The sequence below is a fragment of the Rhinopithecus roxellana genome, chromosome 12 (genome assembly GCF_007565055.1).
Source record: "Rhinopithecus roxellana isolate Shanxi Qingling chromosome 12, ASM756505v1, whole genome shotgun sequence".
In the NCBI taxonomy this organism is placed as follows: Eukaryota; Metazoa; Chordata; class Mammalia; order Primates; family Cercopithecidae; genus Rhinopithecus; species Rhinopithecus roxellana.
In genome coordinates this window covers 84025042-84094311 of record NC_044560.1, presented here as the reverse complement: position 1 = coordinate 84094311, position 69270 = coordinate 84025042, and the positions used below count along the sequence as shown (strand labels likewise).

Sequence of the window (69270 nt, the reverse complement as noted above, 5' to 3'; positions counted from 1 at the left end):
CTCAGCCCTCCCCACCAGCAGCCCAATACAGTCTAATGGCCATGCACCACAGCCTTTCTGTTTGCAGGGGCTTCCTCTGCAGGAGGAAAACAACCTATGCATACAATGTTAGATAAGCATATTTTTGGCTTTAATGAATCTGCTTTTGGAATCCTCTTTCCCCCTACCTAATGCCCTCCTTTTCCTTACTGTTGAAATCTTACTCATCCTTCATGTCCCACTCAAGGCGGGCTGTGTCAGTCCTCCAGGTCCAGGAGATTCACTGATCCTGGGCTTTCCAAGAAGGACTCTGGGTCTCCCACCGCCACCAGGCATGAACATCTCGCAGTGGGGATCCTGTCCTATGGTTCTGCATGCTGGGTGCAGAGAGAATGCCAAAAAATGTTTTCTGGCTGAAACTGGCTAATGTCAAGCTGTAATTGTGAAACGACCCCATCTCCAAGATGGGAGGGAACTTACAGACCAGAGATAACCCCTTCCTGATGATGCTGAGCCCCCAGAGCGACCCTCACTGACCACCCCCCACACCTAGATTTTGTGCAGGGAGAGCCAGGGAAAAGAGGCAGAGACTAGGAAAGTTATATGTTTGCTTTTTAAACAAATTATAATATAACTTGTGCTCATTTTAAAAATTTAAAATAAACAGAGTAGAAAGTAGAAATTCTCCTCATTCTCCTTCCCCAGTCCCAGAAGTCAGCAGTTATTAACAGTCAGTGAGAGTCCTGCAGGCATCTTTGCTTACATATAAACAAATGTCATTTTCTTTTACAAAAAATATCATCATCCTTCACATACTGTTCATCTTTCTATGTGTTCTGTGGTGTAAGTAGAAACCCACCCCTTTCTCCTGCCACCTCCCTGGACCCCAGGCTCCTCAGGCTCCTACAAATGAAATTGTTGGTCAAAAGATTTTCTCATTTAAAATGTGTTGCTTTCCTGGGTCGCTTTATTTTCTTGTAACATGCTCATTATAGAAAATTTGGAAAATACAGTCAAGACACAAAGTAAAAAAATCATCCATCAGCCACTGTCCAGACATAACTGCTGCTAGCATTTTGATGATAAGGTTTACTTTTTTTTTATATTGAGACAGGATCTCACACTGTCACCCAGACTGGAGTGCAGTGGCACAACCACAGTGCCTTAGCCTCCCAAGTAGCTAGGACTATTATTGGGCATGCTAATTTTAAAATAAATTTTGCACAGACAGGGTCTCGCTATGTTGCCTGGGCTCATCTTGAACTCCTGGTCTCAAGCGACCTCCCCACTTGGATTCTCAAAGTGTTGGGATTAGAGGCATGAACCACTGCACTTAGCCCAGCCTTTTTTCTATGTGAGCATATTCTACATAAATCAAAACACTTTACCTATTGTTCCATAACCTGTCTTTTTCCACTTAATAAAAGATTGTTATTCCATGTTAGTCTACAGCATCAGTTTAGTATGCTGTGTGAACTCAGGGCCCCTTAGAAGCCCACTTTTCCTGACCCCCATTCTGAGTAGGGAACCTGCCGTAGCAGATGACCAGAACGCTCTTGCTCCACAGTGTAACCTCTGCCTGCTGGCTCCCTTTCAGGAATAAAATGCCCTGAGAAGTCCTTGAGCACCTGCCTCCTCCACCTCCCCTGAGCTGAAATCCCAGCAACCCACTGATGGTTATGCAGTCCCCCTGCAACTTCTCCAGCACCGCCCATCGGTGCAGTAAGTAGAAGCCCGCCCCTTTCCCCCGCCACCTCCCCGGACCCTGGGCTCCTCAGCTCTGCGGCCAACCCAAGACCCCGAGTGGGGAGGATGGAGGTGGGGGCCTGGGTGATCCTGACTGTGAGGCAAGGGAAGGCCTGGACTCAAGCTGGGCAAGGGACAGTACCACTTGCCCTTGTTCCGTGGCCAGCTTTCCCTCAGAATGATGGGACTGAGGAAGGGACAGGGGCAGGTAGATACCAGAGGTGGGCCAAGGAGAGTGCTGAGCCACTTGAAAGTTTTCTGGTTCCCAAAGCAAATACCCAGCTTCCCAGCCCAAGCCCATACTCTGCCCAAGGAATTTACTAGCCAAATAGTGTGGTTAAGTGTGGTGTTGGGCAAGATCCCCACTCTGGGGAGCTCAGTCTTCTTACCAATTATAAAAGCGGAAATATAGCCAGGTGGTTTTTAAGGCACCTTCCCAGCTCTGAAACTCTAAAACCCAATTGGAATCCATGTTTTCAAATGCTCTGTTTTCTCTCAAAGTCCCTGTACACCTTATGATTAGATGAATCCAATTATAGACCAGGTCTGGTTTGAAATATCATTAACATAATAATTATTATGGGCTGTCATCTCATTTAATCCTCACAACAAGCCTAAGAGGAGATACCATTTTTATCCCCTTTTTACTGATGAGAACACAAGGTTCAGAGAGTTAAGATGACTTTCCGCTTATGTGGCAGAGCTCAGATTTGAACCCAGGGCTGTGTGACTCCCAAACCCGTGCTCCTAGTTCCCATACTACCCTGTGATGGGTGTAGGGATCATTCTTCCCTTGCTACAGTTGAGGAAACTGAGGCCAGAGAGAGGAGATGTTTTTCTCAGGGTCACACAGCAAGTTCACGGCACAGCTGTGTGAAGCCTGGCTCTGTGCCTCCCGGCCAACCGTCACTCCCCCACTCCCACCAAACCAAGCACTGGCTGATTTCTTTCTTTCTTTTTTTTTTTGAGACTGAGTCTTGCTCTGTCGCCCAGGCTGGAGTGCAATGACATGATCTCAGCTCACTGCAACCTCTGCCTCCTGGGTTCAAGCAATTATCCTGCCTCAGCCTCCTAAGCAGCTGGTACTACAAGCGTGCACCACCATGCCCAGCTAATTTTTGTATTTGTAGTAAAGACAGGGTTTCACCATATTGGCCAGGCTGGTCTTGAACTCCAGACCTTGTGATCCACCTGCCTCGGCCTCCCAAAGTGCTGGGATTACAGGTGTGAGCCACCGTGCCCGGCCTGGCTGATTTTCATAGACAGATGTTGGGGAACCAGAAACAGCCCCTGGGGCCAGGCGCAGTGGCTCTGGCCCGTAATCCCAGCACTTTGGGAGGCCGAAGCAGGCGGATCACTTGAGGCCAGGAGTTCAAGACCAGCCTGCCCAACATAGTGAAACCCTGTCTCTACTAAAAATACAAAAAATTAGCTGGGTGTGGTGGCGTGCACCTCTAGTCCCAGCTACTCAGTAGGCTGAGGCATGAGAATTGCTTAAGCCTGGGAGGCAGAGATTGCAGTGAGCCAAGATTGTGCCACTGCACTCCAGCCTGGGTGACAGAGCGAGGCACTGTCTCAAAAAAGAAAGGAAGGGAGGGAGGGAGGGAGGGATTGGCCCCTGGGCTGGAGTCAAATGCCCAGAACTGAACAGAGATGGGGGCAGCCAGGAAGAGAAGGCCGTGTTTGTTCAGCCTAGCTCAGGTCCACCTTCCCCAGCTCAGTCCAGACAAGTATTGGTTTTGGGCAAGTCCCAAAGAAAGAAACACATTACCTCCAGGGTGGGGAGGAAGGGCTGGGCCTGGGGAGCCTCACTGTGCTCTTCACTCCCTCAGTCCCTTACCCAACAATTCCTACAGCTTGCTAGGCACTAAGATAGGCAACAACAGCCGCATCCCAGGTCTATCTCAAAGAACTGATGGTGACCAGGCAAACATAGCACATAGGCTGAGGACTCAGGAGAATAAGAGGGGCTCTCAGGAACTCAGAGGTTCCACCTGGAGGAGGTTCTGCTGAAGCTGAGACGTGCACACTGAGTAAGCGCTGGGCAAAGTGGTCCAGGAAGGAGGAACAGCATGGCTCGTGGTAAGTGTTCACAGCATGCTTGTGGGGAAGCACATGGATAGCATGAAGGCCTGGCAACATGCAGACCTGGTTTAAATCCTGCCTCTGCCCCTTATAAACATTTTAGCCTCAGATAAGCCAGCCTCTGCATCACAGTTTCACCAGCTGGTAAGCGGTAGCAGTAGAGGTAGCTTGCCAGGTTGAGTAAGATAAGGCATGTAAAGCATCTGGTGGTATTAGGATCACATCTCTCCCTTTGGGTCCACAAGCAGGTCCCCAGCACTTTCTAAGTGCCAAACACTAGGGGAAGAACAATTGGCCACTTGCTCAAGGTCACTCAATCTTTGCCTCCCAGCCTGCGTTTGCTCTGCACCATGCCTCCTCCATGTCGTGGGAGCCCAATGTTGTGTGGGCCAAGGCTGCTGAGGGCTAGGAGCACAGCCTGCCCCAGGGGAGAAGTCTACTGCCCCTGCCCTGACACCCCATCTCTTTGTCCAGTTGTGAGTGGCTTACAAGCTGCGGTGCCCTGATGCCCCATCCCTTTGGCCAGGTATGGGTGGCTTGCAAGCTGCAGTGATCACCTCCCGGCCCTGCTCTCCTCATCCACTCTGCTGGTCATCAGCTCTATCATATGGAAAACATGCCGCCAGTGGTCCCAGGTCACCTGCCCCAGCCCACCATCCCCATGAGGGGCCCAGGTAAGCCATTCAAGGTCCACAATGACATGGAAGATCCATTGCTCTTTTACTCGTGGTTTTCTTTTGCAAAACACCCAGGAAAGGCCCTATCAGGTCTGTATTGCCCAAAGGTGTCTCATTTAAGTGTGACATTAAAAGGAGAAACTCTCCTTCCTCTCTTGAGGCAACAGGGACAATATGCTTAGCTGGATAAAGCCTTGCAGAGGCCACGAGCACTGTCTTTGGACATCTGTTGGACATCTGTTGGATGTTACTCAGCAAGCCCTTGGGTCAAGGAAGGTCCATTCTGCTGCCCTGTAACTGTGACTGTAGGTGACTGTGGGCCAAGGCTGCCCTCGACCCAACACTGTCTCTCTAATGACCCACTAGGCCTGATGGGGCCTCCACAGGGAACCTTACCAAGGAGCACAAAGCCTCCTCCAAGGAGTGTACTCCTGGTTTCACCCCAGCTGAGGTGTGGCTTATCACATTATCCAGGGCTTGCAGCCCTTAGGATTTTCCACTTCTCCTGTCATAAAACATTCACCCATGCTTTTCTAAAGTACTGGAGTTACAGGAGGTGCCTCTCATGCCGCTAATTTTAAAAGCCCAGAATTCTCACCACTACCCAAGATCTCAGGACATCTAGTCTGACTATGTGTCAACCACAAGGTCCGTGGTTTCTTCCACTCATCCAATGACACTCAAGTGTGTGCCATGTGCCAGGTGGTACATTTACAACAAATGAGACCCAGAACTAGTAAGCTAGTGGTTAGAAAAGAACAATGACAACAGAATATGAGAAGTGCATGCATAGGATACAGGGGTCTGTGGGAGCATAGAGAAGGAGCAACTAACCAGTCAGGAGAGGAAGGTTAGCGGAAACCTCCAAGAAGTGGCATCTGAACTGAGACCAGAAGGATGACTAGGCACTTTCTGGAAGGAAGCAGTGAAAGGATAGTCCAGGCAGAGGGAACAGGAAGTACAGTTTAGGGGTTGAAAAACTATGGCCCACCTCTTGGTTTTGGGAATGAAGTTTCACTGAAACACAGCCATGTCCAATCACTTATGTATTGTCTCTGGCAGCTTTTGCTCTGCAGGGCAAAATGAAGTGGTTGCAAAAGAAACCCTGTGAATTACAAAACAAAAGACATATTGACCATCTGGCCCTTGAAAGAAAAGGTTTGCTGACCCCTAGAGATTTGAGAGCTCATGCTGCCTTTTAGGGAACATAGTGGCTGGAGGGTAAGGGTGGGAAAAAAGCAGTAGGCAGTTCACAGTGCATTCTTCCTGTAGCCATAGCAGCTGGATCTGGAGTAGATACACCTGATTTAAACTGAGCTGGTCAGAGTCTGTCTTCTCAGAAATTGGAATGTGGGATGTCAAATTCAAAAATGGAGTCCGGTCACATTAACGCCTGTGAAGCTCTGCTGCGGAGGCCCCTCAAGCCCGCTCCTTGCCCAGACTGCTCAATCAACCATGCCTTTGATTCAGAAGACCCTTGCAATCAATTCCCCTAACTTTTAATTTTCATTTCCCCACAAAGTTTCTGTTACTTTCAACGAAAAAAAATGAAAACCAAAAAAAAACCTTTCATTAACTAAAATTAAAGTCACTGAGAGATAAAGCTGGTAGAGAACACAGGTTTAGTCAGTGAGGTCCAACATAAAGATAATGTGATTATCTTTAAATTAATATATAATTTTAATTTTGAATTTTCTAATAGCCATATTTTAGCTATTAAATTTTCTAATAGCTAAAATAAGTAAAATATATTATTTAAATTAATTTCACTAATTTAAAAAGAAACATGAAATTAATTTAAATATATTTTAATTATTTTATTTATTTTAAACATACAAAATGTTATCCAGTGATAATACGAAAATCAATATTCAATATTTAAAAATTATTGAAATCATTTACAATCTTTTCTTTTGAACTACATATTTGAAAGCTAGGGTGTATTTTACACTTACAGCACATTCAATTTGGACCAGCCACATTTCAAGTGTCTCATAGCCACAGGAGGCCGGTGCCTAACATAACAGACAGCACAGATTTAGACCCTCAGAGCCCTGCAGGAGTGGCTAAAAAGTCCTAGCCTCAATCTTACCGTTTCTCTGCAACCAAGTTAGGAACACTATGAAGGCAGGGACTTGTGTGTTTACTTGTGTGTCCCCAGTGCCTAGCACAGAGAAAGCACTTAGTAAACATTTGTGGAGAGAATGGTTAGATGAAGAGGAGAATGGCATACCATACACTTTGACAAGTAAATCAAACTAAGGAAAGAGTATTCCCTCCAGCTCTTCCTTGATTCCATTTTTCTGCATTATTTCTTCCCCAGACCGCAGTGGCTGTTTTCTTTGACCAACCTTGAGTCTGCTTTGTTGATCTATCTTGTTGTTGCCAGAAATCTCAAGGAGCCACTTTTAAAACTCATCCCCAGTGACCTGCATGCTGGCAACTCTAGCAAATACCATCCCTCACATTACCAAATACTGGCATTGCTCCCTCCTCTGCCTTCTTCCTCCTTCCCACATCCAACTCCCTTGCCAAATGTCTCCTATTCTTTTTCCAGACATATCTCAAATTCATCTTCTGCTCTTCACCTGCACAGCCACTGCACAATTCAGGTTCTCATTATTAGAGAGATGGGCTACAACCACTATCCCCTCCTAATTTCCCTACTTCTCTGTTTGCTTCTAATCCCTCTGTATTAGTTATCTATTGCTAGATAACAAATTACCTTAAAATTAGGTAAAACTTAAAACCACAAATATTAGTTATCTCCCTTTCTGTGGGTCAGGAATCTGGGTATGGCTTAACTGGGTCCTCTGGCTAAGGGCCTCTCACATGGCTGCAATCAGGTGTTGGCTTGGGCTGCAGTCGTTCTAAGGCTTGCTTGGGGGAGGATCTACTTTCAAGCTCACTCGCAGCTGTTAGAAGGCCTCAAGTCCTTGCTGGCCATTGATTAGTCATCCGTTCTTTGACACATAGACGTATTCACAGGGAAGTTCACAGGATAGCTGCTGTCTTCCCTAAGAGCAAGTGAGCAAGAGAACAAGAGAAGGTGCCCAAAACAGAAGCCACAGGGAGTTTTTTGTAATCAAATCTCAGAAATGACAACCCATCACTTCTAACATATTCTATTCATTAGAATGGAATTAATAAATTCCATCCATACTCAAGCGGAGGAAATTACACCAGGGTGTGAATACTGGGATGTGAAATCATTAAGGACAATTCAGAGACTGCCTATCACATCCTCTTCCTTGCCTCCTAGTATACCATCTAAAGTGCAAAGCTGCAGCCCGGTACAGCAGTTCATACCTGTAATCTCAGCACTTTGGAAGGCCAAGGTGGGTGGATCACCTGAGGTCAGGAGTTTGAGACCAGCCTGACCAACATGGTGAAACCCCGTCTCTACTAAAAATACAAAATTAGCTGGGTGTGGTGGCTCACACCTATAATCCCAAGTACTCAAGAGGCTGAGGCAGGAGAATCGCTTGAACCCGGGAGGCAGAGGCTGCAGTGAGCCGAGATTGCCCCACTGCACTCCAGCCTGAGCAACAAGAGCGTAACTCCATCTCAAAATAAATAAATAACTAATGTGCAAAGCTGACTTCCTCTCTTCCCTACTCAGAAATTCTGATGCCTCGCTGATACTTCCAGAACATTAATTACCCTTTATTGTGCAAAAGATCGCCAGAATGGGTAAATAGTAGAAAGGAGAGCTTTATGGGTGTATTCGTTTGCAAACCAGGAGGTGTGGACCAAATGTGTTCTCTCTTTGAGGGGGGAAGGAGCAGGTTGGGTTTTATGCCTCACAGGGTCCATATTACATATTCAGCAGATTTTGGGGGAGAGCTATACATATTTATGAGGGGGGCTGAGTGCATGCACAATGGGTAAACATATATGGAACAATCATCCCATGCTCACTTTGGGGCAGAATTTTAGCATTAAAATGAGGTAGAATTTGGCTTTTTATATCAAAAGATGAACCAAGAGCAGAGTTTGTGTACAACCTCTATCAGCTGGTGAAACTGGCTTAAGGTCTGCAGTTCCTTATCAGAAAAGAATGCTTGTGGCTGGGTGCGGTGGCTCACGCCTATAATCCCAGCACTTTGGGAGGCCGAGGCGGGTGGATCACGAGGTCAGGAGATCGACACCATCCTGGCTAACACAGTGAAACCCCATCTCTACTAAAAATACAAAAAAAAAAAAAAAAAAAAAAAAAAACTAGCCGGGCGTGGTGGCGGGCACCTGTAGTGCCAGCTACTTGGGAGGCTGAAGCAGGGAGAATGGCGTGAACCCAGGAGGCGGAGCTTACAGTGAGCTGAGATTGCGCCACTGCACTCCAGCCTGGGTGACAGAGTGAGACTCCGTCTCAAAAAAAAATGTTTGTAAGGCCGGTCCTCTGTCCAATCAGAGTTGCAGCGGTCTTGGGTTGTAAATCAGAGTTAGGAGGGATATGATGAACCCCCAACCCATAGGTAACTTTAACTTTTGTTTCCTTAATCTTAGAGTCTGTCTTAGTTGATAAGGGGGCTTCTCAGATCACTTCTTCATAATATGCCCCCAATCTCCATTCCATTCTTACCTTCCATCCTATACTCCAGTTCCCAGAAAGGGCTCTGAATCATCAAACTGCTGTTTGCTTGTACATGCCAGTCCCCTCGTCTGGAATGCTCCCCTCAACTTCCCCAGATTTTCTACCTGGCCAACTCCTACTCATTCACCAAGACCTGCTCCTTCTGCCATGCCTGTCCTAATCCTGGCCAGCAGTTTTATCTGTCCTTAATCAGACCTCCCTTGGTGCCCTGTGCTTTCCACTAACACAGCACTTACCACATCAAATCACAATTATCTCCACTTGGATATCTGACAAGATCTCAAATTTAACATGTTCAGAAGTTCATTTCTACTGGGTTTTCTATAAGTAGGATTTAGCAGGAGGTAGATCTTGAAGCCATTCATTCTGACTTCTCCCAGAAGCCTTGCCCCTGGTCTGAGAGACAAGTTATAGAACCTCACCAATTTCATTAAAATTACAAAAATGCCCAGAGAGCAGCCACTTGGTAATAGGGTGCTACCAAATAAATATATGTGATGCTTTAAAGGCAATTAGGATCATCACAGGCTTCCTGTAGACACAGGAAGAGGCTTGGGCAGGTATAGTGATTAAGAAGTCCCCTCAGATTAGGCAGAGACTTTTCCCAACCTGCCTCCACCAGTTGCTATCTGTTCTAGACAAGTTACTTCATATGTAAGCCTCAATTTCCTAATTTGTAAATGAAAATAACTTACCTGGTTACTGTGGTTACCATGTGTCAGGTGCTGTTCCAAGTGCTTTAAATATGTTAATTTTTTTGTTCTTTTGGAGATGGGGTCTCTGTTGCCCAAACTGGAGTGCAGTGCCCCAGTCACGGCTCACTGAAGCCTCGACCTCCCAGACTCAAGCAATGCTTCTCCCTCCTCAGCCTCCAGAGTAGCTGGGACCGCAGCTTGCCACCACGCCTGGCTAACTTCACTCTTTTTTGGAGAGGCAGGGAGTCTCACTATTTTACCCAGGCTGGTCTGGAACTCCTGGGCTCAAACAATCCTTCCACCCTCGGCCTCCCAAAGTGCTGGGATTACAGGTGTGAGCTACCATGCCCAGCCTAAATATGTTATTTATCTTTAGAACAATGGTATAAGGTAGGTACTATTATCCCATTTTACAGAGTCAGAAACTGCAGCAGAGAGTAACTTGGGCCAGGATACACAGCTAATAACTGGCAGAACCAGGATTCCAACACAGGCAGTGGAGGGTCAGGGTCATTGTCATAAGACACACTGCACAGGCCTGTGTCCATTAATTGAATAATGCGAGTGGAGGCGAGGGCAGGGCCTGGCAAGCAGTAGGCACGCTTGATTATTTTAAAATGTAAAACTCCTTGACCTAGTGATCAAGAATTATTTCAAAGTCCCTTATATTCTGTGTAAACCCAGCAGGTGTTTTCCCTCACATATGAAATGGATGGTTGAGGAGGACATCAGAGACAAGTCTTAAGTTTCTACAGCCTTTCGGTTCTTTTACCCAGATCCTCCTTTTCAAGTAGAAGAGGAAGTAGCTGATGCGCAAAGCAGTTCACTTCCGGTGTTACGCCGGGCCTTTTTCTTTCTTTCTTTTTTTTTTTTTTTTTTTTAGTAGAGACGGGGTTTCACCGTGTTAGCCAGGATGGTCTCGATCTCCTGACCTCGTGACCCACCCGTCTCGGCCTCCCAAAGTGCTGGGATTACAGGCTTGAGCCACCGCGCCCGGCCTTGCCGGGCCTTTTTCTAGCTGAGCAGAGACAAGGTCGCCCTTTTCCCACGCCGCCTCCGTCCCGGGTTGACCCCTTTCCCGTGAGAGCCCCGCCCTCGGCGAAGGTTCGGTTTAACATTGGTGGAGGTTGGAAGACGGAGCTGCGCCTCTCCGTTTTTCAACCAATGGACTTCCCTGTTCCTTCTCCCTGTTTAGTAAAGTCGTTCCCTCCTCCCAGCCGCCAGAGGGCGAGACATCGCATGGCTCGAAGCCTAGGAGGCTCTTGAATACGGAAGTGACTTTTCGCTACCGGAAGTTCGTGGCCTCAAGGGATGGGGGTGGTGAGGTGGGGTTCCGGTGGCTGGAAACTGAGCAGTAATGGTTCCGCTAGGCAATCGTTTCCACCTCTGAGGGTTTCATTTGCTCAGATGAGAAAACGGAGGCTTTTGGAGGAAGGAGCTTCTCGTATTTACACAGCGAGAAACTCCTCAGACATGCGCACTTCCCATACGATTCACCAGGACAAAGGGACGATCCTTGAGGGTATTTGCTCGGCCTGAGGAATCCCTGAGGCAAGTCTCACAGAACTGCGCCCATTCCACAGATGGAGAAAGCGAAACCCAGAGAGGGACATGCAGCATACAGGGACTCGCCACAGTAGGGTTACCAGATTTAGCAAATAAAATGCAGGATGCCCAGTTGAAGTTGAATTTCAGGTAAACAACGAGTAATGCTTTAGTATAGGACTATCCCAAATATTGCAATGAGACACGTATGCTAAAAAATTACTCAGTTTTTCTGAATTCATATTTATCTGGATGTCCTGTATTTTGTGTGACGATCCTACCCCAAGGTCAGCTGAGTGGAAAAGCAGAAAGCGCTACTGGGGGGTCCTACATGCCTCCCTGCCTGGGGCTCACTAGTGTATGGAGCTGGGTTGTTCCCAAGTATAATCCTGAGGTTATTTTAAAGGCCCACAGCTCGTTCCAGTCAATAGTCCTCCCACTGCAGGGTCTAGACCTATTTAGGAACTGACAAGGAGCCACATCCTCCACTCTCATTCAGGGATACCACACCACCACCACCCAAACTGGTTTATTCAAAAGACACTAAGTGTCTAGTCTGTGCTAAGCAGTCTTAGGTTCCAGATCACTCTAGAAAATAGGAGAAATACTCCCTGTCTTTGTGGAATTAACAGGATTAGATATGCAGGAGGGCAAGTATGTAAAGAGGAAAACTACAGTACGTTGTGATCAGTAGTTCTTTAATAGGGATAAATACAGGATGCATGAAAGCCTAGAGATGGAACCCCTAATCAAGGCACAGAAAGTAAGAGAAAGGAGAGAGACACCCAAGCTGAGGCCTGAAAGATTCATTCCTTCATTCAGTAATTATTTATTGAACATCTATGTGAACAGCAGTATTCTAGGCACTGTGGACCCAGCAGTGAACAAAATAAACAAACCTTTGCCCTCAGAACTTAATTCTAAGTAAAATGTAAAATATGTTAGAAGGTGATCTATGGAGGAAAAAGTAAGGCTGTGAAGGGGATTATAGAATGCTGGGGCGGGAATGGAAATGTTACAGTTTTTTTGTTTGTTTGATTTAAGATGGGGTATCACTATGTTGCCCAGGCTGACCTCAAACTCCTGGGCTCAAGTGATCCTCCTGCCTCAGCCTCCCAAAGTGCTGGGATTACAGGCATGCGCCATCACTCCCAGCCTGAAGTGGGTAGTCAGGAAGGCCTCAATGAGAACATTACATTTGAGCAAAGACCTGAAGGGATGAGGAAGAGAGATCTATGCAGAGATTTGGGGTTATAAGTGTGTCTGGCATGTTACAAAAAGGAAAGAGGGTGTGATGAACAAGACTCCAATATGATAGTTTTCTAAGGGATTTTTCAATGATAAGTTTGACCATATGCTTCTTGCCTTAAATATTGTCTTTAGAACCTAATTCCTGTAAAATATGACTACATAAGTTGGTGGGGGCTACTTTGAACAGGATGTTTAGAAAAGGCCCTCTTGAGATGGAAACATTCAAGCTGAGGCCTTTAAGATGAGAATGAGCCAACGCTGGAGTAGCTAAGGGAACAGCGAAGGCAGAGAGTTGGAGGCGGGAAAGAAGTCAGTAAATGTGAGAAACTGAAATGTGAGAAAAGAGTGGCATGAGATGAAGTGGGGGAGATGGCCAGCAGTCTCAGGCAAATTAGCTTTTATTGGCATTGCAGTAGGAATCAACTGAAGGGCTTTCAGCAGAGGACTGACAATCAGATCATTTTACTGATTGAATTTACCCAGGCTTATCTGTTTATCCGAAGGGTGCCAGGAAGAGGGTTTAAAATGGAGCAAAGGGATGAGTGGAACCCCCGTCCTCCTGCCTCCCCTTTGTTCCCCTTACAGCTTGAATGAGCCGGCTTGGGCAGGTGGGTTTCCTAGGTGAGGGATGACTCCCACCCAGAGAGTCACTATCTCCCTCTGAGCCAGTGTGAATAGAGTTGACAACTTGTGTCTCTGACCTCCTCAAAGTTTCCTGGCTGGACCCCATTACTGGGTATATACCCAAAGGATTATAAATCATGCTGCTATAAAGACACATGCACACGTATGTTTATTGCGGCACTATTCACAATAGCAAAGACTTGGAACCAACCCAAATGTCCATCAGTGATAGACTGGATTAAGAAAATGTGGCACATACACACCATGGAATACTATGCAGCCATAAAAAAGGATGAGTTCATGTCCTTTGTAGGGACATGGATGAAGCTGGAAACCATCATTCTCAGCAAAATATCACAAGGACAGAAAACCAAACACCGCATGTTCTCACTCATAGGTGGAAATTGAACAATGAGAACACTTGGACACAGGGTGGGGAACATCACACACCGGGGCCTGTCGTGGGGTGGGGGGAGGGGGAAGGGATAGCATTAGGAGATATACCTAATGTAAATGACGAATTAATGGGTGCAGCACACCAACATGGCACATGTATACATAGGTACAAACCTGCATGTTGTGCACGTGTACCCTAGACCTTAAAGTATAATAAAAATAAATAAATAAAAAAGTTTCCTGGCTGTGTCTGCCTTTCAGACTGTGGGCAGAGGTGAAGGAAGCACATGCCACTACCAGCCCTGAAGGTCTGCTTCCTCCACCCCTTTTGAATATACTTTTTTTTTTCCTTTTGTTTTTTATTTTGAATACACTTTCAATTAATCTTCCCAAAGATCCTGACATGCTTCTTCTGCTCCAGAAGCATAGAGGGCTCCCTACTGCCTACAGAATTAAGTTCGGACTTCTGGCTCTGTAATTCAAGGTCCTCTGTGACCACACTGCACTGTGAGCTCCCTGAGAACTCAGAAGGACTCACCTCTGCATCACCAACATCTACCATGGGCTATAGCCACAGTAAGTGCTCACTAAATGCTCAGGAATTACCTTTCGACCTCACTTATGGAGCACCTCATGACGTGCAAAGTTCTGGACTAAGTACTTTATACCCATTTTTTTCTTGTTTTGTTTGTTTGTTTGTTTGTTTGTTTTTCTTAGATGGAGTCTTGCCCTGTTGCCTAGGCCAGAGTGCAGTGGCATGATCTTGGCTCACTGCAACCTCCATCTCCCAGGTTCAAGCAATTCTCCTGTCTCGGCCTCCCAAGTAGCTGGGATTACAGGTGCATGCCACCATGCCCAGCTAATTTTTTGTATCTTTTTTTTTTTTTTTTTTTTTTTTTTTGAGATGGAGTCTCGCACTGTCATCCAGACTGGAGTGCAGTAGTGTGATCTCAGCTCACTGCAACCTCTGCCTCCCAGTTCAAGTGATCCTCCTGCCTCAGCCTCCCAAGTAGCTGGGATTACAGGCGCCCACCACCACACCCAGCTAATTTTTTGTATTTTTAGTGGAGACAGGGTTTCGCTATTTTGGCCAGGCTGGTCTCAAACTCCTGACCTCGTGATCCGCCCACATTGGCCTCCCAAAGTTCTAGGATTACAGGCGTAAGCCACCACACCCGGCCTTTTACCCATTTTCTTATTTAATCTTCACAATAACCCTCTGAGAGAAATATAGTTATCAGCCACATTGTACAAATGAGTAAACAGATTCAGACAGGTTAAGAGCATGTTTATTCAGACAGATTCAGACATGTTTATTCATTGCCCATCCGGCATATGCTTTTTGAACACCTACTCCATTCTAGGTGATAAGGACACAGCAGTGAAAAAATAAATCAGGTTTATTCCAAGAGCCTAGAGCTCACATTCTAGAAGGGCTGACAGTTGCCCTTGTGTTATGGAACACATTATGGAGTTGTAGAGTGTGTTGAGTGGTGGTAGGTGCTATGAAGAAAAAGAAAACCAGTTAAGAGAAAAGAGAGAGACTGGGACATGCTGTTTTCTAAAGGGTGATCCAGAAGTCTTCGCCTAAAGAAAACATTGGCGCAGAACCTGAATGAAGTGAGTGAGGCCCACAGATAACCCAGGAAGATCATTCTAGAGAGGGGACAGTAAATGCATGCCTAGCAGTGGAGTGTTTGAGGAACAGGGAGGAAGCCAGTGTGGCCAGGACTCAGTGTGTGAGAGGGAAGTGTGGGAGTTGGAGAGCCAGTTGGCCAAGGACTTTAAATTTCATTCTTGGTCACACGGAATCCCAGGAGGTACGGCATCTGGCTGCTAAGTGGAGGATGGACTGTGGAGGGGCAAGGGGAAGAAGGGGCCAGGCTTGAGTATGAGAAGGTGGAAGCTCAGGTCTGTTAACTCCTTGAGGGAGAGAATGAGAGAGTGAGCATGAGCACAGGAGGGGCTTCAGGGAGGCACAGGTGGGTTGTAGGGAGGCATTGGGAAGAGGATGTTCTTCAGGTGAGGCCCCGGGGAAGGATGGATCTGTGAGAGGCCAACAGGAACATCTGGCTTCCAAGGCAGCCAGGAGGCATGAGGAGCCACTGCCAGTGGGTTGCTTAGCAGGGAGCTTAGAGGAGGCAGTGCCCATGCAGCCAGGGGGCCGGGAGACCCCTGCTTAGATTCACCTGCACAAGCCTGAAGCCCCTTACCATTCTTCACGTTTCAGGCTTTTTTCTTCTCTTTAGAAAAAGATTGAAATAAGAAATAAAAACAAATAACTGGGGAAAAAATGACTATTAACTATTATCCTCAAGCCACATCAAATTCTGTGCATATCTTTCTTGGAAAAGTAAATTTCACACCCTCGCTGCAAATGGAACATGAAACACTAGAAAGGCTCCAGTGAGAAATCTGTTCAAACTCCGCAATGGCCACTGTGATTTCAAAAGCCACAGAACGCCCCCTCAGTGGACCTGCTCAGAAGAGGGAATCAGCTACACCTGGGTCTCACTGCAGCCAGCCATGAGATCTCCCCAGGATTCCTGTGCTTTTCACAGCAGATACCTGGTTCCAGCAGAAAAACCTATGTCCCTCCCCTGAAAAGAAGTGTGAGTGCTTGGAATCTGAGATGGAAGAAGTCTCAGAAAGAGTCTGATAGACGATTACAGGTATGGTAACACCTGTAAATCATGGCTTTGGTGGATCATGGGGTAGTATAGTAACCCTTTCTGATTGCCCGAAGTCTCTTGATATCCCAAGCTTTCAGCCTATTTATTGTCAAGATACCAAGAACTAGATCCCTGGAAAGGGAGACACCCCTGCTTTGAGAAAGCACCTTGTTTACTCCAAACCATGCCACATTGCCTCATGAGATGACCTCAAAGCCACGTGCAGTTCCCAGGACTGGCTGAGATACTGAAGCAGTATGGCCAGGCTTACCCAGAGAGGTCAAGTGAAGATAGAAAATCCATCACAATACAATGTCCGGAATAAGCAAATCCATAGAGATGGAAGGTAGATTTGTGTCATCAGGGACTTGGGAATGGGGAAAATGGAGAGTGACTGCTAATGGGTATGGGATTTCTTTCTAGGGTGATAAATACGTTCTAGAATTAATAGTGGTGATGGTTACACAACTCTGAATATACTAAAAACCACTGACCTCTCCACTTTATTTATTTCTTTCTTTATTTGAGATGGAGTCTTGCTCAGTCGCCCAGGCTAGAGTGCAGTGGTGTGATCTCGGCTCACTGCAACCTCAGCTCACTGCAACCTTCCCCTCCCTGTTCAAGCGATTCTCCTGCCACAGCCTCCTGAGTAGCTGGGATTACAGGCACATACCACCACAGCCGGCTAATTGTTGTATTTTTAGTAGAGATGGGGTTTTGCCATGTTGGCCAGGCTGGTCTCAAACTCCTGACCTCAGGTGATCACCCACCTCAGCCTCCCAAAGTGCTGGGATTACGAGTGTGAGCCACCATGCCAAGGCTTCTGCACTTTAAAAGGGTGCATTTGATTGCATGTTAATTATATCTCAAATCTTTTAATTGCAGCAGAAAAATATTTAGATTCCCCTGCAGCCACTGTGGGGGGACTCTAAAATCTGAACTCCTTTGCTCAACAGCTCACACACCCCAGGTGCATAATTTGGGAACCCGGCAGTGTGAAGAAGCCTTTGTCCTGATAAGCACTGCCAGTCTCAGGGGATGCCAGGGCTGTCAGCACTGGACACAGCAATACTCCGTGGTCAGCCCTGTTCTAACAGGCACTGCCCAAAGAAGCAAAACCGACCACCAGGTGTTTGCTTTACTCTGACTGCCTTGCCAACCTGCAGGGAGAGCAAAGGTGCAGGGTGCACTCAAAACCTCCCGCACACCCATCCTTGGCTCTGTATCTTCGGTATGAATTTCCACAGCTGTGTTAAATATTCCATTGCCCCTACTCTGGGTCAGGCCTTAGGCTGGATGTTGGGCTAACACAAAGGCCATTCACCAGTTATGAGCTACATAACTGCCCATCTCAGTCCCTGACAGCAGCCCCTTGCTTATGGCACCAGGACTGGAGGTCCATGAGGTTGAGAGAGATGAGTCAGAGACGGTGAGTGCCAGTGCGGGAGGCGCACGCTGCAGCCAGGGCTCAGGACCGAGACAGAGGGTGTGGGCTCATCAGTGCGTGGTGGGGAAATCCTGCACCAGGCCTAGCCCAGGCTGCTTTGTGAATCGAACTACCAGATTCCTCTGCAGTTTTAAAAAACCTAAACATTTATTTATTGCATTATATTTACAAAGGTGGAAGGAGACCAGAAGAGACCCCAAGAAAACCCCCACACCTGGCTGACCAGGCCCCTTGCGCTGCAGAGGAGGCAGACACAGCTGGAAGGGACAGGATTTATGTTGCATACTTGAACTACAGCGAGTGTAAGACTGGTCCTATTTACAGGGCAGAAACACTACAGGTGGAGCACGGGGGTGGCAGGGTGGGCACCAGAGTCCTGGTCAAGGGTACCCTTGCCTGCCATCTTCCCCACCTCTCCCAGAGGCATCTCTGAGGCCCCGCTGGGGTTCTCCAGGGGGAACAAGGCCCGCTCACATGATGCTCGCCGGGGTGAAGACAGGGCCCACACACAGGGTGTCTGTGATCTCCCAGCCGCAGGACAGAGGCTTGCACACACCCTCCGCGTCATCCTCCTGTTCGGCAGCCATCAGCTGCCTTCGCAGCGCTTCCCTAGGGGTGAAAGAGGGGTGCTGCAAGTAGCCAGCATGGGGCTGGCAGGCCCCTGTACCTGGAGACGCAGCCCGATTGGGCAGAGGGCTCTCACCTGAGCCCGAGCTCAGCTGAGGGCAGGGGCAAGGACAGGCTGCTGACCCCTCCCCAACTGCTTCCTACTCCCATGTGGTCCCCACCCCCAACAAGGGAAAGAAATCCACATGTATCGAGCATTTACTATGTGCCAGACATCATGCCAGGCACTTATATTATCTATTCGTATCTTCCCAAAAACCCCATGAGGGAGGCATTACCATCCCCATTGCATTGATGATGTAATCAGTCAGTTCCCCAGAGAGAGAAGTGACCTACCTAAGATCACATCCCTAGTAGGTGGTAGAACTAGGACTGAACCCAACTCTCACTCCAAAGCCCACATTCATCATACCCCAGGCTTAGGACTTCAAACACAACAAAATCATATCCCATTCTCTCAAAAAATCCCACAAACTGCTTCTCCTCCTACATACCCATGTTGATAAATGGCTCCACCATCAGAGCTGGAAACAGTTGGCAATCTTGTTCCCACACCCAGTTGAGCCCTGCTGAGCCCAGCTTCTGAACATCCTCTTGCGCCCTGTGGTCTCCATCCCCACAGGTAACACCACTTCATTCTCCCTGATCTGCTCGTGCCCTCTCCAGACAGTTCTCAGCCAGGGCCCAGACTCATCTTTTCCAAAAGTAAATACTTGCCCTTGAGCTGCCAGCAGTTTCCTTCTGCTCTCAGGCCCTGCAAGATCCAGCCCTACCCGCCTCTCCCGCCACACTCCCAGCCACACCGGCCCACACACCTGGGCCATCCACTATGGCCATCTTTTGGGCTCTTACACACGTCCTCTCCCTGGCCTGCACCCATGCTTGTCTCTCTCCCTGCATCATCAACCCTCACCGAATTCCTCCTTAGCCTTCAGGTTTCAGCTTTGGTGACAGTCCTGAGACTGGACATAGCAGAGGAATTGAATGTGCCTGGGCAAACTGCTCCTGCTTTCTGTAGCCCTCTCCCTACCCCCAAAGAGGGACTTCACCACTGACTAGCTGTGTGACCTCAGAAGAGTGACCCTCTGTGATAACGCTGACTCCCACACAGTTACGTGTGGGTGAAATAGTCGTACGATGCCTAACGTAAGACCTGAGTCAGGGTTCACTGGATGTGACTCCCCCATCTTGCATGCCTCTTGCATGCCTCACTGGATCCCAGGACTAGCCTGGTGGGGCAGGCAGGACTACTGTTACGCCTGTTTTGTAGATGGAAAGACCTAGGCTCAGCAAGCAGGCAGACCAAGTCTTTCCTGTGTCACACAGCAGCCACCCAACTGGTCAGCTCTTTCTGCATCTGCCCTTGTCCTCAATGTGCACAGGAACTAGGGTGGTCTTTCCAAAGTGCAAATCAGACCGTGTTATGCCCCTGCTTCAAACTGGTCCATGCCTCCCGCTGCTCTCAAAGCATGTCACTCGGCCTTCAAGCCCTTCCCAGATCTAGCCCTGCCTCCCTCTCCAGTCACAGCCACCCTCCATGAGAGCCTTGAATGCACCACACTTGCTTTCTATTCCTTTCTTCAGAGAAGCCCTACCACCCCCTCCTGTAGTTGACTCCCACTTCCTCAGGGAGGCCCGGGCCTCAGGGAGGGCTCTGCGCTTCCACCGGGCACGGTATTATCACGAGGGCCTGTCTGCTTTTCTGTGTCTCCCTCAGAGCTATGAGCTCCTCTAGGAAAGCCCAGCCTCACTCATGGCCACAGCCAGGTGCCAAGCACAGGCCTCACGTGGGATCAGCAGCCAACACCTACTTGTCAAATTGGATTACACAGAAGCAGAATCTCAAATCTCAGGTTTCCCTCGTTTCTGCCCAGTTCCTCCCCATACCCCCATTTTCCAGCAGGGCCCTCTTACCAGGCCACCCGGGACATGGCATAGGTGATGTGGCAGGCCTGGGTCCCCCCAAAAGGGGAACCCATGCCTACAGTGTAGGCACCCATGTTGTCAAAGACCAGCCAGTCCCCTACGTGTAGTTGCGGCAGCCACAGGCCCTCAGCCACGCAGTCACAGCCATCAACCGCCGGGCCCCACAGGCTGCTGCTGTACAGGGGTTGCTCCGTGGATGGTTTCTGTAGGAAGAAGGGATGGCCATGCCAGCTCTCCTGGGCATACAACAGCCTTGCCACTCCCTCCCTCAAAAGCCTTCTATGGCTCCCATAGCCAACAGGATAAAGTCTAGATGGGCCTCCTAACTTAGCATTTAAGGCCCTTCCCACTTCTCTGCATTCATTGCCTCTTACACACTCTTAAATCACAAATGCCTGGTCTTAAATCCAGGTTCCAGCAGTTGTTAGCTGTGTGAACTTGGGCAAAATGCTTAATCTCTCCATGTCTCAGTTTGCTCATTTGTAAAATGGGAATAACAACAGTACTTATCTCATAAGGTTCCTGCAAGGATAAATGAGTTAGTGTATGGAGAGCATGTAGAACAGTGGCCGGCACACTGCGAGGGTGCACGGAAAGTCAGCACAATTGTAACTGTTACTGTTGTGATTGTTGTTGTTACCATGTCTGCACTTCGGTCTTCACTGGCCTCTTTCCAGATGTCAGTATGTCCACACCTCTACAGCCCTTTCCCGACCCTCAAATCTAGCCTGTCCTCTGAGCCCAGCCCTGGGGCTCCCTTGTCTATGAAGCCCTCCCAGATGTCCTCACTCCATGCCAGGCCCAGCAGCAGGAGCCAGCAGTACACTGATGGGCTAGACTCACCCTCCCTCAGGCCCTCAGTCTAATGAGAAAGATGGACTTCCAACAATAATCACAGGAGGACCTGGCAGAGGTCACGGACCCCATGGAGTAGACACAATTACTCCCATTTCAGAAAAACTGAGGCTCTGAGAGCTTAAATGACTTGCCCAAAGACACAACTACCAATGACGTAAGATTTTTTCTTAAATGATTTCCATATCCAGAAATTTGTAACAGACTGTGGACAACCAAGGTATCAATGCCATTTGCCACAGTGTCAGCAGGGATCCTACCAGGCAGGTCCTAGAGTCACCACTGAAATGTGGATGGTGATGACTGTGCCCTCTGAGGGGCCTCTTCTCCCATCATTGCACTTGCTGTGCTCCAGTTACTCCAGTTGCTCTGGGCTCCCCAGGTAAACCCTACTTCCCTTCCCATACCTCCTACCTGCCTCCTTGCTATTCCCTGAGGCCCCAAATCTGCAAATTCCTATTTCTTCTTTAGATCCCAGCTAAAATGGCTTCAGGGAAGCCTTTCCTAAAGCTCCATGCTCCCTCAAGCTTTGCTTTCATAGTATTTGCCATAACTCATAAATATTTGTGAAATATCTGCTGAGGCCTGTCTTCCCTGAGGACTATAGATTCCATGAGCCCAGGAGACATGTAGGTCTTGTCATCCCCATCTCCTCCATGCCTAGCAGGCTGGCATCCATTAGGTGCTTATTCGAATAATATTTTTTAAATAAATGAATTAAAGAATGTGGAATACATGAGTGATGAGAAAGGAAAAGAGTGAGAAAGGGCAGAAAAAGGATATGAATAGAAGTCATCCAAAGGGCACAGACAGAAGCAACAGAGAAAACCAGCAGAGAAAAAAGGAAAGGCATTTCTTTTTTTTTTTTTTTTGAGACGGAGTCTGGCTCTGTCACCCAGGCTGGAGTGCGGTGGCCAGATCTCAGCTCACTGCAAGCTCCGCCTCCCAGGTTCACGCCATTCTCCTGCCTCCGCCTCCCAAGTAGCTGGGACTACAGGCGCCCGCCTTGTCGCCCGGCTAGTTTTTTGTATTCTTTAGTAGAGACGGGGTTTCACCGTATTAGCCAGGATGGTCTCGATCTCCTGACCTTGTGATCCGTCCGTCTCGGCCTCCCAAAGTGCTGGGATTACAGGCTTGAGCCACCGCGCCCGGCCGGAAAGGCATTTCAATACCTTAGCCAGAGCAGGAATTAGTAACATTGAGAAAGAAAAGTCACAGTTTCCATAAGCAGAAATAATGTTCATATATTTGACAAAAAGTTAATTAATAATCTATTAGTCCCATTAATAAAGAAAAATATGTACATTATGTAAGTTAAGAATGATAGCTATCCAATCTTCAAGAATTCATTCATTCAACAAGTGCTTATTGAGCACCTACTAATTGCCAGGCTGTGATCTAGGAGCTGGAAATGCAGCAGTAAACACACACACAAAATAAAATTCCTGTGGTCATGAAATTCACATTCTAAGAAGGGGAGACAAAGGAATACTGTATCCTTGTTCATATAACTGAACATTCTTCTTTATAAACTTTTTGTTAATGAATAAAATTAACTTCAATTTCTCTGAATTATTTCCCTTAGCCCCACTCATTGAAAAACGTTAAGCTAATGTTTAAAGATGAGCGGAGGGGATGCTCTATAAATGAATCTACAAGGATCTTTGAGAAAATCAATTTTAAAGATTCTTCCATGGTAAAGAGAAAAGGCACCCTTGGATTATAAGAAGTTAGCATTCCCGGCCGGGCGCGGTGGCTCACGCCTGTAATCCCAGCACTTTGGGAGGCCGAGGTGGGTGGATCACGAGGTCAGAAGATCACGACCATCCTGGCTAACATGGTGAAACCCGTCTCTACTAAAAAAATGCAAAAAAATTAGCTGGGTGTGGTGGCAGGCGCCTGTAGTCCCAGCTACTCAGGAAGCTGAGGCAGGAGAATGGCGTGAACCCAGGAGGCAGAGCTTGCAGTGAGCAGAGATCGAGCCACGGCACTCCAGCCTGGGCTACTGAGTGAGACTCTGTCTCAAAAAAAACAAAAAAGAAGTTAGCATTCCCTCACTTGTTATTAGTGGTAAAAAAAAAAAAAAAAAAAAAAAAAAAAAGTGAAAAAAAGATTTTAAAACTTTACATGAAATAATGCAAAGCTATGCTTTACTATTTATGTATCTAATTTTTTAAATTAATTTTTAGTAGAGATGGGGTTTCACCGTGTTAGCCAGGATGGTCTTGATCTCCTGACCTCGTGATCTGCCTGCCTCAGCCTCCCAAAGTGCTGGGATTACAGTTGTGAGCCACTGCGCCCAGCCTATTTAAAAAAAAAAGGAAATCTGTGAAATAAATATTATTAAAGCTGTGGCAACAAGCTTGTAAATCTCAGCTATTTTTACAAGTCTGATAATTGAGTGGAAATGGACAAGCATCTGCAAAAATCCAAGATGCCCAGGCTCCCAGCCACTAGGCCCCTCTGTGAGAGGGCAGGGGGTCCGTCCTTTACAACGCATACCACCACCATTTCATACCTTATATGGGAGGCAGGTGGCATGATTGCATTCCCATTTTACAGATGAGAAAACTCAGAGAGGGAAGGTGACCTGCCCCAGGCTCTACTGGGAGTTAGTAGAATTCCGGGCAGTCCCAGACAAGGAGCCTCCTGGCTGCGCCTAGCTGCCTTCTTCAAAGGCACATATGTCTGACAGAGCCACAGAAAAAACAAGGTCAAACATTGAAAAAGGTGCATGGCCCTGATGGAATCCCTAAATAATTCTTCAACTTTTAAAGAATAAATCAATAGGCCAGGCATGGTGGCTCATGCCTGTAATCCCAGCACTTTAGGAGGCAGAGGTAGGTGCATCACCTGAGGTGAGGAGTTTGAGACCAGCCTGGCCAACATGGCAAAACCCTGTCTCTACTAAAAATACAAAAATTAGCTGGGCATGGTGGTGGGCGCCTGTAATCCCAGCTACTCAGGAGGCTGAGGCGGGAGAATCACTTGAACCCAGGAGGTGGAGATTGCAATGAGCCAAGATCGTGCCACTGCACTCCAGCCTGGGCGACAAGAGCAAAACTCCATCTCAAAAACTAAAAAAGGCCGGGCACGGTGGCTCACACCTGTAATCCCAGCACTTTGGGAGGCCGAGGCGGGTGGATCACGAGGTCAGGAGATAGAGACCATCCTGGCTAACATGGTGAAACCCCGTCTCTACTAAAAATACAAAAAATTAGCCAGGCATGGTGGCGGGAGCTTGTAGTCCCGGGAAGTGGAGCTTGCAGTGAGCCGAGATGGCACCACTGCACTCCAGCCTGGGTGACAGAGCGAGACGCTGTCTCAAAAACAAAAAACCAGAAAAGAAAAAAAAATCATCCAGCCTGACCAACATGGTGAAGCTCTGTCTCTACTAAAAATACAAAAAAATTAGCCGGGCATGGTGTCAGGCGCCTGTAATCTCAGCTACTTGGGAGGCTGAGACAGGTGAATCATTTGAACCTAGAGGCAGAGGTTGCAGTGAGCTGAGATCGCACCACTGCATTCCAGCCTGGGTGACAGAGCAGGACTCCATCTCAAATAAATAAATAAATAAATAAATAAATAAATAAATAAATATCAATAATTCGTACAAAAACAGTTTAAACGACAACAATGAGATAAACAAGGGCAACACAAACAAACAAAAAAAAAACCTATGGCCAAAATCTCACTTGTGAATATATGAATATATAGGCAAAAACCTGACACGAAATCTTAGCTAACCAAATTCACAGTCATATTCAAAGAATCATCTTCAACAGTTAAATAATTTATCTTTAAAATGAAAGGTGCAGACAATAGGAGAGAAGTCGGTCACTGGCTTCATAACATGGAAAATATAGATCTACAGTTCAAGTTTAATTTTCCCAATACATGTCAACATACCAGTCAGTAGCCTGTAGCATCTATTCTTTATTACAACTACAGACAAAACAAAACCCCACAATGAAGAGAGGCTATTTTAAATAAGGATCCAACTCTGACTTCATTGAGACACACTAAAGTTCAGCCCCCTCATTTTCCAAATGGCGAAACTAGAGAAATAAGGCTCAGAGAGATTAAGTAGCTTCTTTTGACTTAGGTTACTCAGTTGGTCTATGGCAGAGCCAGGTCTCAAACCCATGTCTTCTGATCCAAGTCTGAAGCTTTATATCATCATTCCTGTTTTATATATCATGAGAAATGCCAGCAATAGCTATCAGAATAAAAGAAACAAAAAAGCAAAATACATAGAAGATGAAGAAATAAAATATTACACTGCAGATAACGTATTTGCCCACCTGGAAAATCTTAAGGGGGTGGGCATGGTTACTAGAGGAAATCAATGAATTTTAGGATGCAAGCCAGCATCTCAGCTCAAAAACACAGGGAAAAGTTTTCGCTCACAATCGTAGTGAAAGCATTAAGCTATTACATTATTGGATGTACTTGGGCCACAGTAATACTTACTGAAATAAAATAATAAAACCAGCTGGGCGCGGTGGCTCACGCCTGTAATCCTAACACTTTGGGAGGCAGGCGGATCACGAGGTCAGGAGATCGAGACCATCCTGGCTAACACGGTGAAACCCCATCTCTACTAAAAATACAAAAAGTTAGCCAGGCATGGTGGCATGCACCTGTAGTCCCAGCTACTTGGGAGGCTGAGGCCTCCGAAGAGAATCGCTTGAGCCCAGGAGGTGGAGGTTGCAGTGAGCCAATACTGCACCATTGCCCTCCAGCCTGGGTGACAGAGCGAGACCCCGTCTCAAAAAAATAATAACAAAACCTTCGTGGAAGAAATAAAAGATACAAAGTTTACACTATCCTAGCTAGAAAAACTTAGTAAAGCAAAAAAGAGAATTCTCCCTAATTTAATAACTAGATTAAATAAACTATTACTAATTGAAATCCCCAGGTTTTTTTAAACATTAGAAATAATGTGATAAAAGAATGTGAGCCTATCAAAGAATAATAATAAAGCAAATGACAAACTCAGGTTTTGTTAAATAATTAATACAAAAGAACATTTGTATCATGTCTAAGATATAACAAATGACAATAAAATGAATATCTGTATACTTACCACCCAGCTGAAGAAAGCTAAAATTTCCAGTATCTTTGAAACTCCCTACGTGCCCACTCCAATGACGTCCCCTCTTTCCTAACCTCTTCAGAGGTAGCCACCATCCTCACTTTCGTGTTCATCATTTTCTTACTTTGTTTTCCATGAGTGTATCTAACCCTAAACAATGTATTGTTTAGTTTTGCACACTTTTAAAATTTATATAAATGAAATTATAGAGTGTGTAATCTCTACAAGTTCACAATACACTGCACAGAATTCACTGTACAGAATACATCATAATTTATGTATCTGCTACCCTGTCAACAAACATTAAGGTCATCTCCAATGTTTTATATTATAAAGATATATACATTCTGATATAGCTCCTCAGAAACATGCCAAGAGTTTCTTTGCAATATAGGCCTAGGAACTTGCTGTAATGTAGGGCATACGTATGTTTAAATTTATCTGAATAATGCCTACTTCTTTCCCAAAGCAGTGATACACCAGCTCCCACCTAGCAGTGCCTAAGGACCCAACTACGCCATATCCTCACCGACAGTTGGCATTATCATGCTTTTAATGTTTTTCTAATCTAGTTGGTATGAAATGGTATCTCATTTTCACTTTTATTTGCATTTCCTTGATTACCACTGAGCACCTTTTCATTTTATCTCCTGTGAATTGCCTGGCAAAGTATCTTGCCTATATTTCTATTGAGTTGCTTTTTTCCTTATTTTCTTGAGATTCTTGTTTGTCTCTATTTCTTACTTAAGAATTCTTCAGGCCGGGCGCAGTGGTTCACGCCTGTAATCCCAGCACTTTAGGAGGCCGAGGCAGGTGGATCACAAGGTCAGGAATTCGAGACCAGCCTGGCCAACATGGTGAAACCCCGTCTCTACTAAAAAAAAATATACAAAAATTAGCTGGGCATGGTGGCATATGCCTGTAATCCCAGCTACTTGGGAGGCTCAGGTGGGAGAATTGCTTGGACCTGGGAGGCAGAGTTTGCAGTGAGCCGAGCCACTGCACTCCAGCCTGAGCTACAGAACAAGACACCGTCTCAGGAAGAAAAAAAAGAATTCTTCATGTATTTTGTCTACTAATCTCTTATCAATTATATGTGTGTTTCAATATTCCTCCCAGTTTGCCTCAGCTGGTCTATTTCTTATGCTGGTATCAAAACTAAACTATTTTAATTACCCTCTGTGTTAGAAGTTATATTATCTTATTTCTATTCTTATAGTGGTTACTCTAGACATTTACATTTTACCATCTCAATGTGGCATTCAATAGCTGTACCATCTATTCTTGATCAAAACTACAGAAAAATCAAAACCCCACAATGAAGACAGACCATTTCAATAAGGAACCAACTCTAACTTCGTGGAGATACACTGGAATGGCCTCACTTCAAAACAAGAAGCAACATTAGTAATTAAAGTTCAGCCCCCTCATTTTCCAACTGGAGAAGCTAGAGAAATAAGACTCAGAAAGATTAAGTAACTTGCCTAAGGTTACCCAGCAAGTACATGGTACCATTCGCCTTAGTAGCCTTCATAGTTCAGCCCTGGCCTGCACCTTCCAGCAAGATTCTCCCCTACTCAGCAGCAGGCTGCTTCTGTGCTGCATGGATTGTTGAGGTAGTCACCCTCTGACAAGTCTGCCACTGGTAGACTGCTGTTTCTGTGACACTACTGCCTCTCCTCAGATTTCAATATCAGCCTTGGAGAGAGGAGCCCTCGTCCTCTGTGTTTCTAAGTTCCTCCCTTGTTCATTCTCCCCCAGGACCAGCGGTGGTAGCTGATTTTACTCTTTAGTAATTGTAATTAACCACCTTTAGAATTAACTATTCTTTATGTTAAAATTTCCCTGTTCAAATTACTAGTGTGGCATCTGTATCCTGATACAGTCTCTTCCTGAAACTATGATTGGACATTACGCCTTCTCACTCTATGCACCATTTCCTTAGCCTTTCCTATATCTTTTTGTCTCTGTGCTACATTTGGATACTTTCTTCAACTCTATCCATTCTCTCATTCTGTCTTCTGTTGTCTTTAATATGCTGCTTACCCTGGCCATAATTTCAATTTTCATATTTTTCATTTCTAGAAGTTCTATTTAATCCTTTTTAAAATCTGCTGCAACATATTTTTATATTCACTTATTCTTTGGACATATTTTCAATTTCTTATTTCTTCAAACATTGTAAGAGAATGTTAGCACCTGATAATTCCAATATATGAAGTAAATGCAGGTCTGATCTGCTACCTATGGCTTTTGTGGTTCTTCCTCATGGTGACTTCTTTTTTCTTTTTTTTTGAGACAGAGTCTTGCTCTGTTGCCCAGGCTGGAGTGCAGTGGCGCAATCTCGGCTCACTGCAAGCTCCGCCTCCCAGGTTCATGCCATTCTCCTGCCTCAGCCTCCCACGTAGCTGGGACTACAGGCACCCACCACCATGACCGGCTATTTTTTTTTTTTTTTTTTTTTTAATTTTTAGTAGAGACAGGGCTTCACATGTTAGCCAGGATGGTCTTGATCTCCTGACCTCGTGATCTGCCCGCCTTGGCCTCCCAAAGTGCTGGGATTACAGGCGTGAGCCACTGTGCCCAGCCTGTTTCTTTGTATGTTGTGATTTTTGACTGTGAGCTCATGTACTTTGAAATCTTATCTGTGAGCATTCTTATCTTTGAAACCTTATCTGTGAGAAGCCTAAACTGAAGATTCCTCCTCCAGAGAGAATTTGTTTGCTTCTGCCAGAGGAAATTATTTTGAGGCTTAAGGTTTTTCAGACCATAGTTAACGTGAATTTGGGCCACAAGCCCAAGAGAAGGCTGGCTTGTGGTTGCAAAATCTCAATTTTTTGCTCTCTTCCAATCACTACCAAGATCAAAACAGGGAAGTTTTCTTGCTGTCCTTCTCTGTAGAATGGGCTCTTTTCTCTAGTTGACCCTTACACTAAGGATGTACTTCTTTTGGGTTCTCAGCTCTATGTAAGGGTATCCTATTGGATTCTCCATCTTGACTAGGCCCTAGGAACCCACACAGATATCAAAATTGAAGGCCAATGCGACCATGATTCAGCATACACTCCAAAACAAAAATCCAGTTTCAGAATTAGGTTGCTATTTAGCACATATTTAGATAATCACTGTTTTGTATGCTTGGGAAACACGAATGAACAAAATACACAAAGGTCCTTGTCCTCATGGGGTTTACAGTCTAGCAGGGGAAGGTAAACAAGTAAATTATACAGTATGTTAGGGCCAGGCACGGTGGCTCATGCCTGTAATCCCAGCACTTTGGGAGGCCGCAGTGGGCAGATCACAAGGTCAGGAGATTGAGACCATCCTGGCTAACACATGAAACCCTATCTCTACTAAAAATTCACACACAAGAAAAATAGCTGAGCGTGGTGGTGGGTGCCTGTAGTCCCAGCTACTCGGGAGGCTGAGGCAGAAGAATGGCATGAACCTGGTAGGCGGAGCTTGCAGTGGGCCGAGATCATGCCACTGCACTCCAGCCTGGGTGACAGAGCGAGACTCTGTCTCAAAAAAAAAAAAAAAAAAAAAATTATATAGTATGTTAGAAGGTAACAAGCACTACTGAAAAAAAAAAAAAAAGAACAGAACACACAACACCAAAGACACAATCCATAAAAGAAATAATTGATAAACTAGATTTCATTAAAATTTAAAATTTCTGCACTCCAAAAGACGGTATCACCAGGTGCGGTGGCTCACACTTGTAATCCCAGCACTTTGGAAGGTCAAGGCAGGCAGATCACTTGAGGCCAGGAGTTTGAGACCAACCTGGACAACGTGGTGAAACCCTATCTCTACTAAAAATACAAAAATTAGCCAGGCTTGGTAGTGCATGCCTGTAATCCCAGCCACTCAGGAGGCTGCAGCAGGAGAATCACTTGAGCCTGGGAGGTGAAGGTTGCAGTGAGCCAAGATCTCATCACTGCACTTCAGCCTGGGTGACAGAGCAAGACTCTATCTAAAACAAAAACAAAAAAAAAAAAACAAAAAAAAAAAAACTGTTAAGAGAAGACAAGCCACAGACTGGGAGAAAATAGTTGCAAAACACACATCTGATAAAGGACTGTTATCCAAAATATATGAAGAACTCTTAAAACTCAAAAATTAGAAAACAAACAACTAAAACTCTGTTTATAATGGTCAAAGGAATTTAACAGATACTTTGCCAGAGAATATACACAGATGGCAAATAAACATATGTCATCAGGGAAATATAAATTAAAACAACAAACACCACTGCACCCTTATCAGAATGGCCAAAATTCAGAACACTGGCAACACCAAATGCTGGTGTGGATGTGGAGCAACAAGAACTCCCATTCATTGCTGGTGGGAATACAAAATGGTGCAGCCACTTTGAAATACCGTTTGGCAATTTGCTGCAAAACTAAACATATTCTTACCATATGATCCAGCAATTCTACTCCTTAGCATTTACCCAAAGGAGTTAAAAATGCATGTCACACAAAAACTTACACATAGGTGTTTATAATAGCTTTATTCATAATTGCCAAAACTTGGAAGCAACCAAGATGTCCTTCAGTAGGTGAATGGATAAACTGCTGTACACCCAGACAATGGAATATTATTCAGTGCTAAAAAGAAATCAGCTATCAAGCCATGAAAGGATATGAAGGAAACTTAAGTGCATATTGCTAAGTGAAAGAAGTCAATCTGGGCCATGGTGGTTCATGCCTGTAATCCCAGCACTTTGGGAGGCCAAGGCGGGCGAATCACTTGAGTTCAGGTGTTTGAGACCAGCTTGGCCAACATGGTGAAATCCCATCTCTACTAAAAATACAAAAAGTATCTGGGCATGGTGGCACATGTCTGTAATCCCAACTACTCGGGAGGCTGAGGCAGCAGAATCACTTGAACCCAGGAGGCGGAGGCTGCAGTGAGCCAAGATCATACCACTGCACTCCAGCCTGGGCAACAGAGTGAGACTGTCTCAAAAAAAAAAAAAAAAAAAAAAAGTCAATCTGAAAGTCTTTAATTCATTTTGTATATGGCGTGAGATAGGGTCCAATTTTATTTTTCTGTATGTGGATATCTAGTTTTTCTAACACCATTTATGGAAGAGACTGTCCTTTCCCATTGTGTGTCCTTGGCATGTTTGTTAAAGATCAATTGACCGTAAATACATGGATTTATTTCTGGGCTCTCTATCCTATTCCACTGGTTTGTATGTATGTTCGTTTTTATGCCAGTACCATGCTGTTTTGCTTACTATAGCTTTCTAGTATATATTTTGAAATCAGATAATGTGATGCCTCCAGCTTTCTTCTTTTTGCCCAAGATACTTTGGCTATTTAGGATCTTTTGTGGTTTCATACAAATCTTAGGATTTTTTTATACTTCTGGGGAAAAGATCATTGGAATTTTTATAGGGACTGCATTGAATCTATGGATCACTTTGGGTAGTATGAACATTTTAACAGTATTAATTCTTCCAATTCACAAACACGGGATATCTTTCCATTTATTTATGTCCTTTTTTATTTCCTTCATCAATGTTTTCTAGTTTTCAGTGTACAGATCTCTTACCTCCTTAAATTTCCTAAGTAATTTTTTGATGCAATTGTAAATGGGATAGTTTTCTTGATTTCTTTTTCAGATAGTTAGCATATAGAAACATCATATGTTAATTTTGTATCTTCTAACTTTCCTGAACTTACTAAGTCTAATAGTTTTTTGGTGAAGTCTTTAGAGGTTTGTGTGTGTGTGTGTGTGTGTGTGTGTGTGTGTTTGAGATGGAGTCTGGCTCTGTCGCCAGGCTGGAGTGCAGTGGCGCCATCTCGGTTCACTGCAGCCTCCACCTCCCAGGCTCAAGCGATTCTTATGCCTCAGCCTCCTGAATAGCTGGAATTACAGGCACACACCACCATGCCTGGCTAATTTTTGCATTTTTAGTAGAGACAGCGTTTCACCATGTTGGCTAGGCTGGTCTTGAACTCCTGACCTAAAGTGATCTGCCTGCCTCAGCCTCCCAAATTGCTGGGATTATAGGCATTAGCCACTGTGCCAGCCTTTGTGTGTGTGAGATGGAGTCTCACTCTGTTGTCCAGGCTGGAGTGCAGTGGCATGATCTTGACTCACTGCAACCTCCGCCTCCCAGGTTCAAGCAATTCTCGTGCCTCAGCCTCCTGAGTAGCTAGGATTACAGGCACACACCTTCACGCTTGGCTAATTTTGTATTTTTAGTAGAGAGAGTTTCACCTCATTAGCCAGGGTGGTCTTGAACTCCTGACCTCAAGTGATCCACCAGCCTTGGCCTTCCAAAATGCTAGGATTACAGGTGTGAGCCACCACGTCCAGCCTTAGAGTTTTCTGTATATAAGATAATGTCATCTGCAAACAGAGACAATTTTACATCTCCCTTTCCCATTTGGGTGCCTTTTATTTCTTCCTCTTGCCTAATTGCTCTGGCTAGGACTTCTAGTACTACACTAAATAGAAGTGGTGAGAGTGAGCATCTTGGTCCTGCTCCTTAGGATCTTTGCTGAGTATAATATTAGCTGTGAGTTTGTCATATATGGCCCTTATCATATTGAGGTACATTCCTTCCATACCTAATTTGTTGAGAGTTTTTATCATGAAAGGATGCTGAATTTTGTCAAACGCTTGTTCTCCATCTACTGAGATGATCATGATTTTTATACTTCATTGTGGTATTATAGTATATCACATTTATAAATTTAGACACGTTAAAATATCTTTGCATCCCAGAGATAAATTCCACTTGATCATGGTGTGTGATCATTTAATGTGCTATTTAATTTGGATTGCTAGTATTTTGTTGAGAATTTTTGCATCTATGTGAACGTGGCCTGTAATTTTCTTTTCTTATGGTATATTTGTCTGGCTTTGGTGTTAAGGTAATTGTGGCCTTGTAAAATGAGTTTGGAAGTGTACCCTCTCCTTCAGTATTCTTGAAGAGTTTAAGAAGGATTGGTATTAATTCTTTTTTACATGTTTGGTAGAATTCACCAGTAAAGCCATTCAAGTCCTGGGCTTTTCTTTGTTGGGAAGTTTTTGATTACTGATTCAATCTCCTAACTCATTATTGGTCTATTCAGATTTTCTGTTTCTTCGTGATTGAGTCTTTGTAGGTAATATGTATCTAGGAATTTATCCATTTTGCCTAGGTTATCCATTTGTTAGTATATAATTATTCATGCTAGTAGTGGTCTCTTATGATCTTTTGAATTTCTGTGGTATCTTGTAATGTCACCTCTTTCATTTACAATTTTCAGTCTTCTCTCTTCTTAATCTAGGTACACTCTTGGTAAGTGCTATTGCAATACATTTCAGATAGATTCACACTTTTGAAAGCATAAAAAACTAGAAAATGGAATGGCAAGTAAGAAAGCCCCATCCTAGAAATAAAAGGAGGATCTCTCTGCATGGACTGGGGTAACTGTCCTGAATTTTGCCCCCCAAGATTCTCATAAAACTCCCACGATACTTGCCTCCTCTCAATTTCACCCTGTACTCAATCATATCTTGCATTTGTGAAGTGCCAATACACATTTTTTGAACTGCATCTTTACACACTGATATGGTTTGGCTTTGTGTCCCCACCCAAATCTCATCTTGAATTGTAATCCCCAGATATTAAGGGAGGGACCTGTTGGGAGGTGATTGGATCATGGGAGGCAGTTTCGTCCATGCTGTTCTTATGATAGTGAGGGAGTTCTCATGAGAGCTGATGGTTTTAAAAGTGTTTGGAAGTTCCCCCTTCACACCTCTCTCTCCTGCGGCCATGTAAGATGTGCCTGCTTCCCCTTCTGCCATGATTGTAGGTTTCCTGAGGCCTCCCTAGCCATGCAGAGCTGTGTCAATTAAACCTCTTTCCTTTATAAATTGCCCACTCTCAGGTATTCCTTCATGGCAGTGTGAGAACAAACTAATACATACACTAAATATGTATCATTTTAGAGCACTCAATGAACATTTAAAATGTTTATATATTGAAAAGTCCACCTAACATCTCAGTATTTAAAGAAAACCATATGCTCACAATATTTAAAATTTTAAAGTGAAAAACAAAGTGCACTATGACACTTCTTTTAAAAGTAGAAATCAAAAACAACATTGGTCTTTCAAAACGTTACAGCATTGTAAATTAGAGCTTTTGGGCTTAGTTCTCTCCCCACACCCATCTCTGATTATTTCCAATATTTTAGAAGTATATTGAGGAAAACACCTTTTAATATCAGAGCAGCTAAAATTGGTTAAATCATAACATTAGTAAACCAAAAGTCTTGCTTATTCTTACCAAAAGACTAGACAACTTTTAAAAAAATAATCAGGTCAGGCATGGTGGCTCATGCCTGTAATCTCAAGGTGGAAGGATTGCTTGAACAAAACAAGGAGCTCAAGACCAGCCTGGGCAACATGACAAAACCCCATCGCTACAAAAAGTACAAAAATTAGCCAGGCATAGTGGCATGTGCCTGTAGTCCCAGCTATTCAGAAGCTGGAGTGGGAAGGATGGCTTGAACCTCAGAGGTGGAGGCTACAGTAAGCATGATTGTGCCACTGCACTCTAGCCAGGGTGACAGAGTGTGACCCTGTCTTAAATAAAATGAAATTGTCATTAAACCCAAAAGAAGTAGAAATCAAAGTACATTTAACAATAGTCATCTCTGAATGGTGGGATTAGTGAATCATTTTATTTTACTATTTGTGTTAAATTTCTTCTAATAAACATTCTATTTCTATAAGACAAAAATATATATATATATATAAAATAAAGATAATCTATAACAGCAGAGCATAAAAGAAAGTAACAGATTTCCTTACAATTAATTATAGCAGGCTGGGCGCGGTGGCTCACGCCTGTAATCCCAGCCCTTTGGGAGCCGATGCAGGTGGATCATGAGGTCAAGAGATCGAGATCATCCTGGCCAACATGGTGAAACCCCATCTCTACTAAAAATACAAAAAATTAGCCGGGTGTGGTGGCGAGCACCGGTAGTCCCAGCTATTTGGGAGACTGAGGCAGGAGAATAACTTGAACCTGGGAGGTGGAGGTTGCAGTGAGCCAAGATTGCGCCACTGCACTCCAGCCTGATGACAGATTGAGACTCCGTCTCAAAAAAAAAAAAAAAAAAACTTACAGCAAACTTAGTTAAAACACAATAGTGTGTCAAATTTTCTATGAAAGAATAACAAAGAATTACAAAACTAAATAAACCAATAGAGTTAAAAATATTTGAATCAAACATCATATTAAATACATGCACACATGCATATGCAGGCTCATCTCTATAGGCAAGAAAAAACTTCAAGACCTCCCAAATTAAGTGAACAGAGGATATAAAAAGGCATTGACACCAAAAGAATAAAACAATAAACAAAAACACAATGCTTTATCCTTGTCAAAGACATAGAAATGAAAGAAACAATGGCCGGGTGCGGTGGCTCATGCCGGTAATCCCAGCACTTTGGGAGGCTAAGGCAGGCGGATCACTTGAGGTCAGAGTTCAAGACCAACCTGACCAACATGGGGAAATGCCATCTCTACTAAAAATACAGAAATTAGCCAGGTGTAGTGGCGGGCGCCTATTATCCCAGCTGCTCGAGAAGCTGAGGCAGCAGAATCACTTGAACCCGGGAGGCAGAGGTGGCAGTGAGCCAAGATTGCAGCACTGCACTCCAGCCTGGGTGACAGAGTGAGATTCCATCTCAAAAAAAAAAAAAAAATCTATTCCATTCCAACATATACTAAACCTACTGTGTGCCAAGTTCTGTACTAGGGAAACAGATATGAACAGATATGAGACCCTCAAGGGTCTCACAGTTTATTGAATGATTGATTCACAATTCATTCAACAGATATTTAGTGAGCATCTACTGTGTGCCAGGCACTGTGTCTAGTGCTGGGAACTCAGAGGAAACTAATTGGACAAGGTGGCTGCCTTCATAGAGCCTACCTGCTAATGGAGAAGACAGACTATAGGCAAGTAAACAAAAACATGATAATTAACAGATTATGATGGGTTGTGAAGAAAATAAGCAGGGTATCGAAATTATCTGATTGAGGGAGGTGAGCCTGCTTTAGAGAGGGCAGTCAGGAAAGGCCTCCCTGACGAGGTGACATCTGAGCTGAGACATAAGAAAGAGAATACAGCAGCTGTCTCAGGGGCGAGTGAAAGAGCATTCTGGGCAGAGCGAATGCAAAGGCCCTGAGAGCAGAAACAACTTATGTGTTACAAAAACAGAAAGGAGGGGAGTGGGGCTGGAGCTGGTAAGTGGAGCTGAAAACAGGGACAGGAGTGAGGGCAGAGGTAGCTGGGAAGATGGTGGGAGCCTTGCTGGTTGTGGTAAGGAGTCTAGGTTTTATTCTGAGAGCAATGGGAAGCCACAGAAGATGTTAAGCAGAGGAGGGGCATAATCTTTGGGATTTTAAAAGATCGTTCTGTCTGCAGCGTGGAAAATGGGTGGTAAGCAGGTAGGAGTAGGGGGAGGAAAACCAGTTAATGGTTACTGCAGTAGCTCAAGCAGGAGGCAATGGTGGCTTGCATTAGGGTGGTGACAGAGAAAGAATTCACTGAATTCAAAATGTATTTTGGAACTACACTCAAGAATTGCAGGTGGACTGCATGTGGAAGGAGAGGGAAAGCAAGAATCAAGAATAATGCCAACTTGTTTAGCTTCAGCAGTTGGCTAGTGGCAGTGCTATTTACCGAGAGAAGTTTGGAGTTGGAAATCAAGAGTTCAGTTCTGAACAAGTGAATTGAGATGTCTGTGAAATCCCAGTAGGAATGTCAAGTGGGTAGCTGGATGTACAAGTCTGGAGCCCAGAGGTGTGATACAGGATAGAGATAGAAATGTGGCAGTGATGATAGTATGGAAGATACTAACAGCCTCAGTCTGGAAGCATTTACTTAGGAAGTGCACACAGAGAAGATCAAGGACTGAGGCCCGAGACAGTCAACACTTAAAGAGTGAGCAGGAGAAGTGCCAAGGAGACAAGGTGAGAACAGCAGAAGAGTAGCCAAGGCCCAGGATGTTGCTACAGAAGCCAGGAGAGGTGAGCATGAAAACAGAGGAGGACCAGCTGCTGGGACAGAAGAGCCACATGGAAGAGCTAGCAGCATGGAAGTGACTTTCAAGAGCATCTTCCACGGCATCATGGAACAGGTACCCGACTGGAGAGGTTGGAAGGGCTAAGGGAGCTGAGTGAGCAGGGGCAGTGGGTACAGACCATTCAGTGGAGAAATTCAGACATGAAGGGCAACGCCAACTTACAAAGTCCCTGGAAGAAGTTCCTGGAAACACGTTTGGCCAGTAAATATACAATGAGATGTCCAGCTTTGCTAGTGATGAGGGAAATGCAAATCAAGACACAGTGAGATACCATTTTACATCCATTCCACTGGGAAAGTGTTTTCAGTCTGGCAATACCCCGTGCTGGGGAAAATGCAGAGTCACTGAGTCTCTTACACACTGCTGGTGGGATTGTCAGTGCAACACTTCAGAAAACTGGCACTGTCTCTTGAAGCCAAACATTCACATGCCCTGTGCCCAACCATTCCACTCCTTGCTCACTCATCAGAGAGAGAGGAACAAGAATTCACAGTGGCAGTATTCACAGTAGCAAAAACCCAAAGACAGTCCAAATGCCTTGAGAGGAGAATGGATAAATAAACTGCAGCATACTCACCAAAAGAGCGCTACACAGCAATGAAATGAATGGACTCTAGAGACATGCAGCAGGGTGTGTGGCTCTTAGACTGTGATATGAAGGGAGAAAAAGCCCAAACAGGTTACATGCATCAAAATACCTTTTTATACAGCAAAATAACAAATACAATAAATTATAAATACACTCAAGGAATAGATTGAGATGTGATAGACCTATACTGAAAAAGAAAGCCAGAGAGTAATAATGCATGAGTCAAGATAGTGATGACTTTGCATGGAAGGCAACATAGGTTAAATGATAATGATGCTTATTACGCTAAAAAGAAAACAAAGACAAGATCTCCCATGGAGCATTTTTATTCCAAACCTGATTAAGATGCTATTCAAACCACTAAATCTACCTAATTTCAAAAAACCAAAAAATACCAGGCAGAGAAACATGTTCAAAAGCACCAAGGGGAAATTCAGGAAATTCACCAATCAGAAAAATCAAGAATGCAGGAAAGTCCACAGGAAAAACAACTCAGTTTAAAATTACCAAAAAAAAAAAAAAAAAAAGCCAGATTTAAAAAGAGGGTGGGGGCCAGGAACAGTGGTTCACGACTGTAATCCCAGCACTTTGGGAGGGTGAGGCTGGACAATCACTTGGAGCCAGGAGTTCCTGACCCACCTAGACAACATAGGGAGATTGCATCTCTACAAAAAAGAAAAAGAAAAACAGAGAATGGGGAAACCAATGGGTTAAGAGAGAGACATGGCGCCGGGCCCAGTGGCTCATGCCTATAATCCTAGCACTTTGGGAAGCCGAGGCAGGTGGATCACTTGAGGTCAGGAGTTCGAGACAAGCCTGGCCAACATGGCGAAACCCCATCTCTACTAAAAATACAAAAATTAGCCAGGCATGGTGGCACACACCAGTAATCCCAGCTACTCAGAAGGCTGAGGCAGGAGAAAAGCTTGAACCTAGGAGGCAGAGGTTGCAGTGAGCTGAGATCACGCCACTGAAATCTAGCCTAGGTGACAGAGCTAGACTATCTGAAAAAAAAAGAGAGAGAGAGAGCACGACATGGCAACCAAATGCACCATGCAGACTTTCTTTGCCTCCTGATTTCAGCAAATCAATATAAAAACCATTATGAGACAGTTGGGGATAGCTCAACACCGATGATGGGGGACACTATGGAACTGTTCATTTTTTAATTTGATAATGGAATTGTGATTTTTTAAGTTCCTTATTTTTTAGAAACATGTACAGTACTAAAATATTTTTAAAAGCTCCAATAATATTTGTTCTGTACTTTTCTCATACATGGTTGTAGCTTGTATACTAATCTCACACACACACACACACACACACACGTGTTTCTATCCAACAGAACTGTACTTCCAAAGCACAGACAATTCCTCTGCAGACCTCAGCACAGTGCTTTGAATATTGAGAGTAGCACTTTGAGAGTACTGAATTATTTGCTGAATTTATAAAAATTAAAAAAAAGAAACATGCATGGTGCAATGATAAGAAGTATACCTTGAGCCAAGGATTATGTTTCATACAACTTTTTTCTTTTCTTTTTTTTTTTTTTTTTTTTTGAGACAGAGTCTTACTCTGTCGCCCAGGCTGGAGTGCAATGGTGCAATCTCGGCTCACTGTACCCTCTGCCTCCCACGTTCAGGTTACTCTCCTGCCTCAGCCTCCCAAGTAGCTGGGATCACAGGCATGTGCCATCATGCCCGGCTAATTTTTGTATTTTTAGTTGAGACAGGGTTTCACCATGTTGGCTAGACTGGTCTCATAACTCCTGACCTCAGGTCATCCAACTGCCTCTGCCTCCCAAAGTGCTGAGATTACAGGCTTGAGTCACCATGCCCGGCCTCATACAACTTTTTATACCGAGGTGTAAACACAAAGTCCCTGGGAAGGAAGAGCAGGTATGCAAAGAAAGATGCCAAAACTATTCTATTTGTAAGGGGACCTTCTTTGGGAAAGAAGGTGCAGATACCCCCAGCCAGGCTGAATCCCTCTTACACACACTCCCAGCACCACAGGAGTGAACTTATCATGTGTATTGTCATCTATTCAATGTCTGACTCCACCGCCAGGCTGTGGGCCCAACTCTGGAGGCGCTCAAGTGGCCAGACTTGGAAAGCAGTTAAGAGCCTAAAGGAAGAAACCACAGCATCGTCCAGAGGAGAAACAGCACAGACCACAAAGAGAGTCAAATATCCCAGTGCCCAAGTCAGGAATGCCAACTAGAGATCAGCCAAAGCAGAGATCCTGGTGGGGGACGTGGCAGTGGGCTGGGACCACCATCTCCTCTTCTGAGGAGCTGATAAAGGGAGTGGAGTGGGTGAGAGCTAGCATGCAACAGGCAGACAGGGACTAGAGAAGCAGAGTAACAGGGATGCAGCAGCTGCCCGCTTTGTAACCTGGCCGGCCTGGTCCCTTCTCAATGCAGTAGGATGTGGGCTGCCACAAGAATGCAGGCAATGCTAGTGCGTCAGAGTAGAGAGCTCAGCATTCCTCAGCACCTTGGGGAGGCCTACTCCGACCAGCAGATGTAACCACATTTAACCATGGAGTGAGGCTCCATCAAGCACATCCAGGGTGCCTGGGCACCTGGGGGAGGGAGGGAGGGAGAGAGGGGTTCCCTAGGCCAGCACAGGGATAAGGGGCAGGAAGAGCCACAAAGTGGAGGTGATTTTCAAGACCCCTCTGATTGACTCTTGAAAAACCGGATAGGAGCTGGGCACGGTGGTTCACGCCTGTAATCCCAGCACTTTGGGAGGCCGAGGCAGGTGGATCACAAGGTCAGGAGTTCAAGACCAGGCTGGCCAATATGGTGAAACCCCGTCTCTACTGAAAATACAAAAATTAGCTGGGTATGGTGGCATGTGCCTGTAATCCCAGCTACTCGGAGGCTGAGGCAGGAGAATTGCTTGAACCGGGACCTGGGAGGCAGAGGCAGCAGTGAGCCAAGATCACACCATTGCACTCCAGCCTGGGCTACACAGCGACACTCTGTCTCAAAAAAAAAAAAAAAAGACAAGAAAAGAAAAAGCAAAAGAAAAACTGGATAGGATGGGAAGGGAAGGAAAAACATATTGAGTGCTAGTTAGGCATTTCAAGGCATGCAAGGAAAGTTTCTTTCCAGGAAGAGGGACTGTACAAAGGTCAAGAGATGGGAAGAGTCCGGGCGTGGTGGTTCGTGCCTGTAATCCCAGCACTTTGGGAGACCAAGGTGGGTGGATGATTTGAGGTCAAGAGTTCGAGACCAGCCTGGACAACATGGTTGAAACCCCGCCTCTACTAAAAATACAAAAATTAGCCGGGAGTGGTGGCAGGTGCCTGTAGTCCCACCTACTTGGGAGGCTGAGGCAGGAGAATCACTTGTACCCAGGAGGCGGAGGTTGCAGTGAGCTGACATCACACCACTGCACTCCAGCCTGGGTGACAGAGTAAGACTCCATTTCAAAAAAAAAAAAAGAGAGAGAGAGATGGGAAGACACGATGGAGAGGGGAAGATACAACGATGTCTGGTTTTCTTTCTTTTCTCAAAGATGCCCATTAAAGGTGCTGGAGGCCCTGGGCTGGGTTCCACAGGCTAGGAGGAATGTTTTATGTATTCCTGTTCCCCTGTTATTACAGAAAAACCCACTGTATATGAAGTGTTTCTACTTCCAGAAATTTACCACAGAGCTGTAACCTCAACATATATTCACAATGCTCAAAAAGAGAAAACCAAATGGCCAACCACTAGAGTTAGATTGGTTAAAATACTATATAGTCATCAAAAATCATGTTGTCAAAGATCAGTTAATGGCATGGAAAGAGCTACACCCCATATAAATGGAAAAAGCAGGTTACAAAACAATATGATTCCAATGTCATAAAAAAAAGTATAAGGCATTTTTTAAAGTACACAATGCTCAGAGTCTTTCTCTGTGTGGCAGGATTATGTGTGATAACCTTCGTCACCCTTGTTGTCTATTATAGACAATAAATATGTTTGACTTTTTAAAAATTAGATAAAACACAACAAATGTTATTGAAATACACATACACAATTGAAAACAGGCCCACATGGGGTAAGCTCACCTTCTGCAGGATGGGGGTAGGGCAGATGTTGTCAAACAGGACTGAGTTGAAGATCCCATACACGCCCTCATCAAGGTGGTACACGATGGTCTTGGTGGTGGAACCATTTTCCTCTGCAGGAGGGGAGGGGTCGGGGCAGCACAAATAGCAATGTGAGGGGGTGGTAGTGGGGCTGGCACAACAGTGGACTCAGCAAGAAAGCAAAATGGCTGCCCATTCCTCAACCATGAGGTGGGGCCTACAACAAAAGCCATCAGCGGTCATCCTCCCAATGACATGGGTTCACTGCCGTGTTGGGAACACTCACCCTTGCAGCCAAGCAACCTTGCCCAGGACGCACTCCCCTGCCTGCATCTGAGCCCCTAGATGCCCTAGCACAGGCAGAAGTGCAGCCCACCCAAACTCAAGACTCCAAAAGGTTAAGCTACTTGCTCAGAGGCACGTGATAGCGCAGTGGATGAGCCAGAATGAGAAGACAGGTCTCTTGGTTGGATCAGATGGGACAATCCCCCAGGTCTATAAAGGAAGCCAGAAGAATGCCACACACGAACACAGGACATTCTACCTGGAGCCCACCGCCCTTCACATGAATTCTCTCCGGGGAAGAGCGCACGGTCCTGAGGCTCCCCGGCCTGAGGGTCCCAGAGCAGAGGGCAAAGCCTCAAGATCAGAGTCCCTGACACCTGTCACTCACAGGCTGCTGTGTCTGACCTATCTGGAAGGGCAGGGAAGAGCACTGATGTGGGTGATGTGGGCTCAGAAGCTCTGAGTCAGCCTAACCTGAACTTGAATCCCAGCACTGCCCCTTATCAGCCATGTGACCTTGGGCTAATGACTCAGCCTTCCCCTGCCTATGTTGTCATCTGTAAAGTGGACTTAAACAAATGTAAGCTGTCATTAATTATTTTCATTATATTATGAGAAGCAGTAGGGTGAGTAGGAGTCTGTACTTTGTAGAGGAGACAGACATGGGGTCAAATGCAGGCTCTTACTAGCTATTAAGCTGTTCACTTGTATTCTCTTTGGCTCTCAGTTTCCTCATCTGTAAAATGGGGTCAATAGAGTATCTATCCTCTCTAAGGTTGTTTTGCTCTCAATCTTCACAAAATATGAACACGTCTAGGAAAAAAAGATACTAAATAAATGTCTTGAGGTGGGGTGACTTGATTGTAAGTTTCCCTAAAGCAAGAACCCATTCATTCTCCAGATTCCCCCATCCTCTGCCACTGGGTCTAAAACCAGACCCTGCTTAGCCAACCACTGTCTCCAGCTTCAGGGAAGAACAGGGCTCCACTGCCCACCTGGCACCTACCCTCCCTGCCAGGTTGATCCAGCAGAACCTCCTTCTTGGCAATGATGCTGACTGCTACAGTGAAGGCCGAGGTCACGTAGTAGCGCCCCAGCTCAGCAAGGATGTCCACACCACAGCCCTCTGGGAAGTACAGGTCCAAGGCTGAGTTGATCACAGAAGCAATCTGGTAGGAGGAGAATGGGGAGACAATTATGTGTTTGAAATGTGGGCTTTATGGCCAGTCGCGGTGGCTCATGCCTGTAATCTCAGCATTTTGGGAGGCCGAGGTGGGCGGATCAAGAGATCAGGAGATCGAGATCACCCTGGCTAATACAGTGAAACCCCAAACCCCATCTCTACTAAAAAAAAATTGGCCGGGCGTGTTGGTGCGTGCCTGTAGTCCCAGTTACTCGGGAGGCTGAGGCAGGAGAATCGCTTGAACCCGGGAGGTGGAGGTTGCAGCCACCGTACTCCAGCCTGGGTGACAGAGACTCCGTCTCAAAAAAAAAAAGAAATGTGGGCTTTATGCTGAAGACTTGCTACAGATCCAAGTCTATTTCTTGAAAGCTGCTTTGATTTCCGGAAGAAGGATTTGGCGCTGCTAAGTCCCCAGCTGGTAACTGTGGACAGCTGGCCAAGAAGGTAGGAGGGGGACAGAGCTGGTAAGAGAGCCTCATGCTTGTGTAAATCACCCTCCAGTAGAGAGCCTCATGCTTGTGTAAATCACCCTCCGTCATGGCCCCACGATGGGAAGGGGCACTCTTCGTATCACACTTGGTACTCAGATTCCAGAAGCCCTGATGTGGGTCTTTCTTTCATAAATAACCAGTTTGTTAAATACAGCTGACCCTTGAACAACACAGGCTTGAACTGCGTGGGTCCACTTATGCATCATTTTCTTCTGACTCTGCCACCCTGAGACAGCAAGACCAAGCCCTCCTCTTCCTCCTCCTCCTTCTCAGCTTACTCAACTTGAAGACAATGAGGACAAAGACCTTTATGATGATCCACTTCCACTTAATAAATAGTAAATACATTTTCCCTTTCTTATAATTTTCTTAATAATATTTTATTTCTGGTCAGGCATGGTGGCTCATGCCTATAATCCTAGAACTTTGGGAGGCTGAGGTGGGCAGATCACTTGAGGTCAGTTCGAGACCAGCCTGGTCAACATGGCAACTCTACTAAAAATACAAAAAATAGCTGAGCATGGTGGCTTGCACCTGTAATCCCAGCTACTCGGGAGGCTGAGACACAAGAATCACTTGAACCCGGGAGGCGGAGGTTGCAGTGAGCCAAGATCGTGTCACTGCACTCCCGCCTGGGTGACAGTGAGACCCTGTCTCAAAAAAAAAAAAAAATATATATATATATATATACACACACACATATATATTTTCTGTACCTTACTTTATTGTAAGAATACAGTATATAATACATATCACACATAAAATATCTGTTAATCGGCTGTTTATGTTATCAATAAGGCTTCTTGTCAACAGTAGGCTAAGTTTTGGGGGAATCAGAAATTATATGCAGATTTTTGAGTGTGTAGGGGTCGGTGCTCCTAAGCTCTGCGTTGTTCAAAGGTCAACTGTAATACACTTGATTACAGAAAATTCAGAAAATACGGAAGAGGAAAAAGAAGATAAAAATCACTCCTAATTCTATCACCTAGATGAATCTAATTATTGTTAACCTTTTGGAGTAGTGTCTTTAATTACTTTTTATACAAATGTTATTTTTTATTATAACCATGATAGGTCTCTGTATACGTTTTTAGAACCTGTTTTACTTAATAGACTGTAAATGACCACCCCACATTAAGTAAATGTTTTCATCAAAAGAATGTACCATAATTTAACCAATCCTGAGTATTAGATGGACGAGGGAAGTCCACTGGACTTCCGTTATGAACAAAGCTAGAACTGTCATCTTTGAGGCAAATTCTTTGAGACTATCCCAAATTATTTCTGTAAAGTCAATTCCTAGATGTCGGTATTGCTGAACGAGGCGCCTTCCAAGAAGAGGCGACCTCTAGTGGTTGCAGTGGGAACTGCTAGGACACATTTTTCTTGGCTTCACCTCACAGTGGGTAAGGAAAAGGGAATGGAGGAGAATGGACAGGGAGCAGACCAAAGGTTGGTTTTCCTTTCCCTGCCTTCCCACCCGATTTCTCATCAGCCCACCTGAGGGTGAATAGGCCTATCCCGCCCCTTAAAGAACCTTATGACTTATGTAAATGTGTCCTGGTTATGTCTCCAGTTGGCTGGTGAAGGGCATGGCAGGCAGAACCAGGTTCTGCTTTGGGTTTAGGAAGTGATGTAACCTCTGTGAGCCTCGGCTTGTTCAGCTGTAGCACAGAGTTAATAAGTAGTGAGATCGACCAGGTGGCTTTTGGCTTAGGAAGTGATGTAAGCTCTGTGAGCCTCGGCTTGCTCAGCTGTAGCATAGGGTTAATAAGTAGTGAGATCACCCAGGTAAGCACCAAACACGGCATGCAGTGCATAGGACTCATGCACAGTGGTCTCCCTCCCATCATCTAATCCCTCCATATCCCCCTCCCCCACCATAGAGCCCAGCACAACACTCCCAGCTCCAGGGTTACCTCCTCAAATCTCACTTTGGCCCCTTCTGTGCCAGGGAAGCCGCCACCAAGGTCCAGAACGTGCATCTTGTGACCCAGCTCGGTGCCCATTTCAAACACGAGCCGGACATCTGCGATGGACTGAGCATAGGCCTTAGGGTCAGGACAGCCACTGCCAATGTGAAAACTGGGAAGACAGGAAGAGCCTCGGCTGACATGCAGGGCTCCAAGTGCCACCACCTGAGCCCCAGGCAAGAGTGACGTTGGGCAGGCACATGAGACGGTATGCCCATTTTACAGATGCAGTGACTGAGGGCCTGAAATGTTAAATGGGTTGCCAAGGGCCATATGGCAAGGGAGGAGTGGACAGGAGGCTCGATCCAAGGTCTCCTGGCACTTGGTGCTCCTCCCATCCCTCCTTCTGGGATGAGAGCCAGAACCCCCAGTCAACCAGATCTGGCTGTGCCTCCCAGTCAGCAGGGTGGCCTTGGCAGCTTACTCAGCTTTGTTTTAGTTTCCCCACCTATAATGCGGGGACAAGACCCACACCACACAAAGCTGAGAGATAATGTGCATGAAGCACTTAGCACAGCAGCTGGCACATCCTAAGTACAGAATAAACAAAGTCCTATATTAGGTAGTTCATTGTTCATTAGGTAGTTCATTATTACCCCTTCCATATTCCATATCCCTGTAAGAAAAGAGGCACACAGCTGGGTGCAGTGGCTCACACCTGTAATCCCAGCACTTTGGGAGGCCAAGGCAAGAGGATTGCTTGAGCCCAGGAGTTTGAGACCAGCCTGAGCAATAGAGTGAGACCCCATGTCTACAACAAATAAAAATTAGTCAGGTGTGGTAACGCATGCCTGTGGTCACAGCTAATTGGGAGGCTGAGGCGGGAGAGAGAATTGCTTGACCCTAGGAGGTCAAGGCTGCAGAAACCCATGATCATGCCACTGCACTCCAGCCTGCCTAGGTGACGGAGTAAGACCCTATCTCAAAAAAAAAAAAAAAGAAAAGAAAAAGAAAAGAAAAAGGAAAGAAAAGGAGCTCCTCAAGAATGCAGCTGCAAAACCTTTGTCCTACAGGCTGGTAAAACTCCCTCAAAGCCAGGTCCCTGGATGGAACTTCCTGGGACAAGACCTTCTGGGGACCCTGGGGCTGGGGAAGGGACCATTCCAAACTTCCTTTTCAAACAGAGGAAATTCTCAAATGGCAGAATTCCAGGCCCAGGGACAGGCCCTGCTGGGAGGTCCTGGGGAAGGTCTCTCACAGAATTAATTCCTGGGAAAGAGGCAGGGAGCCTGGTGTGGGAGGCGATGGCAGGGGTTCCCAGTGCTCACCTCACACCCACCACCTCCACATGGCTCTTCTTCGCATTTTCAAGCAGGTGTCTGCAGGATTTCAACGACACTCCAAACTTCAGGCTCAGGCGGCTCAGGGAGTGGGAGTCATCAGTAGCAATGCACAGAACCATCCTGATGAGACACGCAGTGCCCCTCTGCTGGACAAACCCTGTCACCCCGCCCCAGCCACATCTCTCAATCAAGGGCTGTGGGCCACATGGCTCAGAGCCACCCAACCCCACAGGCTCCCTGACCCCTCCCTCTCCCTACACAGCCAATCAACCTTCAAGTCCTATCCAATCCATTCCTTAAATGTCCCTGGACCCATTCCTGCAGCCCCTGCCCTTGTCCAGACCTCACCAACTCTCCTGGGGCAGCTCCAGCCCCTCCAAATCAGTCTCCACACCAGTCAGAGCTTTCAAACTTGTCATGTATGAGAGGAATCATTTTTAAACAAAGCCTTGAGGAGGACCCATTAACACGATGGAAGCTGCTTTGGATGGACTAGAGTGGCCCATCACCTGCCCCCCAACCCTTCACCCAAAGGCCCCTCCTGGGAAGTCCAAGGGTGTCCAGTAATCGTGTAAAAGGCAGTCAGAGCAAAACGCCCAGCCCTGACCCCTTTGAAAGTCCATTTGCATCAGGTCCCCACCCCCGACCAGGATCTCCTTCAACCCCCTGCACATAGCATGCTGCAGCCACACTAAGTTTCTGCTTACTCTTAAATGCCCCATGCTGTTTCCAACCTCAATGCATTTGCTTATACAGTTCACTTTCATACCCTCTCCAAATTCTATTCATTCCTCAAGGCCCGCTTCAAATGCCACTTGCTTCGTGAAGCTTTCCTGACCACTCCCTCAACTCTCTCAAGCCTGTGACTTTGGCTTCCATAACATGGGTCTCACTCCGCCTGGGGCTTTAACTAGTTATTTCTGCCTTTGTTCCAGCTAGACCTGGCATCCTGGGTTCAGTCCAGGAGAACCTACCCCAACCTCCTGCAACTGTGACTGGGTCCAGGACAGGGTGACCTGCCCCAGCTCCACCCCCTCACCCCACCCCCACCCTCACTCCACAGCCCAGCCTTCCCACAGCCCAGCCTCCCCTCAGCCCAGCCTCCCCAGCCCAGCCTCCCCACAGCCCAGCCTCCCCATGAGTGGTTCTCAGCTTACTTGGCACTGGGGTGGCTCTTTACCACCTTTGCCAGCTCCATCTCATTGTCAAAGCTCAGCAGCCGGATCCCATGCTTGGCAGCATATTTGATCTGTGCAACTTGCTTACAGGGGTTGGCGTAGATGATCTTACTGGCAGGGACTCCAATATGCTGGACCAACTCCATCTCTGCCTATGAGGCCCCAAAGGTGGTAGTAAGGAGGCACCAGAGCCTGCTGGCCCATGGAACCCAAGGAAGCACAGATGAGGGCAAAGTCACAGCTATGCATAGGGAGGCCTGTAACAGGTGGGCCTTGCTCTAAGACACCAGATACATAGAAATCAGGAGTTACATGGATTCACCATTTTTGATAAGCAGGGCTGCCATGTACAGCCATGCAGGTGGTGCACTGCACAATCCTGGGGGATGGGAGGGGTCCCACTGAGAATGAATACAGAGTAGATTTGTTTTTTTTTTTTTTTTTTTTGAGACGGAGTCTCGCTCTGTCGCCCAGGCTGGAGTGCAGTGGCCGGATCTCAGCTCACTGCAAGCTCCGCCTCCCGGGTTTACGCCATTCTCTCGCCTCAGCCTCCCGAGTAGCTGGGACTACAGGCGCCCGCCATCTCGCCCGGCTAATTTTTTGTATTTTTTTAGTAGAGACGGGGTTTCACCATGTTAGCCAGGATGGTCTCGATCTCCTGACCTCGTGATCCGCCCGTCTCGGCCTCCCAAAGTGCTGGGATTACAGGCTTGAGCCACTGCGCCTGGCCGACACTTAATTGTTATAATAAATATACTGATTTTCTTAGAATGAGATGCTTTACTGCCAGGAATTTGTAATAAATATACAAATCTCGGCCGGGCGCGGTGGCTCAAGCCTGTAATCCCAGCACTTTGGGAGGCCGAGACGGGCGGATCACAAGGTCAGGAGATCGAGACCATCCTGGCTAACACGGTGAAACCCCGTCTCTACTAAAAAAATACAAAAAACTAGCCGGGCGAGGTGGCGGGCGCCTGTAGTCCCAGCTACTCGGGAGGCTGAGGCAGGAGAATGGTGTGAACTCGGGAGGCAGAGCTTGCAGTGAGCTGAGATCCAGCCACTGCACTCCAGCCTGGGCGACAGAGTGAGACTCCGTCTCAAAAAAAAAAAAACAAAAAACAATTAAGTGTCTTAAGGAAAGGGTACGTTTTCTAATTTTCACAAAGGTATTATATGGACTCATGGTAGCCCTGACAACAGGCTTCTGACACATTTTCCTGGCAAATTTAAATGTTTAAATATTACTTGGAAAACAGTATGGAGGTTCCTCAAAAAAAAAACTAAAAATAGGACAGGGCACAGTGGCTCACGCCTGTAACCCCAACACTTTTGAGAGGCCGAGGCGGGCAGATCACTAGAGGCCAGGAGCTTGAGACCAGTCTGGGAAACATGGTGAAACCCCATCTCTACTAAAAATACAAAAAATCAGCCAGGCATGGTAGTGCATGCCTGTAGTTCCAGCTACTAAGGAGGCTGAGGCAGGAGAATCACTTGAACCCAGCAGGTGGAGGCTGGAGTGAGCCAAGATTGCGCCACTGCACTGTAGCCTGGGTGACAGAGCCAGACGCCATCTCAAAAAGTAGAACTACCAACCACCGTATGATCTAGCAATCCAGTACTGGTTATACATCCAAAGGAAAGGAAATCAATGTGTAGAGGAGATATCTGCACTCCCATGTTCAGTGCAGCATTATCCACAATCGCCAAGATATGCAAGCCACCTAAGTGTCCATCACAGATGAACAGATAAAGAAAATGTGGTCCACATACACAATGGAATATTATTCAACCTTAAAAACGCAGGAAATCCTGTCATTCGCAGCAACATGGATGAGCCTGAAGGACATCATGTTAAGTGAAATAAGCCAGGCACAGAAAGACAAACATGCATGACCTCACTTATATGTGGAATCTAAAAATGTCAAACTCAGAGAAGCAGCCTAGAATGGTAGTTGGGGTCGATAGCTGGGGTCGATGGCGAAGGGGCAGTGGGAAGAAGTTGATCAAAGGATACAAAGTTTTAGTCAGGAAAATTAACCTCAAGAGATCTAATGTACATCATGGTGACTATAGTTAATAACAACATATGGTACGCTTGGAAATTGCTAAGAGAATAGACCTTAGGGGTTCTCATCACAAAAAAAAAGGTAAGTATGTGAGTGAATGCCTAATTAGCTTGTTAACCATTCCACAACGCGTACATATATCAAAACATCATGTTGTACACCATAAATATGTACAATTTTTATTTTTTATTTGTCAACTTAATAAATAATAAATATGTTGCTGGTGTATTAGAAAGTCCACCAGACCAAGGGTCTTTTGGACAGAGATCATCCCACTCCAAAGGCCTACTCTGTGCACAGCCCTGTGCTGAGTGTGCAGGATGTGCTGGCTCAGCCCTGCTCCTCTTGGGGGCTCCTCCTCATCCCCTTTGCAGAACATGGGTGCACCTGATTGCTGCATTAATGATACGAACAAATGATGATGATGACGATGATGAATTTCATGATGATGACAGCAACTGTGTTCATTCAGCACCTGCCACAAGCAGGCCCTGAATTAGATGTTTTACATCGGGTGTTAGCATACTTTTTCTATAAAGAACCCGAGTAAATATTTTAGGCTTCGCGAGCCACACAGTCTCTGTCACAACTTCTCAACTGCCTTTGTAGCACCAGAACAGCCACAGCCAAAGCATAATTGAATGAATGTGGCTGTGAGCCAACAATAAAACTTCATAAAATCAGGTGGGGGGCTGGATTTGGCCCTCCATCCATAGTTTGCCAACCCCTACTTTGGATTCACCCTTTTATTCAGCCCTTGGAAAGAACCCATTCAGATGGGTATTAGCTCCAATCTACAGAGAAGGAAACTGATGCTCTGAAAGGCTATGCAGCAAATAGGTGGCAGAACGAACTTTCGAATTCAAGTCTGACTCTCCATGAATAAACAAGAGAAGAGAGAGCCAGTTTTGAAACATGGTGAGAGGCATAAGAGTCATTTTTAGCCATTCTCATTTTGTAATAAGAGTCTAATTTTAATTTAGCAACTTTTCAGCACTAGATATTTATAAGCACTATTTCATTTAATCCCAATGACTATGCTATGAAATATTTATTGGCTACATTTTATGGAGGACAAAATTGAGTTCAGCAAGGTCCACCTGTCTGTGGTGACACAATCAGTAGCAGAGTGGCACACAAAGGTCAAGCTCCAGAGCTGGGCTTGCTGCCACCACAGCTTGCTTCCCAGGGGCAGATGTGGCCCACCCCGAATCTGAGTGGATGTGGACCTGTGTTTTTGTTCCCTGCCTCACCACATGATGTGAGAGGAAGAAGCAGTGTTAGTACTTTGGGGACCTGTGATTGAGCTTTGATTATAATTCTTTAAACTTTTAAAAATATATATATATATTTCGTTTTGTTTTGTTTTGTTTTTTTGAGGCGGAGTCTGGCTCTCTTGCCCAGGCTGGAGTGCAGTGGCTGGATCTCAGCTCACTGCAAGCTCCGCCTCCCGGGTTTACGCCATTCTCCTGCCTCAGCCTCCCAAGTAGCTGGGACTATAGGCGCCCGCCACCTCACCCAGCTAGTTTTTTGTATTTTTTAGCAGAGACGGGGTTTCACTGTGTTAGCCAGGATGGTCTCGATCTCCTGACCTTGTGATCCACCCGTCTCGGCCTCCCAAAGTGCTGGGATTACAGGCTTGAGCCACCGTGCCCGGTCATATATGTTTTAAATAGAGACAGGGTCTCACTATGTCGCCCAGGCTGGGCAACTCCTGGACTCAAGCAGTCCTCCTTCCTTGGCCTCCCAAAGTGCTGGGATTACAGGTTGAGCCACGGCACTCAGCCTAATTATAAATATTTAAATAAGTGTTGTCATTCACTGTAGGCATATCCTGTGCCACTCACTGCATTAAGTATTTTATATACATTCTCATTTAACCTTACTAATAATCTCATAAGGTAGGGAACAGAGGTTCAAGGAGGCTAAGTGATTGGTCCAAAGTCACACAGCTTTTAAGTGGCACAGATGGGATTCTAACTGTCAGCCCTTAGCACACCAGCTCTTAACCTCACTGCTGGAACGGGGAATGCAACCTCAATGCTGCACTGAAGGGTATCTTTTGAGCATCTGTTGAGTTGCCAGGCTCTGTGATAGGTGTTAATAAAACAAGTGGTGACTAAAGCACAGAGGCTCTCTGAGACCACGGAGCTTTCAGGTTGGTGGGGAAGACAGGCACAGCAGTCCCAAATGAGCACCAAATAATGATAGAATTACAAGTGGTTAAGAGCTGGGAAGAAAAAGTACGTGCTGCAAGAGACCTGGGTGTGAGGGGCAAAGGACAACCTCAGGCTCAGATATTTAAACTGAGCCCTGCAGGAGGCCTCAGCCAAGCCAAGAGGGAAGGAAAGAATCTAAGAATGTTTCCAGTAGAGGAAGCAGCCTGTGCAGAGGTTCTGAGGCAAGCGGTGCTGAGCACTTCAGCCTGATCAAGGAACAGAGAACGCTGGAGTGGCTCGAGCAGAGCAAGTTAGTGCAGTGAGGACAATGAGGTCAGAGGGAGGGGGGCAGAGCTGCCAAGGAAACATGTTTTACCCTGCATGTGATGGGAAAGAGTCTAAAGGGTCAGGAAGGGAAACGACATGGTCAGATTTGCATTTTAAATACAACGTCTACATACCTATCTGGCTACCTGAGGGAGGGCCCAAGTGGATTCTGGAGGAATAGACTGTGATAGTCAGTGGCTATTACCATCGCCCTGGGGGAGATGACAAAGCCAGCTCCAGAAAAGCGGGGAGATGTGTTCTGGAGGCAGGGCTGGCAAGCTGGGTGACAGATTGCACGTGGTGATGAGGAGGAGGACGTCAGAGGGAACTCCCACACCCAGCAGACTGAGGGGGCCCTTCATGAGGGGGAAGGGGGACGTCAGGAGCGCATTTGAACATGCCAGGTTCCAGGCATCTCCTTGTGGGAAGCAGTGGCATATTGATGGTATTTAAAGCCATGGGAGGAGATAACCCTTCTTCTGAGAAGAAGGAGGGTTTACAAGACAGGGAGGTCTAAGAATTCAGAAGAATGTAACCATTTAGAAAGTGGCAGAAGACGAGGAGAGATGGTGCCCAGGACCTGCAGAGGTGAGGATGGAGAACGTTTCCAGGGGATGAAGAATATGCAGATTAGAAAGCTATTCCTGTAAATGCAAATTTTGTCTCACGGCTTGTGTCTGGATGGGAAGGAGCTGTCTCAGCTGTAAGAAGTGCCTGATGGGCCGGGCGCGGTGGCTCAAGCCTGTAATCCCAGCACTTTGGGAGGCCGAGACGGGCGGATCACGAGGTCAGGAGATCGAGACCATCCTGGCTAACACGGTGAAACCCCGTCTCTACTAAAAAATACAAAAAAGTAGCCGGGCGAGGTGGCGGGCGCCTGTAGTCCCAGCTACTTGGGAGGCTGAGGCAGGAGAATGGCGTGAACCCGGGAGGCGGAGCTTGCAGTGAGCTGAGATCCGGCCACTGCACTCCAGCCTGGGCAACAGAGCGAGACTCCATCTCAAAAAAAAAAAAAAAAAAAGAAGTGCCTGATGAGGTGGGGTCGAAGCCGTGTTCTCTTTCATCTTATACACTATATGTTGGACCATATGTTACTGTTGAGTCTTTTTTAAAGAACACATTGCTGGCCAGGTGCGGTGGCTCACGCCTGTAGTCCTAGCACTTTGGGAGGCCGAGGCAGGTGGATCATGAGGTCAGGAGTTCAAGACCAGCCTGGCCAACACGGTAAAACCCCATCTCTACTAAAGAAACAAAAAAGTAGCTGGGCGTGGTGGCGGGCACCTGTAATCCCAGCTTCTTGGGAGGCTGAGGCGGGAGAATCACTTGAACCTGGGAGGCAGAGGTTGCAGTGAGCAAAGATCACGCCACTGCACTCCAGCCTGAGTGACAGAGCAAGACTCCATCTCAAAAAAAAAAAAAAAAAAAAAAATACTATATATCCACCAAAACCATCCTGGTGATTATCTATGGAGACCTAAAGCTGACGTCCTAGTTTCTTTTGGGGTGAATGAATCAATGTGTTATTTGATATGTATTATTAGTTGACAATCCATGTTTAAAGTAAAGTGCTCACTGGATCCTGCGGATCACTGGGGATGTTGGTAAGAGAAAATTCTTTGGAGTAGTGAAAGTGGAGGCTGAGAAGCAATGGCCTAAGGAAGGAGTGCTGAAGGAAAGAAAAAGTGGGGGCGGACAGGTGACTGCAGACAACTCGGTCGAGTTTGGTCACAAAAAGAGAGCAACGGATTGGGCTGGAAGAGGATGTGGTGTCCAGCAAAGCCTTTTTAAGATGGGAGGATCTGAAGGAGACAGAAAGAGAGGGCAAGGGATGGGGGCAGGGAAGATGACACAGTGGTCCTTGGGCAGGTGGCACAGGTAAACCAGAGTCCCTGAGCAAGCCGTGGCCCCAGCACCTGTCCAATGCGTGCCTGTCTGCACATCCAGCCCTAGCTCACGCCAGGCCCTTGGTCAGTGTCCACTAAGGCACGCTTTTAAGCATGGCCACCTGCTATGGCTGACCAGAAGAGGGCAGCCTTGGCCTCTCAAGAAAAGCTGTTAAGTCCAGGAGCCACCTCTCCAGAACTGCACCAAAGGGTCTGCGTGATCCCATCGCAGGGAGGGGGCTTAGGTCTCTCCTTGCCCCTACAGTTGGCTGAGGGCATCCATCGCTGGCTAAATCCCAGCTCAGCTATCCTCTCCTTAGTGACCTTGGAAGAGACAGAGTCCAAGGCAACTCAGCAGGACTCAAGCTGCCACCACCCTGGTGCAGAACCTCCATCTCTCATTTCCTTATATGTTAAATGTGTCCTCACCAGGCTACGGTCAGAATCCCCATTAAAAAAATAATAATTACCTCACAGGGCTGTTGCAAGAGTAAAATGAGATCATGTACAGAAAACAGCTGGCAAAGTGCCTGACACAACAGGCACACTCAGCAAAGGGCAGATGCTTCTCCAGTCCCCGTTGTCATCAAGGTCTCTCTGAGCCTTAACACTCCACTCTGCCCTTTCTTCTAGAGAACTAAGCACCTCCCCATGGGGTTCCTGAAGCAGAAAACTCTAGGCAGTGGGGTTTGGTCCTGTTAGTTAGACCTCGGGAACTAAAGGATCCTGCTCCTTCTCATCCCACGTGGAGGTCCAGGGCACTGTAGGAAGAAGTGGGAAGCATGGACGTCCTGGCTCTGCTACCCACAGACGGCTGACCCCACAGTTTCCTCAACTGCAGAACAGCAGTCTCTCCCCCTGTGTGCCTCACAGAGCTTCATGAAAGACATGCACAAAACGAGGTGTGCAGAGCTTGAACTAAACCAAAGACAAGGGGAAGCACCTCATCTACCATGAAAGGCGTTAACATTCAGTCCCTGCTACAGGTTAACCCACTCGTTCTAACCATCCCAGCCAAATGCACACCTCTCCCCAACCTGGAGTCACTCCAGCCCTGTCATCCTGCCCAGGACTCCAAGAGTCCTTTCTAGAACTCTCCTCACAACATCCAGCCATATTACGCAACCATTACTAACCACCAAGAAAATGGTGCTAAGGACACTATCACAAACCAGTGCCCACTGGACTTGCTCCCACCTCAGGGCCTTTGCGCTTGCTGTTCCTGATGCCTGAAATGCCCTTTCCCTGGTTATCCACCTGGCTTGATCCGTTGGCTCTTTCGGGTCTGTATTCAAGTCTCAGTGAACCCTTCCCTGGTCAAACTATCTAAAAGTACAATCCTCTCTCCCAACACTCCTTACTTCCCTTTCCTGCTTTCTCTCTACAGCATTTTCCATCTAAAATACTACATATTTTCATTACTTAATCTTTTTTTTTTGTAAACAAGCTCCATGAAGGAAGGGCTTTTGTTGTTTTATTTTGCTCATTGCCAAATCCCCACCTAGAATAGCACTTGGCCTCAGAGGAAATGCCCAATTAATATTTGCTGAATTAATAAATGAGATACTTTCAAAGCTCTACTTAGTTGAAACTTTATAGCTTAAAGGCTTTTATCTAGCAAGGACAGAATGGAAATAAACTAAGCATTCAACTCAAGGACAGCAGTCTATCAATTCTGTATTGCTAGCCCTGCCTAGCACAGTGACTACCACATTATAGGAGTTCAGTGGATACTGAACGACAGTAGATAAGCAAAGTTAATCTAAAGTGGCCATGCACCGTGGCTCACGCCTGTAAACCCAGCACTTTGGGAGGCTGAGGCAGGTGGATCACCTGAGGTCAGGAGTTTGAGATCAGCCTGGCCAACATGCTGAAAGCCTGTCTCTACTGAAAATACCAAAAAATTAGCCGTGTGTGGTGGTGCATGCCTGTAATCCCAGCTACTTGGGAGGCTGAGGGCAGGAGAATTGCTTGAACCCGGGAAGTGAAGGTTGCAGTGAGCCAAGATGGCACCACTGCACTCCAGCCTGGGTGACAGCAAGACTCCATCTCAAAAAATGAAAAAAATAAAAAAGTAAATCTAAAGAGAGCAGGAGGAAATGAAGACAACAGCAGAAATCAAATTAGAAAGACAGAATTGGTGGCAACAACAAAACTACAAAGACTAGTTAAGAAAATGCACCATCACACATTATTATGATTATAAAAGGAAAAAGAAAAGAAACCAACAATATGGAGATACGTTTGTTTTGTTTTAATTAGAAGAACATCATGTATAGCTCTGTGCCAAACAAATTTGCAAATCTCCATTAAAAAGATGAGCTTTCTACCAGGGACGCAGAAGACTCCAATCTGGAACTTCAAGGCTGACAAATTCCATGCTCGTTTCTCCCTCCCTCATCCCTTGAGACCCCTCCTGAGTGGGTGGTCTTCCCAGAGGGCAAGGACCAACTGCAGGTACCTCTTGCTCCCCAGAGCCCACCCGCACTAGCCTGGCCATGTGTGTGTTGAGTGGGCATGGAGGGTCAGTGCACCGTGGGCACGGGACTCACCTTGTTGGCACAGCTGAAGCCCAGCCCCAGCTGGGCCAGAACCTTCAGCACACCTGGGCTGCTGTTGCACTTGACAGCGTAAAAGGGCCGGACTCGTGGCAGGCACTTCAGAAAGCAAAAGTGCTTCCTCACTATGGCACCCAGGTCAGCCACGAAGAAGGCAGCGACCTCGTCCTGAATGACAAGAAGTGGATGAATATGAGACCCCATCCAGCTCCCACCCTGTGCATGCCATCCAAGATCCTTCCAAGTACCTGACCCAGGTTCAGTTCTGGCCACAGAGCTACCCTGCTGTAAAGTGTTCTGGGCCTCCCCAAGCCTACAGGACAGAAGGCAAACTCCTCAGTCTGGCATTCAAGGCTCTGTGATCTAGCCCCAACCCCTCCCCTCAATGTGGCTAAAACTCCAGCTGTAGGCTGGATCATTTTCTCACCTTCAAACCTTTGTTCCCACCATGACCTCTGCAGAATACCCTTCCCACTCCTGTGTCTGGCAAAATCCTTAAAGTTTCACTCAAATGCCACCTTCCCCAAACCAATAAGGCAACTCTGCTTTGAGATGCTCCCAAAGCATTTGCACGTGCTTCCAAGGTATCAGAACTGCATATGCATCCGTCCATTCTAGAAAAGGGTAAACTCCCTAAAGGCAGAAGCTGTGACCTACAGCTCATTGCCTTCCAAACACAGGTGTTCGATGAAGCCTTAAGCTCCTCCCACTGATACTGCAACCGATGCCTATGGACAACTGTTCATTGCAGATGTGCTAAAGGCCAAACATGTATGAGGCTGTGGGTGAGACCACATTACTTAAATGTGGAAGGGACCCTTCCAGAGTTCCTTCCCTGGGACTCAGTTTCCCTCTCATGCAACACGTTTTTACTCATGCCCAGTTGGTGCCAAACATTATGCTAAGAGACAGAGATGACCAAACAGTACTGTTGCTCTGAAGGAGCTTAGGTCTGGAAGAAAAGGAGCCCTTTAAGTACTTACAAGTCCACTCAGTTGATGTTAGATGGCAGTTTCTACAAGGTGCAGTGCGGGGGCATGGAGAAAGAAAATACAAAATCTGCCTGGGGCGATCAGGAAAAGGCAACACTGATGAGAAGAAAGGAATGACTAGAAAGGGCTAAAGAGGGGAAAGGCTGAGAGAAGGATCCTGCAGGCAGAAGGAATAGCCTGGGCAAAGGCATGGTAATAGGGCACACAGCATCATTGGGAAACGCAAAATGAGTCATTCAGCTCCGAAAGAGCATAATATATACTGTGGGGAAAACTGGGAGTGGGGAAAACTGGGAATGGGGCTATGGAGGCAGGGAAGCTCTGACTTGATCCTGTAGGCAGTGGGGAAATGCCAAATTCTGATTTTGAACAGGACTATGATACATTTGGAGGGGGTGGCATGAGACAGGGAGGAGATCAGGGGGACTTTGGAGAGAGGAAGACTAAGGTAGAAAATGAGGTTCCATATAAGCACATTGGAGGGTTATTTAAGGAGGCATAATTCACAGGGCTTGGTAATGCCTCGATGTGGGCGGTGAGGGAGAGGGGGCAGCAGGACAGGAATCCCCGGTTTCTGACCTTGGAGGACTGGGTAGAAAGGCAACATAGGAGGGGCAGGTTTAGGGGCAAGGACCAAGAATTGGGGATAAATTGAGCCCCTCTCTTGCAAATAGCAAGGATTGCGTACCAAATAAGCGGAAGGATAAGATGAGGGCCCTAGGGACCCTTCCTGAGAAGGCAGCTGATCTGTACAGGGGACCGCGGACCCACCCCCATTCCCAGCCCCTCACCGTGGTGGCCTCTGAGGCCCCCAGAGTGAGTTCCTTCAGCAGGTCTCGGGTACTGAAGCCCTCCTCCACCATCACAAAGTCCGCTTCACTCAGGTAGCCAGCCATGCCTTGCAGGAGGAGCTGACGGGCTGGATGGAGCCGCTGCTGCAGCCGCCGCCTTAGAAAGTATGCAACACACTGCGGGGCGGAGGGAGATGAAGGGAATCGCTGGGGGGCCAGCTCCGCTGCCCCACTCGCCTCCCCAGGCCAGGGAACCCAATCCCGTCACAACCCGCCCCCAGCACAAGCCCGGGGTTCATTAGGCAAGGGTGGAGAAAATAAAGAATCCCGGATTTCAAACGGAGACAAGGCACCGTATGCCCAAATGTCACTGCCTCTCCGAGTCAGTTGCCCCACCAGTAAAATGGATGAATTGTTTTGGAGAGCCTTCTCAGTTCTGAAATTCTGGATTTCAGGAAACAGTGAAAGAGAGATGGAACAGGAAATCTGAGAAACTTGGGTGGGGAAGTTTCCAGGGCGCCCCCAGTCTTGACCACACCCACCCAGAGGGTAGCCGGTGGCCACGCCAAGGAGTCTCAGCCTGAGAGTAAGAGCTTAAGTTCGAGTTCGCTCTCTACTGCTTGACCTCGGGTACCCTCTGACCCTTTTCGGAGCCTCACTTTCCCCAATTGTAAATGGGGGCTGGACTGATTCTGACATGCTGGAATTCTAGGCGTGCCTGGGGGCGCCACGTGGTGGGTGGGGGTCGCAAGCTCCTGGGACAGAACGGAAGGCCGAGGTTTTTTCTGTCCGAGTGACTCCTACAGCGTGCAGTGACTCCTACCGAGTGCAGGGCCGAGGTCCCCCCATCCCCCAGGGCCCCTTACCAAGCTCCGTCCTCCTTCGCGGGGGCCAGAGCCAGGCGCGCTGCTAGGGGGGGTCGCCGGTGACCTCGGAACTTGTGCAACACCCCGAGGAGGAGTGGCAGTTGCGGAGCCGAGGCCCCTGCTGACAGGAGGCAGAAGGGGCCGGGGGGCAGGTCAGCACCAGAGCGGAGGGCGTCCGCTCCCCGAGGCTCCCCAGGCCACTTTCCGCACTCGCCTTAAAACGCATTTACACGGCTTCGGCCCATAAGTCTCCCCAGCGAGTGAATCGGATCCTCGGCGCCTCCGCTCTCTCGCTCCCCCGGGATCGGGTCCCGCGGCCTGCGCCCTGCCCTCCCAGCAGCCACCGACCCCCACGCCCAGCCTTCCGCCCGCCGCACGCTTATATAACCCCAGCCAGGCCCCGCCCATGGCGCCGAGGCCCTGCCTCCGCTTGGCCGTAGCCCTGGCAACCGGGTGTCGCCATCCCATTGGTCGATTCCGACATAAAGCACTCAGCTCTGCCCGCCCGCCCGCCCGCGCCGCAGTCTTCTCCCCCGGAGACCTGGCGGTGACTACCTCACCCTGGGAAATCGGAACTACAGGGCGCAGCCACGCAGGTGGGACACTTGGACTCTGCATCTTAGGTCTTAAAGAGTGAGCGGGACCGGGAAGCCTTTTCTGCGTCTGCCTCAACTTACTTCGTGGTACCCCTCTTGTCTGCCGCAGGAACTGCTCCCTCATCTCTCGAAACCCAGTTCAAATGACATGTCCTTGTATTACTTTTGTAATAAAATTCTTTTTATTTAATTGTCTCTTCCAGGCATCTTCCCGACTCCAACTCAAAACGCATCTAAAATGTCTTCAGAGAACCTTTTTGTGACTTTTCCAGTTCAAGGCGATCCCTCCCTTTATCCCATCATCTGAACCCGGCAAACTCTTACTCACCTCTCAAGAGAAATGTGTCTCCTTCTTCAAGAAGCTTTCCCGGACTTCCTCAACTCAAAGCATTTCTTCTATACCGACAAGTTGCTGCTCACCCATCAAAGTCCTGCATAATGTCACCTCTGTTGAACCTTCCATGACCTGCCTGGCCCCAAGGAACACAGCACTTAGTCTATCTGGACCCCTCACTCATTTGGTTCTTGTTACCCATAGTGTGAGATTCCTGTTGCTATTTTACACTTCTTGTTTGGTTACACTTTGCACCTAGTTTGTGATTTCCCAAGGGCGAGGACTGAATACCCTACTCAAGTGCCTGGAGCATGGCATAGACAAGAGTGCTGAAGAAGATTCAATAGCTGTGTTACTCAAAAGCTGACTCAAAAGTTCATCTGGAAAAGTAAGCGTACAAGAAGAGTCAAGACATTCTTGGAAAATAAAAAAAATGGCTTCCTCTATCATATCAAAAATGTTTAAATAATGCTGTAGTCTTCTTTTTTTTTTTTTTTTTTTTTTTTTCTTTTTTTTGAGATGGAGTTTCACTCTTTTTGCCCAGGCTGGAGTGCAATGGCGCAATCTCAGCTCACTGCAAACTCTGCCTCCTGGGTTCAACCGCTTCTCCTGCCTCAGCCTCCCAAGTAACTGGGATTATAGGCACACGCCACCACGCCCAGCTACTTTTGTATTTTTAGTAGAGACGGGGTTTCACCATGTTGGCCAGGGTGGTCTTGAACTCCTGACCTCCAGTAATCTACCCACCTCGGCCTCCCAAAGTGCTGGGATTATAGGCGTGAGCCACCACGCCTGGCCAAAACTACAGTCTTTAAAACAGTATGGTGCTGGAGCAGGAAGAGACAGTGGTAAAACAGAACAGAGTCTACAACAGTCCCGTATACATTGGAGACTGGTACACAATGAAGGCAGCATTTCAAATCAATGAAGCCAAAGGGGTTTTGGTCTACCATGTCTTCATGTCCCCTGCTAGGCTGTGGGCTTTTTTTTTTTTTTTTCTCTTTTGAGACAAGGTTTGGCTGTGTCACCCAGGCTGGAGTGCAGTTACATGACCTCAGCTCGCTGAAACCTCCATCTCTCAGGCTCAAGTGATCCTCCAACCTCAGCCTCCCAAGTAGCTGGGACTACAGGTGCATGCCACCATGCCATGCTGATTTTTGTATTTTTTGTAGAGACAGGGTTTTGCCATGTTGCCCAGGTTGGTTTCAAACTCCTGAGCTCTAGCAATCTGCCTGCCTCAGCCTCCCAAAGTGCTGGGATTACAGGCGTGAGCCACTGTGCCCAGTGGGCTATAGACTATTTTTTAATCAGTGGCACTTCTTGTTCTGCCTTAGTATCTCCCTAGGACACTCTGCACAACCTAGTTAGAACATACTCAGTACACAGATGGTGCAGGGCAGGGACCAGAGGCAGGGAGAGCCATTTTCTGCTGCCTACCCAGCTGGGACATATAATGGCTGGGTGTCCTTGGCTGAGTCACCCTAATTGGATCTGGGTCACTTCTGCCTGGCTTGATTTCCCCCTGTGAACTGAGAGGTTTCAGACTGATTTCTCCGGGCCCTTCTGCCTGGAACCTTCTTGTTTCCTATGCATAGGAGCAGCATTTCAGGAGGCAGCTTTATAGGACAGTCATTTGTAGGCCCTTTCTTTGAGATTAGTAGCCATTTGCAACACAGTATGAGAACAAGTATCTACCAATCAGGAAGGGTAGATTAGGATGGCCATGGCAGAAACCTTTAAAGATTAGACTGAGAGGAGCACCCGAATAACTTTGGCTCTACTTTTAGTTTAATCAATCTTTGAGCTGGCTGCATTTGGATGTCATGGTCTGGGTCTGCCCTACCAACTTTTTTCATCACCTAGTAGGCACATAATAGGTACATTCAATATGTTTACTGAATGAATCAATAGAGGTAAGAAGAAACGAACCAGAATCCAGTCTGTCCATTTGGAGTCTATCAAGGGTAAGTAATCAGAGCAGAAAAATCTGCACCCTGGACTGAGTACAGATAGGCTGTGGCTTTTTCTTTTTTCCCTGATTGTTATATGATGTCACTGAAACTCCATGACAACCCTATGTTATAGGAGCCACATTTGTTCTCATTTTACAAATGAGGAATATAAAGCTCAGAAAAGTTCAGTTACTTGCTCAGGATCACACAGCAAGTAAGGGTAAAGACTAGATTTAAATACAAGCCAATCCTGACCTTTAACCTTTATGCTTGACTGCCAGTCAGTGGCTGAGAATTCTGGCCCCAGCTCAGCAAAAGTTACACACTCATCCTGCCAACTTCCAACCCAAAGGCCGGTAGGTAGCTTCTCTTCTGCTTGTCTCTCATGCTACCTCTGTCTTAGCATCTATGATTGCTGTGCTAAGCCTTCAACAACATGGAGCAGAAGCAGGATAAAAATCTTCTGATCTCTAGTCAGAATCATGTCAGCCAAGTCAATCTATCCTTCATAAACCAAGAGTAATCATAGTCACAAACGTTGCAATAATAAAAATGCCTTATTAGTACATAAAACTGGAGAGTTTGAAAAATACTTTCTTGTTCATCATTTTATTCAGGCTTTCCAAAATTCCACCAGTATTAATTTCTTAGGGATGCCATAACAAAGTACCAAAAACGAGTAGCTTAAAATAACAGAAATGTACTGTCTCCAGTTATGGAGGCTAGGAGTCTGGAGTCAGGGAGTTGGCAGGGCCATGCTCTCTCTGATGGCTCTAGGAGAGAATCTTTCCTTGCTTCGTCTAGCCTGTGGTGTTAGCTGGCAATCCTTGGCGTTCCTTGGCTCGTAATGTATCACTCCAGTCACATGGCCATCTTCTCCCCGTGTGTCTTCATATGATCTTCCCTCTATATGTGTTTGTCTCTGGGTCCAAATTTCCCCTTTTAATAAGGAAGCTTATCATATAGGGATTAGGGTCCACTCTAATGACCCCATTTTAATTTGATTACCTCTGCAAAGTCCTGTTTCCAAATAAGGTCACAATCTGTGGCACTGGGGGTTAGGACTTAAAAATAACTTTTTACAAAGATGCAATTCAACCCATAACACCACCAAACACTTCTTTTTATACAGTTGACCAAAATGTAGATCCATGATGACACCTAGTTGCAAGGGAGGTGGGAAGACATAGTCTTTAGTTGGGTACATTGCTGTTCCTCCTCCCCACCAATAAAATCGAAATACTAACCAAGACAAGGAGAGTAGATATTTTGTGGTAACTAGTAGGGAAGATTATTTCTCCCTTTTAAAGATCAGCATACCACAGGGTGCGGCAGCTCATGCTTATAATTCCAGCACTTTGGGAGGCCGAGGCAGGTGGATCACTTGAGGTCAGGAGTTCGAGACCAGCCTGGCCAACATAGTGAAACCCTAAATCTCTACTAAAAATCTCTACTAAAAATACAAAAATTAGCCGGGCATGGTGGTGGGCACCTGTAATCCCAGGTAGTGGGGAGGCTGAGGTGGGAGAATCACTTGAACCCAGGAGGTGGAGGTTGCAGGGAGCCAAGATTGCACCACTGCACTCCAGTCTGGGCAACAGAGCGAGACTTTATCTCTAAAAAAAATTAAAAAGTAAAGATCAGTGTATCAGTTGCTATGGTTTGAATGTATCTCTCAAAAAGCTTGAGTTGTAATTTAACACCCAATGCAACAGTGTTGGGAGGTGGGGCCTAATGGGAGGTGTCTAGGTCATGAGGGCTCCACCACCATAAATGGATTAATGCCAATTATAAAAGGGCTCAAGGCTGTGAGTTCAACCTCTTGCTCTCTCTTGCCCTCTCCACCACCTTCCACCATGAAATTATGCAGCAAGAAGACCTCCACTAGTTGCAGCTCCTCAGTCTTGGACTTCCCAGCCTCTAGAACCACCAGCCAGTTTTCTGTTCATTATAACTTATGCAGACTCAGGTATTCTGTTTCAGCAGCACAAAATGGACTAAGACACCAGTTCAGAGTGATTATGGAATTTATTCCGCAGGAAGAAGTAGACAGAGAGGTAAACAAACATTATTTGAACACCTATTGTGTGACAGACATCATACTGAATATGTACAAACACATAATTGCATTTAATCTTTAGATAACCCTGTAAGACAGGCATTATTAGCCCCATTTTACAGGTGATAAAATTGGGATTAAATCCTTTGTCTAAGATTACCCAGCTAGTGAGTATCAGAGTGGAAAGTTCACTCTGGTCTGTCTGACTATGCCAGTGAGATGGGCTCTGAGAATAAGGCATGAAGCTCAGAACAAAGAATGCCAACACCAGGCCAAGAGCAAACAGCAGGAGACCTGAGCAGTGGCTAGAACCCAGGTTCAGACACCAGATAAATTGGCATAACGAGCACCAACCCAAAGTCACCACTGCAAACTCTTTGAAGGCACTAGTGAAATGGAGATCCTGAAGCAACTAGAAACCAGAAACAGGAAAGCAGCCTTTGCAAGGTCAGAGCTACTTGCAAATTAAGGATGGAAATGAATCATAACAGTGGCCACCATCTATTGTGCATCTACTATGCTCTAGGCACTAACAGCTAAGAACCCTAGAGAGGTTACTATCATGCAGCCTTGTATTAAGATTTATATAACTCTGGGCCGGGCGCAGTGGCTCATGTCTGTAATTCCAGCACTTTGGGAGGCCAAGGCAGGCGGATCACCTGAGGTCAGGAGGTTGAGACCATCCTGGTCAACATGATGAAACCCTGTCTCTACTAAAATACAAAAAATTAGCTGGGCATGATGGTGGGTGCCTGTAATCCCAGCTACTGGGGAGGCTGAGGCAGGGGAATCACTTGAACGCAGGAGGCGGAGGTTGCAGTGAGCCGAGATTGTGCCACTGCACTCCAGCCTGGGTGACAGAGTGATACATCTCAAAAAAAAAAAAAAAAAGGCCGGGCGTGGTGGCTCAAGCCTGTAATCCCAGCACTTTGGGAGGCCGAGACGGGCGGATCACGAGGTCAGGCGATCGAGACCATCCTGGTTAACACGGTGAAACCCCGTCTCTACTAAAAAAAAAAATACAAAAAAAATTAGCAGGGCGTGGTGGCAGGCGCCTGTAGTCCCGGCTACTCGGGAGGCTGAGGCGGGAGGATGGCGTAAACCCGGGAGGCGGAGCTTGCAGTGAGCCGAGATTGCGCCACTGCATTCCAGCCTGGGCGACAGAGCGAGACTCCGTCTCAGAAAAAAAAAAAAAAAAAAAAGATGTATATAATTTTTAACTCAATAACCCTAAGAGGTATGTGCTGTTTAGTAACCCTGTGTTGCAAGGGAGGAAACACACGTAGAGAGGCTAACTAACTTGCTCAAGGTCACACAGAAAATAAGGGGCACCACTGCACTATATACACTTTCCCCGTCTTCACAACAAGCCTGCAAGGTGGGAACTATTATCTCATTCCACAATGGAGGAATCTGAGGCCCAGAGAGGTCAAGTGATTTGCCTAAGATCACACAGCAGGTAAGTGGCAGAGCCTGGAGTCAAACTCAGGGCTGTGCACTGGTGAGAAATTTGAAATGGAGAGGCCCAGGACCATGTTAGAGCAAACCCTGGGGCCCCAGCTCTTCCAACCCTGAATTCTAACTGTTAGAGCTGTCTGTGTCCCCTTGATACAGGAACAGGCAGGCAGAGGCCCTGCCTGTACCTTGGAGCCCAGCCTAGGACCCAGCACTGAGAAGACAAAGCTCAAGTGTGTTGACTGAATTGGGGATTATACTCACAACCCTTCCCTAGACAGACAAGATGTTAAGAGGCTGAATGTGGTATTTGGATTTCTTTGTGTTTATTTTCATTCTCTTTTAGGCTACACACAAATGTAAACAAAATATTAATAGTGTGTAACAATTAAGGAATTCATACAGTTTCTCTGAAGCCAGACCTGAGTCATTTCTAACAAATGTGATGAGAAAACAACTATTTAAAAAAAATTACTCAGCTGAAAATTCTCACTTTCTCCAGCTGCTGTCTTCAGAGCCACCTGGGAGGAGAATAAACAAGGCTGTTGACTGCAGCTCTGTTCCACATTCTCTGATGGTTCTCAGGCTTGGGCCTGCATCAGAATCACCTGGAGGGTTTGTGAAAACACACATTGCCAGGCCCTTTTCCAGCGTTTCCAATTGAATAGGTTTGGGGTGGCCCTGAGAATATGTATTTCTTTCTTTTTTTTTTTTTTTTGAGACAAAGTTTTTGTTCTTGTTGCCTAGGTTGGAGTGCAACAGCATGGTCTTGGTTCACTGCAACCTCCGCCTCCCAGGTTCAAGCAATTCTTCTGCCTCAGCCTCCCAAGTAGTTGGATTACAGGCATGCGCCACCACGCCTGGTTAATTTTTGTATTTTTAGTTGAGACGGGGTTTCACCATCTCGGCCAGGCTGGTCTTGAACTCCTGACCTCAGGTGACCCACCAGCCTCAGCCTCCCAAAGTGCTGGGATTACAGGTGTGAGCCACCACGCCCAGCCAAGAATATATAGTTCTGACAAGTTCCCAGGTGATGCTGATACCACCAGTCCAGGAACCACACTTTGAGAGCCCTAACCTAAATAGACTGAAGCACAGCAGGCAAAGAGATCAAAGCTGTGTACCTTTGAAAGAGGGCATCAAGCCCTTGCCCCAGCCCCTCTCTGAAAGGAGGTCTGGTGGGCCAAAAACCAACCTGGGCTGGAAGGCTATACTATCTCTAGACAATAGGAGCACATCCATAAATATACACACCTACTACGTACCCACAGGAATTTAAAACAAAAAAAAATTGTTTTAAATAGGAGTACACACTTCAGGGGTATGTAAGCTTGAATCCATCTCTTGGGGCAACCTCATTTACTGTGTGACCTTGGCAAAGTCACTTATATTCTGTGAGCCTCACTTTATTCATCTGTAAAATGAGCATAATAAGACTGTCTGCTTCCCAGAGCTGCTGTAAGAAATTTGTGAACATGTAAAATCCCCTGCCTAGTGCCTGGCATGTACACTAGCAAATGCATTCTTTTTTTTTTTTTTTTTAGACAGAGTCTCGTTCAGTCACCCCAGGTTGGACTGCAGTATCATGATCTCGGCTCACTGCAGCCTCTGCCTCCCAGGTTCAAGCGATTCTCATGCCTCAGCCTCCCGAATAGCTGGGATTACAGGAGCACCACCATACCCAGCAGGGGCAGGATGGGAAAAGCAGCCCCACAGGGAGGTTTAGGAGGTGAGCTGAGAAACACCCAGCAGGGCCCAGATGCTCAGGAAGTGGGACAGCACAGTATGGGGTGGGGTAGAATTCCATTTCCCCTTGCGTTTTCACAGGGGCAGAGGTTGATGTGCAGAGCACTGAGTCATGCAAGCCCGACCCAAGCTGGGCCTCTTTCTAAATTGCTATAGTAGTCATGTTCTCTCGGAAAGTTGTTCACTCACGCCAAGAAAGAGCAGACCCAGGCAGCCATGTCTACAGATGCTCTGCTTACCTCCGCCACTGCTGATGGACTTATAATTGGGCACCATATCCCTATGCCTCCAGTTAGCAGACCAGTCAGAGACACAGCGACTGGAGTCGGGTGATAGAGTGAGATCTGGGGTCAGTGGAGTCCACTCGAGAGAGAGCCAGAGTTTGCCTCTGTCTTTGAGGCTTCCAGCCATTCCTGGTGACCCTGAGAGATTCTGAGTCCTTTCAGGAAGCCTCCCTCACAGAGGCAGCACAGCAGAGTCCTCAACCACAAGGACATAAAGAGTCATGCTTCCTACTCTTCAACGCAGGCTCCACCATTTAACCAATAGTGTGACCCTGGGGAAGTTACCTAGCCTCTCTGTGCCTCATTGTCCTCATCTGTAGGATGGAGATAATAAAACTGCCTACTTCATGGGGTTGATATGGTAAGCAAAGAGGTAACCATGTGCTCTAGTCTGAATGTTGGTGTCCTCCCAAAATTCATATGTTAGAATCTGATACCCAGTTTGATAGTATTAAGAGGGGGAGCCATTGAGAGGTGATTAAATCATTAAGGGAGGTCCTTTAGTCTTTCACCATGTAAGCATGCAGCAGAAAGTGTCATCTTTGAAGGAGAGAGCAAGTTCTCACCAGACATCAAATCTGCTGGCACGGGCTGGGTGTGGTGGCTCACGCCTGTAATCCCAGCACTTTGAGAGGCAGAGGCGGGTGGATCACTTGAGCCCAGGAGTTCAAGACCATCCTGGGCAATATGGCAAAACCCTGTCTCTACAAAAAATACAAAAAAAAAAAAAAAAAGCTGGCTCTGGTGGCATGTGCCTGTAGTCCCAGCTACTTGGGAAGTTGAGGTGGGAGGATCACCTGAG

At 46.5% G+C, this 69270-nt stretch overlaps 1 protein-coding gene across 3 annotated transcripts; it reads right to left on the bottom strand.

The window, feature by feature from the left end:
- Positions 1-17834: 17834 nt before the first annotated feature.
- On the bottom strand, positions 17835-60394 carry AZIN2 (antizyme inhibitor 2). Of its 3 annotated transcripts, XM_010354334.2 has the most exons (11): positions 60257-60394; positions 60043-60163; positions 59177-59353; positions 57388-57561; positions 48380-48552; positions 47208-47342; positions 45886-46051; positions 43299-43461; positions 41987-42099; positions 20253-20467; positions 17835-18320 (listed from the first exon to the last, which is right to left on the bottom strand). In XM_010354334.2, exons 3-11 carry the CDS (start codon positions 59279-59281, stop codon positions 18182-18184), a joined length of 1383 nt encoding a protein of 460 aa, XP_010352636.1. In that variant the 5' UTR covers positions 59282-59353; positions 60043-60163; positions 60257-60394; the 3' UTR covers positions 17835-18181. The 3 variants fall into 3 exon arrangements, with proteins under 3 accessions (XP_010352636.1, XP_030798724.1, XP_030798723.1); XM_030942864.1 differs by lacking the exons at positions 59177-59353; positions 60043-60163; positions 60257-60394 and having other exon boundaries at positions 47208-47379; positions 57388-59160; XM_030942863.1 differs by lacking the exons at positions 59177-59353; positions 60043-60163; positions 60257-60394 and having other exon boundaries at positions 48380-48548; positions 57388-57416.
- Positions 60395-69270: the final 8876 nt, after the last annotated feature.

Coding starts and splice junctions, on each gene's coding strand:
- AZIN2 (XM_010354334.2), bottom strand. CDS start 59,281: ATGGCTGGCTACCTGAGTGAAGCGGACTTTGTGATGGTGGAGGAGGGC. Junction 48,553..57,387: donor GCTTCAGCTGTGCCAACAAG/GTGAGTCCCGTG, acceptor GGGGCCTCATAG/GCAGAGATGGAGTTGGTCCA. Junction 46,052..47,207: donor GTGGAGGTGGTGGGTGTGAG/GTGAGCACTGGG, acceptor CTGTCTTCCCAG/TTTTCACATTGGCAGTGGCT.